Source organism: Ptychodera flava, unplaced genomic scaffold (genome assembly GCF_041260155.1).
Source record: "Ptychodera flava strain L36383 unplaced genomic scaffold, AS_Pfla_20210202 Scaffold_74__1_contigs__length_588402_pilon, whole genome shotgun sequence".
In the NCBI taxonomy this organism is placed as follows: Eukaryota; Metazoa; Hemichordata; class Enteropneusta; family Ptychoderidae; genus Ptychodera; species Ptychodera flava.
The window spans coordinates 1-72,089 of NW_027248396.1; the positions used below are offsets into that span (position 1 = coordinate 1).

At 37.7% G+C, this 72,089-nt stretch overlaps 2 protein-coding genes and 1 long non-coding RNA gene across 3 annotated transcripts in view; 2 read left to right on the forward strand and 1 right to left on the reverse strand.

The window, feature by feature from the left end:
* Positions 1-2,886: 2,886 nt before the first annotated feature.
* LOC139128861 (limbic system-associated membrane protein-like) lies at positions 2,887-5,912 on the reverse strand. Its single transcript, XM_070694568.1, has 5 exons — positions 5,655-5,912; positions 4,801-5,103; positions 4,115-4,206; positions 3,450-3,506; positions 2,887-2,943 (listed from the first exon to the last, which is right to left on the reverse strand). Exons 1-5 carry the CDS (start codon positions 5,743-5,745, stop codon positions 2,914-2,916), a joined length of 573 nt encoding a protein of 190 aa, XP_070550669.1. The 5' UTR covers positions 5,746-5,912; the 3' UTR covers positions 2,887-2,913.
* Positions 5,913-55,387: 49,475 nt separating this feature from the next.
* Positions 55,388-59,803, forward strand: LOC139128859 (uncharacterized). The gene is made up of 3 exons (XR_011551431.1): positions 55,388-55,522; positions 55,739-56,040; positions 59,702-59,803. It is a non-coding gene; the product is annotated as an uncharacterized lncRNA (long non-coding RNA).
* A 9,253-nt stretch (positions 59,804-69,056) lies between these two features.
* Positions 69,057-72,089, forward strand: part of LOC139128855 (uncharacterized) — a 3,195-nt gene continuing 162 nt past the window's right edge. The window contains exons 1-3 of the mRNA XM_070694562.1: positions 69,057-69,127; positions 70,394-70,442; positions 71,015-72,089. The exon at positions 71,015-72,089 is cut by the window's right edge and continues 162 nt beyond it. Of these exons, the coding sequence (XP_070550663.1) occupies positions 71,463-72,089 (627 nt within the window). The 5' untranslated portion in view covers positions 69,057-69,127; positions 70,394-70,442; positions 71,015-71,462. The remainder of the gene's footprint in view (positions 69,128-70,393; positions 70,443-71,014) is intronic.

The window sequence follows — 72,089 nt, forward strand, 5'->3', positions numbered from 1 at the left end:
AAGTGCAGCTCGACAAAAGATCGTGGGATTGATTTTTCTCACCGATATACACGTATGTCAGTGCCGCGCCGTAAGCACCTGTGTACGTGTACGTTCGATCGATCGAGCGTCCAGACCACGTACACCGATCTGGTTGTGTTCACCGCGTACCTGACAGCGTTTCCGCAATCCTCTCCCCGTTGTATGTTGTTACATTTTTCATGTTAAAATGCGAGGTACTGGAGGTATCTGCACACTATATTTATTTGAAAGCTTTGCCCACTTCAGCATACGGTATCATCCACCACTGCAGAAGTTCGGCAGCTGATGGCCATGTCAGCGCGTCGATCGACGCGTCGTAAATAAGACCATGCCATTAATGATGGAGACTGCAGTTTTTCTTTGTTTCCGAAAAATGCGTATTTGACCTGAAGGATATAGATTATCAATGAATGCTAACAGATCTAACTTGAAGTTATTTCCTTGCGGAGGGACTACGGCCCCTACGGCCCGGTTCATCACATTACAAATCGTTGCCCGAGGAAACATCGCTGGCTAGCGAAGTTGATCATCACACAGTGGCGACGTTGGTGTTTTCGCGAGAAACTGTAGACACAGTCTGCCTCCTCAACGTGGTGCAATAGTCGCGTGTCACTCTTTTTTCTGGTTCCATCTTTCGATCTGACAAAACAATATTAACAAAGTTTATTTTGCCGACATTTTTTGGCTAAAATCTTCCATTTTTACCAGGCTGAATCAGTAAGCAGAGACCCAGGGCGCGGCAGAGACCTGACCACTTTCCCGTTGGAAGGCTAGCTATGCACGTTGACACGATGTTGCTATTTCGCAAACCGTTACCATGCACCAAATGCGCATGCGTATATATTCAAATAGTAAAATGACGTTTCAAATTCTGTGCTTTACTCTCGCAATCAGTACGTACCAAAACAGCAATTTATTCGGTAATTAAATCAATTTACTCAAATTAGAGCCATCCCCGTGTTCCTGTTAATGGTCGAATCTGCAAATGAAACTGTCATGGATTTTCTATAGGGGGCCTAAAGTTAAATCTTCGAAATTTGAAGGTCAATTCTGATCCATATTGCAACTTTAATAGCCAGTCATGGTAGCCTGGGCTTAGCCCGTACCTGACTCTATTTTCGGGAGCAGCGCAGCCAGCGGTAGAAATGGGCTAGTGGACCAGACTAAGGCAACATTATCTTGTCTGTAATACGGTTGCAAGCCTTGGTAAGTGGATGCTTACATTTCTTTACATTAATCATGGGTGACTAGTTAGATAGAGAGATAGATAGATAGATAGATAGATAGATAGATAGATAGATAGATAGATAGATAGATAGATAGATAGGAAGGATTTATGGTGATTCATTAATCAATTTGCTATTCATGGAAACACATGCCGAGAGACTGGAATAAGGCTGGCAAATATAGAAGACCAGAAAAAAAAAACAGATCGCCTCAGATAGACAACAAAATGATCCTAAATTATATTGGGAATGTCTTACCTTTTACAGACTTCACAGCTACCACTGTCTTGCCGCTTTTGCCAGCAATTTCAGTCGCCGTGGCCCGGTTTATCTGCCCGTACGAGCCCAGTGCCAATGAGTTCATGCATTTTGATATGCTGGCGTGGAAAATCGTTGGAGCGTGCGCCGAGTTTCATGTAGATGTCAGCTGTATCCGTAGCAGGCTGGCGAAGAGATGTGTACTGCGATTCTAAAGACGTGTATTGCTTTCCTGAGGATGTGACGATACAAGACAGACTATCAGTATCATCGGCATTATTTCTGAAATACTGTCCTTCGCTAAGTATATAGATGGCAAAATAGTATATTCTATCAGTTTCGATTTTCCATATGCTTGGGAGGGGGGGGGCTTTCAGTTATTACGAGGATCACAGGCGAGGAGAAATCAAGTACATGTTAAGATTAATGTGACCCCCTCTTTTTATTTTAAGCCCTGCCCCTACGCAACCTCGAAATATTACATTTCCTGTACACGCATGTACTTTCAGTGATCCCTCTCTAGTCAAGTTCAATTGATTACATATTTGAAATTAAAACGCATAGCAGCTAACGTAATGCGTGTGCGTATAGCCTTTATTAGTTCCACCTTAGGGTGTATGCGAATGAATCTAACTAGTGTCAACTGTGTAATTGATAATGGGCACATTCATGTATTTCACCAACTTCATGTATTGTATATTCGTTGGGTAAGCTATTGCAATTCTCTTTAAGTGATTATTGTGGAAAGTTTTTTTCTTTGAAATTTTGTATAAACCACAGTAAAAATTTGTATCAATTACATGGTTAGCAACAGTCAGATGTGACCCTCCCCCAAGGACAGGTTTGTAAAATAGAAGCTCGAAGCTTGAAGCTCATAATGATTGTGCGTTCCCTTGGGTCAAGTTTCAGCGATAATCATGAATAGCCAGGGAGTCGATGGCACAAACTGTAGAGAAGGTTAACGCTTTGGTTTCTGTATATATAGTGCTGGGATATAATTAGCAGGCATCAATTGGATCATTTCGATGAAGTGATAGGTTTCGAGCGGCACAGGAGAATTGCCGCACATGGTGATCTAAAATGGGTTTTGTTGCCATGATGAAAAAGGTACACCCATGCAACCCCGAAGAAAACTATATATCTACATTAAAAATTACACTTAATAGTCACCGCCCCTTTTAAAGCTATTTAAATACATTCAACCTGTGTTGTCTTATAAAAAAATGAATTGAAGACTGTACTATGTTGCCGTAAGTTTTGTTCGAAAATTGTTCCATTTTACATCTGCTTATCAGTGATGGTAGAATGAAAAACACTGTTCAATACGTAGATGTTCAAGTTTGCAGATTTTTAGATTATCGATCAATATATTTTGATCTGACCTTCTCTGACTCAGTAAACTCCAATCCTAATAATGGCCTTTGTCTTCGTCGTTGTCCTGGTGGCGAATAATATAATGTCACAGCTTTAAACATAGACATCAATTTTTGGGCTACCTTTCTGAAAATGGAATTCTAGTACATGTTTCAATAAAGTGAAGTAATGTTTGTTACTTAATAATATTATGATTTCCAATATATATAGAAGCGTAGTTTTATGGACATATATTACGACGACGGTGTTCTTTTTAAATGTATGCAATCCTCGGACTCTTCGTTAAAAGCGCAACAAGAGCTTAGCCAATGATTAATTAATAAACTTTAAGTGTTCCTTCTCTCAGTAGAGTGATACGTTTAAAAACAGTTTGAACAAATTTGAACAATTGTTTTTGAAACTTTTACTGAAATCACATACTCAGCGATAAATTAAGCTTGTTCATTCTCTCTCTCTCTCTCTCTCTCTCTCTCTCTCTCTCTCTCTCTCTCTCTCTCTCTCTCTCCTCTCTCTCTCTCTCTCTCTCTCTCTCTCTCTCTCAGACTCTCTCACACACAAACAAAGACCTACCTTTCCAATATGTTTTAATTCTGATCCTAAAGACGTCCCTTGTTCTTCGGTTTGTTCCTACATAACAAATAAAACACAGAGTTGAATAATTCATCTGATTCATACTGCAAATATAATAATTGCGACCTCAAGCTAATGTTTGCGTACGTAGACATATATCCGTGGCTGGGTTGACCTTTGACCCGCATAGCGACGCACGCTACCCCACCGACAGATAGCTGCGTTTCCACAGCTAATACACGGGTAGGATAGATACTACAATAGATGACTGGACCAACGGATCAATAAACACAAGTGTTAGCTCGGAGATAGAGAAATTGAAGGAGGGACAGATATAGAGACACCAGAGAGAGAGAGAGAGAGAGAGAGAGAGAGAGAGAGAGAGAGAGAGAGAGAGAGAGAGAGAGACAGAGAGAGAGACAGAGAAAGAGAGAGAGAGAGAGAGAAAGAGAGAGAGAGAGAGAAGAGAGAGAGAGAGAGAGAGAGAGAGAGAGACAGAGAGAGACAGAGAGACAGAGAAAGAGCGAGAGAGAGAGAGAGAGAGAGAGAGAGAGAGAGAGAGAGAGAGAGAGAGAGAGAGGATTTCCAAAATCAAATTTGTAATTTTTTGCTATCGTAAGAAGTACACATAATAGACATGAAAATGCAGTTGAGTCTCCCCTTACCGGTGAATTCTTCCTCCGTCTGTACCAGTAATATCCGAGAGCAAGAGCAACGCCGATAACGATAAGCAGGCCAAAAACGATCCCAGCAATTCCTGACGAATTTCAATGATTATAGAAAGGCGAAAAGTAATAATATATTCAAAATCTCGTACTGTGATGTTTACAATAAATCGTACATTAAAAACCTTAGTGCTATCGAGGAAGGAATGTAAAGTGAAATATTCACTATTGGAAGAAATAGTAGTTTTAAAATAACGGAACAACATATTCTTAAGGTACAGTAATGTCAGATGGACAACAAATATACGTACATAGTCTGTGAGACATTTTCCATGGAAAGATGATATTTTTTACTCTATAAACTCTTGGTTGGTACATTAGCTCTTTATCATAATTCTGGATTTTTGGGGGATGTGGTTCGACTACTTTGAAGTGGGTCGAACAAATTGCTTTGGCAGTAGCCAGGAGGAGTGTTGGTTCTCCCGATCGGTGAACAGGTTGTTATGCTTCAATCTTTTTCGCGATGCGAATTATCAAATGTTATACAAATACTGTGTCTCGTATTTTCGGAAATGAAAGAACGCAGTATACCTGATTGATTATCTGACAAATATACTTACGATGAAGGGGCAAAAAATATCACGATAGATCTGAAAACAACGGTAGACATTTAATGATATGCATACCTCCAGCAGAAACCCCTCTTCTCCCTACCAATTTAATTCTGCACTGATCTTCAGACACGTAGTTTGTAGCAGTACTGACGTAGTCTCCATAGTCTTCTTTGGTGACGAAAGCCACGATCAACTTACTCGTTGTCTCAGTCCCTTCTATCGTCTCCTCTGAGCTGGTAGTGATTTGTTGACCGTCTTTCTGCCAAACGAAGGTTGGCGACGGACTTGCGGACATCACGCAGACAAGCGTTGCGTTCACACCGATGTCTGCCTCGACCTCGTCGCTGAAATGCGATCGCTGAACGGTGGGTTCGACTGAAAATAATAAACGATTTCGTTTCACGGTAAAATGTAACCTTATCACTGTGGACAAACGCTGAGTATGATAATATATATGGTGGAAGTTATCATGACTACGTTTTCTGTCGAGAAGAGGCGAAATTAGCTGTTTTCGCCAGTTTGCTCTGTCTGTAAACTATAGCTTGGAAAAACCTAGCCTTCAATTTGTTATTACAACCGTAGACGTTATTGGTGATAATCGGATAAAATTTCGAGCTAGAATCCATTGAGCAACGATAGCTTGTAAGTAACTATTTACATAATCGAAACCTGCTCCAACAAAAACTTTGAAGAAGAAATGTGAAATTACGATAGAGTACCATTTACAAGGATTATCCATAGACCCTCGTGTTTTTCTCGAGAGTCTATGGATTATCCAATTCAAAGTACACCAAAAACTAATATTAATCATTTAGAAATGTATCTGTTTAAGCTGCTGATGCCAATTTTGGCATCTGATTTTACCTGATCGGGCATATGTTCACAGTACACGGCCGCAATGACCGTGTTTTCGATTTATTACTTACAGTGTACATCTAGGTAGGTGGTGCTTCTACCAACACCTTGGGTGTTGTCATAGAAGGTGTTTGTCGCCTCGCAGGTGTAGTTTCCGGCCATATCTCTGGTAACGTCGGTTAGTGGAAGGGTTGAGCCGGGCTGCCTGTCACCGTTTAGCAAAATCCAGTGGATGTTGGCATTCGCTGGATTGCCGCTTGCCACACTACACGAGAGAGTCAAGCTCCGACCTACTACGATTTCTGCACGCTTCTCTGTGCTTACCGTTGGCGGATCTACATGAAATCACACACATCATGTTATCTATCGTGTCACGTTCCTAGTTACTCGGAGTGTCGGATCGACGGTGCGTGAAGAAATCGTCTTGCACTATGTATAAATGCGAATGCACTAAAGCGGTATGCATTAAAAGTTTACAGTCTCCTGTAAGCTAAATATGCCCATATATGATCAAAGGGACGTTCCTTGGTATTCAAAATGCCCATGTTAGGGCGCTGTTTTTAAAAAAGCCGCCATCTGCTTAAAATCTGTGATTGGTTAAATTTTCTCTTCCAATAGTAACTGTGGCAAAATTTGAACAGGTGACAGTATACCTTTAAAATAACCGTGGTTGAATAATAAACCATCTTTCGCTCCACGCGCAAAATGATATCCAATGGCGTGGACGAGTAAACACGGCCCGGAATTACAAACTAAGTAGGTCACAGTGCAATTGCGTGGCAAAGGCGTTGTCATTATCACTGTTAAAAATATTTCACATTTGTCTGTGTCGGTTTGGACGATGTACATCGTTGTTGGCAGACTAACAAAAGACGCGAAATAGTTGACTTGTCAAGCTAACTAATGAACAACAAGACTCTAGTTATCGCCAATTGTTTGGTGAATGTCTTGTCGGGAGAAGAAGTTCAGGTATCAGCAGTGAAACTCGGAATACAGGTTAAGGTTCCAAGACAAGAAATTGACCATTTTAAATCAACAATTCTCTAGTGTTTAATTAGCTCAGAACCCCCGTAAATTGTATATTTTCGGAAAGCCTAGATATAGGGGAACAGTTTGGTTACCATAGTGTCACCATTGTTTACATAACTATCACGTGACAGGTAATTTGCATAACCTTTCAAAACCGTGTTTTCCCTATGTTTTGTTTCAATTCTTTGAGATATGTGGCTGAAATTTGTGTGAGTGCAAGCTTTTTGAAGGATCTTCAAAAGTGTGTCTCATAATTTTTTTAAACCTTCTACAACAGTTTTTATGCCAGAAAAACTTCCAGCGCAGAATATTTAAGCATAGTTGATTTCTTTAAAATTGTGCTCCAAAAAAACTAAGCAAGATATAAAAAATCTGAGACAAACTTTTGAAGAACGTTGTGACACCTTGCATTCCAGCAAGTTTGAGTCAGATATTTTGAAGTATTGAGAAAAAACATAGGGAAAACCGTTTTTTTGAAAGGTTATGCAAATTACCGTGTCACGTGATAGTTATGTAAACAATGGAGACACTGTGGTTACCAAAATGTTCCCGTATATCTAGGCTTTTAGAAAATGTATACTTTACAGGGGTTTGAGCTTATTAAGCGTTAGAGAATTGTTAGATTAAAAAAGTCAAATTTCTTGTCTTGGAACCATAATGACGCAGAAGAATACATAATAGCTACAAAGTAGGATATAGTCATTGATTTAGTTACAATAATCTTTCAATGTTTGCAGTGTGAATTAACGCATTTTGTGGCCATGTTAGAAAAAGAATGTCACACAATAAGGAACTTGCATGGCATCAGGTTCATCACACTCGGGAAGGATATTTGTTCTCACACTCTTTGTCAGCTCCTGTAGGACAAAATACCCCCTCTTGTGTGGGATATGAGATTTTATTAGTCTCTTTCTCACCAAAATCGAGGATGTGGGTTAATTACATATCAAGTCCATCTTCACCTGCTTTGAACGACGACTTTCAGGAATTACTAAATTTAAATTCTATCTACATCGCGAGTATAAACGTTGTCAACGGGATAAACTTTAAAGGGACATAAGCTGTAACTTGTGGCAAGTTTTTCAGTATTCTGCTTCTGTATATCAACTACCGTGTCTGACCATAATCCGTTTGTCATGCTGAAATTTCAAGTATTCTTTTTGTCTTTTTGTAAACACAGCTTGTAAGTGTGTAGTGATCATTGTTTATTGTTTACAAATAAATTCTAGTCTGGACTTGAATACAATTTTCAACAATAACAATGATTATACTCATACAGGTTGTGTTGATATGCTAAATATTTTGCATTAAATAACAGTTTAGGGATTTAATAAAGAAAGTGTAGGGAAACCTTAAAACAAAAGATACAACTTATTGAGCTTAAATTGCTAACGCATCTACCTCTCTGCCTTTAGGGTAGTCTAAAGTACTATTTAACCGACATGACGATGATAATATCCCACTTTAAATTATTACATTGTATCCAACACGAAATTTTGAAAGCCTTCCGATATCATAGGCTCCAAGAAATACTTACACTGCACATTTAGTGAAAAATATGACTGTCGCTGCCTGGATTACCATTGAAGAGCACGTTGCTGCCAACGCAATAATACTGACCGCTCTGTCCGCGACTCACGCCTGGTAAATACAACACACTCCTATCGCTGACCACAAAAGTAAAGTGCTTCCATTCAAATGTCGCCGTAGGGTTGGCATCGACGTGGCAATCGTCTGTGTACGATCTCCCTTCCACCGTCGTCACTTCCTGGTAGCGGTGTTCTCCTATGTCAACGACAGGATGATCTAACCAACGTTGTATGAGAAAATAGGACATGGAAAATATGCCACAGTTCTCCACTCGCAGCGACCAGTCCGAAACTTTGGTTGCACAAATATAAAGGAAGGCAGTATGTCGATCAAAACAAAACCTAATTAAATAAATAATATTACTCAATAATATTTGTTGAAAAAACGCACTTATTTCCTTGTTCACTTACATGGCGTTTTATATGATCTCTTGTTTTTTTTAGAATACTTCATTGTGAGTTTTAATTATTGAAATATATATTTCTTTGTACTTCTGCATGTCTTATCATTTGAGTTTTATGCTAATTCCAAAACAGGTCGTAATATCGGAGGATATCGATTTTTGACAATCATTTAATGTATGCTGATGATAATTGTGTGATTAGTCCTTCTGTCAAGTGAACTGAGAAGTTGATCAATATTTGTAGCAACTATGCTATGATATTATTTGATAACAGAAAGACCTACTGTATGTGTGTAACGTCTGATGCTTCTATGATTCGTCGCATTCCTTCTGTGTATCTAAATGAAGTTAAATTAGTATTTGTCACAAAGAAGACACATTTGGGTTTTGTTCTCAACGATCACTTTCATGATGATGACGATATCGAGCGACGAATTAGATTATTATCATTATCATCTAATATGCTTATGAGAAAATTTTCTCGATGAACTTTTGAAGTTAAGCGTGTTGTTTTCAAAACATATTGTTATAAATTGCATGGTTGTTCAATTTTGAAGTAATATTCTGTTAATGTCATGAGGAAACTAAAAGTTGCTCGTCTTTGATTGGAATATAAAAAAAACGTAGTAGTGTGAGCTCTATGTTTGTATCTAACAAAATCAATAACTTTGATGCCTTGCTAACAGGCAAATAAATGGTTTAAAACTGATAATTCTGAGAAGCAGTAGTGAGATTGTACGGTGTGCCTAAGATTCTTTACATATAAACTCTGATACTTGTCTTAACAACTTTTAACCCCGCCACCACAGGCGGGGTTAAAAATAAAAGTCAAAACAAGCCCGTAAAAGGCAGGAATCCCGTCTGAAAACACCACAGCTAAGGACCCACAGCTAGCCTTCGACATGCCAGTCAAGCTAACTGGACGTCGTAATGGCGATAGACGTTCGTTTTCCTCGCTCAAGACGGACGACTTCATAAGTAATGCTTCAAATAAAAATACATTTCACTGATACTGCACTGCTACGGATTTCACAGCCATATCGTTTCTATTTTGATCTTTGAAAAGTCTTCTGTGTTTGCAAGCTGCAAAGGCGTTCGGGAAAGGCGTACTGGGACGGACCAATACAAGAGCAAAATCCGTTCAATATTTACGTAGATGCATAACGTTCTCTTTGATAGTTGTTTCACTTTCTTTCCATGTTAATTCAGACCGTAATTTCTCTTAACTCTTACCTTCTTTTCATTCGTAATTTGATATTGAACCTTGGTAGAGTATTTTATGTCAGCTGGGTTCATTAACCGTCCCTGTTTTAGCTTTGCTTTTAGTCATTGCGATTCTCTATAATTTCGTTCGATGCTGATTGATATGGGGAATAGCCTTATTTAAATGTATCTTGGGCCAGTAGACACTAAAATTACATACCCGGCGGTGAAAAATGTTATTTATTGAGCTCCGACTAGTCACGGTAACCGTTGACAAGTGGATTCGCTTACCCCTGATTTGTGTATGCAATATAATTGTTATTGAATTTTACCCCGTTTCTCAGATTCACTTGCATCGTGCGGTCACATGCTCTGGTCGACGACGTTTTCGTTTAGAGAATCGAAGGAAACAAGTCCAGCAGCCGAAGCGACAGTATGGCTATGTCGTTTTGGGATATAGTTCTCATGATGAAACTTCAAAAAGACGTAAAATTAAGAATCGCCAGTTCCGATGGCAAATATATTTACATCGTCCGATGTTTTCTTCGAAGAAACCGAGTAAACCATGAAAATCTAGCAAAACGTATCTTCTCAGGGCCATCACCTCCTCCAAAAAGAGCACTGTAAACTTAATAGTTCAATCGTTATCACATTGATTTCACACTAATGACGTCAACTCCGATGAATAATCAATAATCTGAAAACCGGCAGGATTTCTTAAATATCCCAATGTCCGTGTTTGCTTACAAGACGCTAAACAAAAGCTTTACAATCGTTGTGCAGTGCGTGATAAATTCGAAAATTGTACATACCGGCGAAATTAAAAGAATGTGCCTGCGATACGAAACAATAGGATAGCTTCGGTTTAGAGGTGTGTTTCGCTCATCCTTCATGTTTTTTTTGTGTAATCAATGCATTTTTTACATGAAGGGTTTAGTAAGGAGAGGAATTTTGCGTCAGTTTGGTCCTTATCACTGATACTTGTCTATTTTTGTCATCAAAGTTAATAATCACTCACAAGAGTGACAACTTTTTATTCACCCCTTTTCATCAAAGCTGATCGCGTCACGGCAAATCCTTGCATAATGCACATGGAATGAGCTGGTCACCCTCAATTTTCACGCGTTGAAAGGGTATTTAGCCGGACACTTCCTGGGGTCGTTACTTGCATGAAAAGTTATTGGTTTTTTGCTTGTTCACATTGTTCCTATTGCCACTGTATCATTATCGATATCTTACTTTGAATAGTTACATTTAGATGATACAGACTGTCAGTCTGAAGACTAAGCCGACTGCAATTGCGGTCATATATATAAATAAAGCTAGTGGAAACCGACGTTCGATATGCAGTGTCCGATTTCTTTAACATATTGCGCTGACTGACAAACATTAAATCACAGTCCCTCATCCCGCTCTGATTGAATGTTGTAATTTCTGAAGCACGTGATTAATACCATATAACCGTTTCTTTGACTGAAGAGTAATCGACACTCAGGCCTACATAAACTTACAGTATTAGCACAATACACAGTAGAAGTCAGTTCTCGCTTTGATATTGCAATCGTGGAGGTAATGGTACAACTATGTCCTGTAAATCGCAAAAAATACACGCGCAGATACCGATAGCTTAGCATGTTACACGATTAGTAAGTGACGTTATGCCTGCAAGTACTTCACCTTTTACAAATACAAAGTTTCAATACAATTTTTATGTCGTAAACGGGTTATGAGTATTTGATTTAACGCTACCTACGAGGCCCTAACCGATGAATAAGTTTAGCTTCACCACCTCGGTTCAGGGACATTTAAGCTATGTCGTGAACGCCACCCTATGAAGCGGATAAGCTGACGGTAAAGTAACGTATCGCAAGTTAATAAGCCGACGGTTCTCTTCTGGTCAAGTCGGATCAGCTATTGAACCGGTGACGAAACGGTGATAAACCGTTGCCAAACCAGGAGTGTAAACGGTCGATTTCATGCAGCGAACTTTGCACGATGCAAATTACACGGTTTCAAAGGAACGAAGAGATAATATTATAATAACTGTTAACCTTTAGCCTCGCAGTCGGTCCTAAGCTGGTGGATATCAAGTCATCAAGTCACCCTGACATGTGCCACAGCGCCCTGCAACCCTGCAGCTTTGATCTAGTAAGAATACAATGCTCACGTGACTTTACATTACGATAAATCGAGATAATCGGGTTAATGCAGGGCAAACCAAAGTCCTATACCGAACTTTTTTTCCGACCGTCCACAAAAGGGCCATTTTTTTAATTTTTTTTTTTTATCATTGGAAAATACTACATATCATATCATATGCATTGGTTACAAGAGCATAGTAATGACTAAAATTCCATTGATTACTTTGGAAAATGCCGCCCTCAAAGAAAATAGCTGAGACACAGGATGTACCCAGGGGCACTTGCGTCGTGATATGGATGTCCGTCACCGAGCTCGTGGCACACTTTGCATCTCTTACGTGATATCCTTGTTGGAGTTTTCGACTTTTCATATCCAAACATCATCAGTAAGTCTCATTTACATTACATGTGTTGTATTATTCAGTATTCGGTTTCTTTTTACGACGACAGTAAAGCGATTCTGGCTGTCATTGGTTAGGTCTCTGTAAAGACTACGTTCTGTTGAAAGTTCATAGTCCAGCGTAGTTCAGTCAGCGGTCGTCCACTATTTAAACTCTATTGAAATTTGCATAGTCTGGTATTACGTATTCTTAATAATTGTGGTTAAAAAGAGGCGACGTTTCGTCATTAATAATCAACTAGCTACAACTAGTAGTTGAAGAGGCAATTTGACTGTTCAGTAATGTGTAGTCCCTGCACCAGAGGGATAAACCATTTGGACTTTCGATCATAAAATTAGTTCGAAAAGAAGAATGAAGCAGTCGATATGTATTATTCAGGACACATTTTTTTTATTATGTTGAGGCATTTGTCGTCAGGCTGCGCATGCTCGTGAGGAGCCCCCTGTTGTAAACATACACAAGGCCGCCACACAAAGTTACTGGTTGACTACAATGATTGCAATATTGCCACTTGTTAAAGCGGCGGCCTGTCTTAATGGTTTTTATTTCAGTAGTATTAGGCCATCAGCCCAAAATAATTTACATACATTAATAATTGTACAAAACTAAACAGGAAAAGCTAATATACATTATATTACCATGCCCTGCCTGTCGCATTTTGATTGGTCGAGCTGAATCACGTGACTGACCACAAATACACAGTAATGGTCTTTTTACATGCCCGTGAATATGAATAATAAGATTAACAACTCAAATTATCGTAACTTTACAGCTAAAACGTAAATCAAAATTAATCACAAAATAAAATAGAGCACTTGTAGGTCAAGTTGAGATACTTTTTCTGAAAGCATCCCCGGTTTACAGCGCGCGTGACAGTGCATTGCGTATTGCTCAGTTTCTTTTGGGCCCAGTTGTCGTTCGCTCCTGAAATTTTCGGAAATTTTGACGGTTTTCTTGGGTTCGCGCGTTATATAATGGAAATAACAGACTCCGCTCTGACCATTAACGTTTATTTGTGGGCGCGGGCTCGAGGAAAGCCAAATTAACGGGCTCGGCAAACCTCGCCCGTTAGTTTTGGCTTTCCTCTCGCCCTTGCCCACAAATAAACGTGAATGGTCAGCGCGTCGCCCGTTATTTCTAGAATAATACTCTTTTAAAAACTTTGCATATCACTCAACTCATTTCTCAATCTCAGGGCATGAAATACATACACAGCTTAACACTGTAGAGTATTTGCATCATCTGTGGTCAAAAGTCGAATAAAATATCTTTCCGAAGGTGGATTTAAATACATTGCTGGGATATACTTTGAATCAGTCTTTCAAAAAGTGTACAAATCAAAAGAAAATAGTACTCATTTTCAATTGTATTACTATCATATAGTAAACAAACTCGTTGTTCTCTATTAACGGTCAACCTCAATGCGTAGATAATTGTGAAGAACAACGTAGCCTAGCAAGTGATCGAATATGTGCAGTAACTTTTACAGAAAATAAATAGTTTTCAGGCTCAAGAGAAAATTTGATTTCTCTATAAAATGATAGCATCACTATACCACATAACATACATATTTTCTTTAAGCTTGTTTAAAAAGGTGTTCATAAACCTATCTTTATCTTCAATTTCCTGTCTTTCCCATACATCTTGTAAAATTACATGCATACAACATTTTTTCATGTGTCTTACCAAAGTTTGTTTTGATCTAATGCCAGATTTGTCAATATAGTATAACATATTGTAACGTTTTCTGGGATATCTATTTTGTGGCATTTTATCCAGGTTTGTCTAGTATTTAATACATTTTTTTGCTGTGTGCAAATATACTGGGTAACGCCGACACTCTCCCAGAACATCAACATTTGGAGAATTACTAGATACTCCTAGAAACATTCTACAAGCATGATGATGGATTCTCTCCATACTCATACACATATTGTACCCCACACTTCTGAACCGTAAGATAAAATAGGGAGAATCATGGTATCAAAGATTCTGAAAAAAAGTATCATAATGAAACATTGCAATTTTTCTCGTGACTCTACAGATAACCAAAGCGGATTTACGTGCTTGTTGTGCTAATGTTTTTATAGCCACAGATCGTTTTAGTCTACATGAATATATTACCCCTAAATATTTATGATACGATATAACTTGGACACGTTCTCCGCTAAAATGCCATTTCTCGTATTTAGAAAGAATACCACCACTTTTAAATACAATGATTTTTGTCTTTGTCATGTTCACTGTTAATTTACAAGTTTTACAGTATGACTCCAAAGAATTAAACAGGCGTTGTAGGCCGAAAACAGTATCTGAAAGAAGCACAACATCGTCTGCAAATAACAAACAAAAATTTTCTACAATATCGGGGAAGAGTTGAATGTCCTGATTCCCCTGTCATGAATTACATAGATTAATTCATTGATAAAATGAAAAAAAAAGACTAAGCATACAACTTGGCTAACACTAAGTGGACAAGCAAAATAATCAGTGTGCTGATTATTAACAAGAACACATGACTTGACATCTTGATACATGGCATGGAGCATTTTAAACATTTTCCGCTGATCCAACCTCTTAAAAGGCTGTACCATAGTCGTTGACGTTCCACAGTGTCGAATGCCTTCGAAAAACAGACAAAAACTTAGTAAAATTGATCACGTTTGCGAGAAATATACTTTTCAATGACAGAATTCAGGATGAAAATTATGTCGATGGTCGAATAGCCTCTACGGAAACAGGCCTGTGCTTCATCAATTTTCTAAAGTGCGTCAGACCAGAAGGTCAAATGATTATTTAGAATCGAAGTGAAAATTTTACTGAAAATACTGAGTAAAGATATGCCCCTATAATTTTCAAGACACTCAACAGAACCACTCTTGTAAAGTGGGATGATAATAGTCGCGCCAGCGGCTTACTGACTACGCATGCGCTTATTCATAATATACTATGCGAGTAACCGGAAGTGTACCCTTCTTTCTCATCGGGCGCCGCCATGTTTTTTTTTTTTGAGTACTCGTAAATAAACAAATACGAAACAAATTATTATGATATAACATGCCTTTTATAAAATATACCTCTTTTATTAGCCAGTAAATGTTATTATACACCTTGTCGCTGATACAAAGTATCGTTGATACAGATAAACGGAGAAAACTGTCGTGCATATGGACGGGGGCATACGCAAAGAATGCTGGGATTGAATTATAGAAGAGCGCCCCCTGTGTCAATAATTAGATTCAAAAATTGCAAGTTTTAGACGGAACGCTATAGTTTTCAGCTTGCAAGTGGAAGGTGGGCAGTGCGGTTACCATTGCAATGATAATTATTGCATTATACGTCCCTTGTTTAACGCAATAGGCTGTTATCATTGTAAAAATTGCCAATTTTTGTCCAAATTTTTTACACGCTACAAAAAATCTATACCTGCCCTGCTGCAGGGTTTGACGTCGTGTAAGTACGTGAACTGCTTTCATCAGAGGGAAACTGGGCATAGTTGTCATATAAACGTTTATGAAGTAACAATTACAGTTTATCATGAATCAATACAAATAACATTGCCAATCTTAACCCCTGGCGCGACACCAAGGGCTGAGCCCTATATAATATTAGTTCTAACCCAATCACTTGGGAATGTTCCAGACTCAAAAAGTCTATTGAAAACAACATTTAAATATGGAATAAAAATAAATCGTGCATTTTAAAAATCCTTTAGGATACCATATGGTCCAGCTGACTATCCAAATTTTATTTTACATATTGCTCTGTCAATCTCATCATTTGTGATAGGAGAATTCGAAATATCATAGCCAACATCTGTTTCATTTTCAAAACCATCTACAGAGCTCAAAAGATTTTCCAACTCATCAGACATGGAAAAATCATCTTCAGCAGATTCATTTGGTACCAAACGTTTACTAAAGTAATTATAAAATTCATTAGGCATGACATTAATTCGTACACAATTTATAGATGCTAATCGTCTGTGACGCCCAAAACATTTTTTAATCAGAAAGAGAGAAAATTGTCGATTTCTTTTTCACATCATAATTGCAAACCCCTGTTTTCTCTCTACAAACAGTTTTAAATTTTCTTAATAAAAGATATGTTTTGTTTTTTAACTCATTACGTTGCTTGCGAAACCAAACAGGCTGCTTTCTAAAGTTGGCTGTATTTGAAATCGTTTTCACCATATCACATTTCTTAGCTGCAAACATAAATTAATCTGTAGTCTTCCTAACAAAAGTAACCGAAAGTGTAAACAACCGATTTCATGCAGTGAATTTTGCACAATGCAAATTACACGGATCCAAAGGAATAAAAGATAAAAATATAAAAACTTAATAGCTGCCAGTTTGCGTATCAGCGGTAGGCCTACACTAGGCTGTTCGATCGCACTCATGACCGTTGTATCACAGGATCTCTCTACACGTCCCTGCGCATAGCCGTGCGATTTTCGTACCAAAGTTTTGTCTATTTTTTCCTGTTATTTGACTATTTCGTTCCACGTAATACTAGGATAAGTTAGCAATTGTGATCAACAGTGGGTCCTGTGTCAAGTCTGTCGAGGGGCCAGTACATTTTGGAGCCGGAATCTCTTATATCCGTGTACGTCAACGCAGTGACTGTTCTCCCTTATCGATGCGACAGCATCTCCCTTGTCCTGCGCTTGCCTTCCGAACTTGTATATATATATATATATATATATAATATATATATATATATATATTATATATATATATATATATATATATATATATATATATATATATATATATATATATATATATATATATATATATAATATATATACGAAAATGGTCGAAATATCATAGCCATACTCCTGATGATTGCTTAGCGCATGAAACAGCCTGTAGAGTGACAACTACAAGTTCCTAGATTCTCAGTATATATATATATATATATATATATATATATATATATATAATATATATATATATATATATATATATATATATATATATATATATATATATATATATTATATATATATATATATATATATATATATATATATAAACGAAAATGGTTCGCTTGTCAATACAGAGAAAGTATAGTGCTCAATGCTTTACTGCAGGGCGGTAATACTGAGAATTTAGGAACTTGTAGTTGTCACTCTACAGACCATTTCATACAAAACGAAGTACGAGCCCCCGTCACCAAGCAAGGAAAACAAAAGAAGCAGACGAATCATTTGGTACAATCCCCTGTTCAACCATAGACATTAGAGGCCCCCTCTACTGTCTATGGATACACGTACTACAAGTACACATTCAAAACATCCAAGCACAGAAATAGCACAGAACTATCAAAATTCATATGGAAACTCAAAGACAACAACATAAACTACGATATCAAATGATCAATCATCGACAGAGCTCCCCCTATTCAAATAAACCAAACGCTTCCACCTTTGCATAACAGAAAAGCTCTATATTATTTATTCAGACAGCAAATCAACCCTTAACAAACGAGCAGAATTCCTCTCAAAATGTAGACACCGCAGCCAATTCCTCCTCTTAATGACTGACTTGCCATTGGCCGCAACCGTTTATTTGAATATGCATACTCACCTGCAACACAATATAAACAGTCCCATTCCCGCCAAATACTCACTCGTGATGATTGCCTAGTGCATGAAACAGCCTGTAGAGTGACAACTACAAGTCCTAGATTCTCATTATATACATATATATATATACACACACACACACATATATATATATATATATATATTCTTATATATATATATAATAATATATATATATATATATATATATATATCTATATATATATAATATAATATATTATATATATAAGTATACAGATGTCCTCGAGGATTGCAAGATGCATGAAACTTAAGTAATAGATTTCATTACTTTGTACTTGAAGTAATCTGTTTATTTAATTAATTATATATATATATATATATATATATATATATATATAATATATATATATATTATATATATATATATATATATATATATATATATATATATATATATATATATATATACATGTCGATCATTCATTTATGTTTTATTGCCGTACTCTACATAGCATTGTGTACAACCAACGTGACCGCGCGTTATCAACCCTATTTGCTCACCGTAACTTAGTTGATAGTATATCGTCTCAATGTTTGTAGCCTTACACGAGTTTATAAATAGAAATACACCACTGAAGTTCATGTCCGATCTTAATATTTTACTGTCATATGATCTTGAGTCTTACAGAGGCATTTACAAATTAAGAGACCACTTCCATCTCACTCCGATTGAAGTTGAGAAGGCTTATGTTAAAAAAAAAAATATGTTGATCAATAAAAAGTCGCGCACGCGCAGCGTGACGACCAACGCCATTTAACTGTACGGATTGGACACTAGTCATGATATTTCGACATATTGATAGACATTAGCAGTAGGTTACAGGCAAAGAATTTTTCTGAGAATAGATTTTGGTTGTGTTCTGTTTGTTGTGTTTTCAAAATATATTCATGTATTAAAGTGTCGCATGTTTAGGTTACAGAATATCCAAAAACAATACAGTAGCTAGGTCTGATAACTTAACTTGTTCGCGTAGAGATAAAGCAAACAAATACATAAAAAGGTGTTGCTCTTGTTTTAGATTTAATGATATAAGCGCTAAATAATATATTCCATTAGCCTAATTTATGTGATCACACAGTACGATTCTATACAATATACTTTATTCAATATAAGTCTACCATCAAAGGCATAATGTTCTTTGAGGAAAACAGTGTGACCGCATGTATACTGAGTGTATAAGTGTGTCAAGTCTTAGACAATGATCTGTAGTTACAAGCGGCATGCGTGAATTTACATAAAATGATTTCTGCTTTAAGATATTGCACTAATATAACACAGTATGGTATATTTACGTATGGTTTTTCTTTAGAGGTCCAACTTTCCTAGTCTTTGATGAGCTAGAACCTTTTCAGAAGCATCGTGGCTGTCGCCTATTAACTGCATGGAATGTGAGTGTCAATGAGATAACATTGATATTTTGGAGCTCCACTATGATAAAATTGACACTTCGGAAACAATGTAAATACTGTAAGTGAATCTGGGAAATTTGTCACCATGGCACACTATCGACAGAAATCAACCATCAGACCACTCAACAGCTTGTTTCGAGACCTAGCAAAAAGCCTGGATTGTAACGATGTGAATGAAATGAAGTACCTACTCAGAGAAAAAACAGGTGTCAAAGGAAGTTATGGATAAGCTTAAAAGCGCATTGGATGTCTTCCATCACTTAAAGGACCATGGTGATATAGAGGAAAATAATTTAGATTTGCTTATACAGCTGTTTGGAGAGATGGGAAAAGAACCATTGAAAGAAAGAGTATGCCAATTCCAGCGTGAACATAGTGCAACAGACAGTAAGTTTGTGAAGCATTGATCCCATGCAAATGTAACATGTGCAAGTCAGATAATGTTTATCATTTACTAATCAAAGACATGTAGTCCTTATGCGAAGGATAATGGACAAGATCTGATTAACAACAGGCCTTCTGTCATCATGCTGTCAATCAAAGCTTGTCTGAGGGTGACGTCACTGCTGTATAAAAACAAACATACCAATTTAGGTAATGCTGAAGTGTACTGTAGCTTAGCATTTGCTCGGTTTTCGTCGGTCTCACCAATTATGATATAATTACTTTTTCATGGGACCTAATTACCACAACAACGATTTCAAGTAATCATTATAACTATCTAAAAGTTAACTCTAAATTCTCTTGATCTGTTCTACATTTCGATTCTTGTGGTAAAGTGCCAAAAAAAAAAAAGACATGAAAGTAACAGGGATGAAAACTCTGGACAAGAAGCAAAGCCGCAAAGCTTACAAGGTAAGTCAGTCCACTCATGATACATTTTAAGATCCCTGGGTTTTTTATTTCTGCAAAACAAATGGTTCGAGGAACGATTACTGTCATCTTTGGTAATATTTCATTATCTCTTCAAAAAATGTGCTTGTATTGTACTGTTCTCCCTTCTGTTGAAATTCAAAGTGTTAGTCTTACCAGGATAAGATATTGCACTCAATATTAATGTTCAAAGTTTGTAAATTAAGAGCCTGGACAAAAATAAAATGTCTAATAATAGCATTGAATGTTATCGTCATGTAAACAGTCTGGACGGGGAACTTAGAGCTTTTCCAAATGATTTAGGGGTTAAAAATGTATTTTAAAGACAAAATAAGATCTTGGTAAAAACATCAATTTTAAAATACAACTAATGTGGCTTTAATTGCCAGAATATGTCCACAATAATTCAAAAGTATAACAAAATTTGGCTGGAAGGGAAGTAATAACACTTATTAAACTTACAATAATATTTCAATGGAATTTATGTTACACGCTTTATCAACTGTCCCACTTAATAATGTTTTGTCCAAACATAATTAGCTGAAAAAGTCGTTCTTATATGTCAACAGTAAAGTCTAATATTATGAATATTATGTGCATTTGATGGATGACAGTTTGAATGTGCGTTATTCAAAATTCATTCATTTTTGGTTCATTTTCAGCAAAACTCAAATGTTGTTTTCAAATGTAGCCAGATAAATAGCGACTTCATCCATTTATATCTCACATACTATTCAGTTGTCGTAACTTGCAAAGAGTTAGCTACATGGCATAATGACGGAGTGGTACAGTGCAGTAGCAGATACTTCTCGTTGAGTTGGCATTTACTTTAGAGTGCCGTTTTTCAATGCACATACTATTCTGTGTATGAACTAGTTCCGTAAAATCAACTTTGCTTTTAACATTTAACTTCGTGAATTTGGTCGGGGAATTCGTGAAAAATGCGGTTGCATTGCGGTTAGGGTATACCACGATGAATGTTGGGACTCGACAAATGACACAGACTCTTTAAGTAAAATGAAATAATATATATAATGAACAGTAATTCCATAAAATTCAAATGTATCGGTACAGAATAATAATCTTTACGGCCCTGATACGGCTGGCTTTTGCGGCCCGAGGTCGTACGGCGGAAGGGCCCGCGCGTGCGAGGGCCCTTACGCCGTACGACCAAGGGCCGCAAAAGCCGTATCAGGGCCGTAAAGGTTTTATCATATACCTATGGAATGATAAATATGTAGTTTACTTAAAATTCAACATTGTTTAGGAGATAAAAATGCGTGCGATATCAAAAAATTATCGCAATTTGTGTCAGTTTTTCATAAATACGATGACCGCTTCCCGTCGCGGATTGACATATATAATGACGTCACTTGTTTACCTGCAGAATTCCAGAACGCGTAAAGCAATATGCGTATTGTTACTCGACCAACAGAGATCAAGGCTAAAATCGAGGTGTAAGAATGATAAAAGCGCGATTTCAGTTTCTTGTAATGTATACTGAACAGGCACGCACTTCGTATACACAGGATTTCACTAGAATTTAGAAATATAAGCCGATGTCACCGGCGCGGCTCCACTGTCGCCACGCGCAACTACGATCTGAGCGAGCAGACGTTTTCCAAATCTCTCGCTGGTTTTGTGTACGAATGGGACGTTTGCGGATAGCAACACGCGTTGTAACTAAATCGAGATAGTTAAGAACTGCACGCTACTTCCATTTTGGGCATCGGGCCGGGCGTGATACGTTAAAAATGCAAGGATCTGAGGGCGCTTTCTCCCATAGTTTACACAGGCACGTGAATGTAGGTAAATATAATCAATCTCGTTAACAAAAACTTACTATACCTGAATCAAAGTGCTCACTTCTGCACTGAATATACTAGAGTATTATAAAAATAAAAGATATTCAATTGATTAATTATCCGATCTGTGGTTCACATGGTTTATTAGAATATAACCATGCCTTCCAGACTGAAAATAACAATTTCAATGTGGATTTGTCAATTATCAATTATTTATCAATGATGATTTTGAATTCTAAAAAATCAACACTGTTCAACAAACGCTCTGAGTTGGTTTCAAAATATCGCCACAAAAACAATATTATTTATCAATTTTTAACACCACCTACAATTAGAATGGTTCGTCCGAATCACATATGTAAGCGTGTCAAGCTAGTTATCCTTTCACTTCTATCTGAGGATTGCAGGATGCATAAAACTGAGTAATAAATTTCATGACTTTGTACTTGAAGTAATATATATATATATATATATATATATATATATATAATATATATATATATATATATAATCTTTTGTATGTTTATGTTTGTGCGCGTGCGTTTGTGTGTCGAGGATACTTCATATATCAATGAGGTTATTGCCATTAGAGAGAGGGCGTAACAGTCAGGCAGAGACAAGACGACAGCGGGCTAGCCTGACGGATAGGCAGATAGACGGGTAGAGACATAACAGATACAGGCAAACAGACAGACAGATAGACAGACCGACATAAAGGGACGAAAGTTTTGTAGTATTACTAGCACATTTTTTTTCGTAATACTGCCTGGGATTTTCATATTAGTCCTAAGCATTAAAATTGCTTTTTGAAGCGAAAGTATCGTCATCAGGTTTTCGTCCACCCAGAGGTTAAACAAAGAAATAGCTATTTGGGAAAATTGCGTCGTCAATGGAAACGAAAACTTAATAATTTTATCAAATGTAGGCTAATTACTTTCACGGTAATTGTTCTTAATTGTGCAAAATTGTACTAAAATAGTCCAAAAAAGTCGCTATTTTAATATTAATTTCATGTAAGGGCATTCAGAACTCGGAATCACAGTTACAATTACATTAAGTGAACAACTTAATTGTTATAGTGATGCCGGTTGTTTGTATTTATAGTGCATGGCTTGTTGACTTGCGTCCTCCTTGTCGGACAACTTTCAACTTATATATTTGGTATCGTAAACGTTACAGTAAAATGAAAGACCATTAACTGGTGATCATCTGCATTTCATTTACTGTTCAATATAAGCAGTTCGACCTAGAATAAAGTGTCGCCAAATCGAATCACCAAGGGATAAATGCGAAGACTTACAACAGCAAATAGAAATAAAGCCTGCAGAGTTATGGAGAATCACCAGCGAAAGAGATGCCGCCGTGAAACTTTGTTCTAATTGTCATAAGGAGTTACAGAAAGTTTTGCTGAAAGGTATAGTGTGTAAATAATATTTGGGTTACAGTTTAATACTGATGAAATATTTACAACTACTGAGGACTAAAACAAAAAATAGCACATGTACTGTTGTCTGAAATACAATATCTAAGAGTTGTGCGTCTCCCAATAGAAGCATCGTCATGTTTTGTTTGTTTTGTCTCATATTTCGAAATGCAAACAAGTGCCCCGAACGACTACTCAAATGTGTACCACTTACAGCAGCTAGCTGGCTGGATACGCTTACCCATTCAGACACCTGGTACCACCAATATTTCGTGGTTCAAGATGACCCCATTGCCTTTGTCATTTTCGATTTATTCCTTGGACCTGGTAAATTTCATAGTTACCTTGGACCTGATTTGATGTCTATTACAATATTAAATGTGTAAATTGAACTCAGATTTACGTTTAAGAAATGATTATGTAAATCCTGTATTGCAGACTCGGCATGGAAAAGAAAAATAGCGTTATTTACCATAGTGTTTGCGGTCGTTTTATCTTCCACTATTGGAATTCTGCTTGGATATGGCCTCAGATCTGTCGACCACACAATTCCTGATATATATTTACAGGACATAAAGCAATGTGCAAGGACTACAGGTTAGTTTATATTACTCAATGATTTGTATTATTGCATTGCACGATAAATACAGTCTCCTGTTTTACTCCAATGAATGCTAATTACTGGTGTTAACTTTGCCAAGGCATCCACCAAGTCGGAAATATGCAATTGAATTATTTACAGTTCGTAGCACATGTACTTTAACTTACGTTAACAAGATAACAAGATAATATATATATATATATATATATATATATATATATATATATATATATATATATATATATATATATATATATATATATATATATATATCACTGGGCAAAATGCTTGATATACAACAATATATACACATATACTGATTCTGTACATGTGTCAAATACATTCAGTATACAGTACGTATGCTAATAAAATGCAAAACTACAGTGTACACTTAGTGTGCAAACATCTGCATTACGTATACTCATGATCTGCATAGAAATACGCTACGCATATCAACGTATTGGAAATGTCCCATATACAAAGACATACGCTGCATATGCATACATCAATATACGTAAATATGCTAAGCGCATATCAAGCATTTTGTCTATTGTATATATATATCTATATATATATATATATAATATATATATATATATATATATATATATATATATATATATATATATATATATATATATATATATATATATATATATATATATATATATTATCGCTATCGTATTATGTTGTTATGCCTCTGCCTTCTGAATATCGTATCTTTGTGACAGAAAACGTCTTGTTAATGTTTTTGAAGATACAGAAATATTCTCCCGGAAAAACGAATGGTTAGCTTACTCTATAATTATTTCAAACTTATATAGAACGAATGGGACAATACAACATTAGACACAACTGTCAAGTTAAAATGGCAGACTTGTAACAGAAAGAAAGCTAATAAAATCAACTAAACGATGACTTCCTATTGTAATGCCACCTGTACCAATTGAGAGTTCATTTCTACTTATTTTATCAGTACACGACGGCTGGACTAAGCTAAATATTAGCGGAATTCTAACATCACTCTGAATCAGAGAATAATTGAAAGTCACACTAAAGCCTTTGTGATACCAATGGATTATGAGCATTACTTTTTCTTTCCCGCGCTTTGTTTCAACATCAAAATATTACACACTGTCTGCCTGCACTGTTTGTTCTCCGTATAGGCCTATATACACTTATCATATTATTTTTATGATCACTTCTCATTACATAAAATCGTTTGATGGCCAATGTAATTTGATTAAGTATTTGTTCTGTCAGAAGCGTCAGTAATTTATATACATTCTATAAAAGGAATTGAGGGACAAAAAAGTACAGACAGAGACAGTTATAGAGAGCACATTCTGAGAACTGTTGACTCTTTTACTTTACCTTGCTAATGTTTGCTGCAGTATTGAGTGGTTGCGATAATGTAGTTCAAATATGCGTTACATTGGAGAATGTCATCCTACATGAATTTAAAAACAGGCCACATAATTTCAGAAGGTAATGACTACTGAAGGCGTTGCAATATATTTAAACAAAGAATACGTGCACAGATCAACCTAAGCACAATTTTAACGTAGCACTAATACTGCAGACTGTTGGCAAGACAAGTTAATTGACGCTGTCTTACATTGTTTGTTATGTGTGTTGTTGAACATACAAAACATACAATAATTTACAATGACGTTTGTAATATTACCTTTCAAATACATTACAATATACAAGTTATGTTTTGGCGAGGTGGCCGTCGGGGGCGTCGAATTCGGCCGAAATTCAAATAAAATAATCGTTTTTGAGGCAGATTAAATATCAGGTATGATTTTTAAGAATGATAGGGAACGATCGATGGTTACATACAAGATGAACTTGATCAATTTTACATTAAAATTGAACGAGGAAGATGAAATGGCATGATTTTCATAGCGATTACGTTTCCATACTTACTTGGTTCTTCTTATGCATATACACACATCTATTGGTCACGTTGGCACCAAGAGGATATTTAGAAAACAAATGATTGTGGGTTAAGTATTGTTTGGGCCTCGATGTTAAACTAAAGTTGAGGACTCTTCCGTTGATTTGAGTATTTTAAAATAGCTCGGGTAACTGGTTCTGAACTTGCTGGCTACACCATTGCAAGGATTTTGAAGTACTGACTGCAGCGTTGTTGTCAGTAGCAGATCTATTGCTCACATTGCGCCAATTGGAAAATGATTCCAATTTAACCATCAAGTCAAGACTACAACAACACAAGGGATGTCGGAGATAAACGCCGAACTTTAGTACGATTGATGTAAAGCTAACGCAACAACAAACACGGCGATTCAGACAGGGAGAGAGAAGACCATGCGCAGAACAACGAGTAGAAAGAAATACCCATCGTGAAAGGGCGACATAACAATGCAACAACACGTAGTGGCGTGACAACTTATTTTTCTTGAAATAAGAAGTCTGCGAGTCAGCAAAAAAACAAATAAAGAAACTACTAACAACATCGGTTAACTGTCTTAAAACGCAAGAGGGGAACGTAAAGACTTTTGCCTCCAACGTTTTAAAAGTTTAAAATAAAGTCACTTAAGTGTTTGGGAAGTTGAGCTCGCGAGTTATCGTCTACTGTCCTTTGCATCACTGGAAGAATCAACAATGGAACTGTCGACTGGATGTGGCTGTGGAACACTGTCGTCAGAGGCTGGTTCTGGTGAGGAAAGAGGAGGGTCCCCGATAGGCCGACTCTGAGTACAGGAAGTCCCATGCAGATCTGGAGGTCTACCCTGCGAAGAGAGAACTTGTTGGATTCAGGGAGGCTCAGGAGGATTCTACGGTGGACGCGGTGGACACGAGAAATCTTCTATCGTGTCACGTCTAAGATGAGGTGGAGGACCTGTAGCCTGTGGTATTTATAGCACTTACGTTCTTTAACACGGTATGATGTCCGACAAAGCTGGACATCACAGAACTTTCAGATATTACACCATTGGCCGTCAACACTGGTAATTAAGTAACAGTCACGGGCTGATGACTTTTGCGGTCTGCATGTAGGCAAACAAGATCACAAACTCGTAGAGGGGAGGATTAACAGTTTTACCTCTTGAAGATTTGGACTGTTCACTAGCACAGTGGTTTGCCAGGAGCTGAGCATGCTGTGCGATAATAAGATTGTGATCGTTTATCAGTAGCTGGGCGCTGGTGAACTGGTCTCTTTGCAACCACATTTCATGGGCGAATGGCCCCTTGACTTGATGCGCGAAATAACATCAGCAACAGCTATTGCCAGTGATAGTGGCGTGATAGTCGCGCACAATGGATCTTGACTGAGTAGTTCATTTTCAACTTCTTGAATGGCTCAGTCAACAACGAAGTTTTTATTATGATTCATGATGCATCCTATCTCACCTGAAAGTCTGTGTTGCTTAAGTAGATCATTGTTGCGGAGAGCAGTGAATCCTGAGGCAGGGTCAGTACGGATGAGGGACAGGAGGACTGTCTAGTGATCGCATCTCAATACACAGTTGTACAAGGGCATCACAGAGTGTACTATGACGTTGATCCTCCACAAGGCACGCCATGGTTAAAGAGGTTACATATTCACGAAGAAGGAGGAGAAGTTGGCATTCTCTTTTGATAGTGTTGGCAGCAAAGAAGGTGCCAACAACCCGGGTAGATCCATGGTAGACTTCTCAGCAAGTGATCGTGGAACTTTGCTCAGAAAAGCTTACTGGTGACATGAATGGACTTATCTAAGTCAAGGTCATGGAAGTAGCAATGTATGATCTTTTCATTGATGACAAGATGGGTGGATTAATCTGGTGTGTATAGCTGTCAGGAAACCATCCAGTACCTAGCGCGGGATTACAATGCATTCACTGAAGGTGCAAATGGGTCAGACCATTTAACAACATCTTTCATAATGGTCACAGCATTAAACAGCACTTGATAACCTTGATGTCAGTCATCTTTTCAGATGGGCGAGTTCCCTGGGTCAATTGAGTTTGCGTTCTGCGTAGATCAGAGCACTCAGACTGTAATGTAATGCCATGCACCCCTATTCGTGAAAGGAAGCCAAGCATTACGTGAGACAACATCCTGGATTGACAGGGGTCAGTCGGTGCTGTCTCAATGCGTTAAACAAAGGAACAGACCTGATAGGAGGGAGGGGGGCATGGCTGTGCATTGCGACTGGCAAAGTCAGAAGGAATATTCTCCGTGCCTGAGTGATGGCGAACCGACACTTGGTAACACCTCACAGCTGATAAGAATTGTTACTCGTGGACTGGCAGAAAACTCTCCATGGCACAACTTCTCGTAGGCTTGAATGCAGGGCTTGCTGTCTGTAAGTACGCAAGGCTTGTGGTGAAACTGGATAATATATGGGTCGAAGTGCTTTACAGAGACAGCAATACAAAGGGCTTCGACTTCACATTGAAGCCATGTTGCCTGCTGCCCTCACAATTTGAAGCTGAAGAAACCTGCAAGGTGAAGCTTGTTGTTACTGGTAAAATACAGAGTACAACCAGTACCATGGCTTTTGATTGCTACGTCAGTAACAATTCATAGTTGGTCAGAAGGTCTGGAAGTGTTATTGCCTGATTGGATGACAACGCTGATTGTGCTGTGTGGAAGACGTTATAGAGGGTATCTTTCACAATGTTTTAGGTCGAATTAAGGCCCGCAGTTGTGTTTTCAAGTGGAGCAAGGAGTGAGGCACATCGTGGTATAACCCTTGCTAACACTTTATAGGCACCAATAAATGAGCGAAGACCGAGGACTGACTTCGGAGGTTGGCAAAATGATAGAAATGCGTTGCTATGCCGGCTCGCTCAGAGAGTGCCTTTGTGCCAGACACAACAGAGTATTGTCACTGTAGTGGGAAATGTGGTGGTCTTGGTAGCTGAAAGCCTTAGGTTGTTCAGATGTAAGGCTTGTAATACATGCTTCCAGTTGACTAAAAGCTCTTCAACAGAATTAGTGCCACGGTAGAGGTCATCTGCTATCTTGGCTACGATGCCATCAGTGAGAATGTCACCTGAAACGTGGCACATTAGCGCTTCCAGAGCTGTTTAGGAGCCTGGCAACCCCATGGCAACTGTGTATACACGTGAACACAGCAAAATGGGATGGCTAAACCAAAATACATAAGAGATTCGCGGGAAAGAGGGATCGAGTCGAATGCCTTGGTGAGCTTGGTGGCAATGATGTACTCCCATTGGGCTATTACTGTCCACACTTGGTAGCAATGATGGTTTTGGCTTACTATAGTGCCCTACATCGGCAAAGGGAGTGATCTCTGGGCTTAAGTGTCTGAGGAGGACTGGACAAATTCAGTATGCAAATTTTCCCTGACAGACTTTGGTATACGTCTGTCAATGGCCATACGTCCTGTGCAGTTCGAGTCTGAGGGCTTCTATGAGGCTCAAGGGCAAAGGTGTCATAAGATCGGTGAAAATCGCCAGTAATGTCCATTTCAATGAAGTGCCGTGGCCAGATAGTAGTAGTTGAGCAGGGGCTCGTAAGACACAGGCACAACGAATGGCGTTGTGTGTTTTCTGAGGGTTTGGGCCATATGTCCAAGTCGATCTGTCGCCAAGAGTAACTTGTTGCTTTGCAGGACTAATGCTGATGTCGTTAGCTTTCATAAACGGTGTGCCTGCTAAAATGTTCACATCAATGTTTTCGACAGCAAGACCTTCAAACGTAAATTTGACACCATCACAGGTTAGAAGAAACTTTGTCTCTGCGGTGACATTTTGGGGTGATGAGCCGTCAGCTTGGTGGAAGACTGGGAACTTCATTTAGGTGGTACACCCATTTGTCTGGCAGCAGCTAGGCGTGTCATATTACCTGTAGCATCACTATCAAGGGAAGAAGACAGCTCGTCATCATCGACAATTTCTCCCAATTATGAGTAATGCAATAGTCCTAATTACGAAACAGGTTGTCTTTAACAAATGCTGTCAAGCGTTGAAATGGTCCTCTGTCCTCTCATCAGATTCGTGATGAATGTCACAAAAGTCCAGAAGGTGTGCTCCAGTTGACTGAAATCCATAGTGGAGATGTATGGTTTGCCAGATATTGTCCACTGATGTTGACTTTCTAACTATCGTGTTACGGGAAATGATTGGGCATGAGTTCAAGAGCGTTGTTGTGCTGTACGATGTTTGGCAGTGGGGGGTGTCTTCGCCATTGTCAGTAAATCCTCTAAGAGGGGAAGACTTGATTTTTGCTTTCCATGTGGTGCCCTCACTCAAGAACAGTTCAAAATTAGGGTATAGTACCGTATAGTGACAAAGTGTAGCTGAGATTTTGGCGCTAGCTCTCAAAGGAAGTAATGGTTTCTGACTTACTCAGGCACCATTGCTTTCGTACGTAGTGAAGGTTTGCCATGTTGAGTGAGGCTCGGAAGTATCCGAATGTCCGTTGTACCCAGTAATATTATGTTCCTGATTGGTTGTCCACCTCGGCGTGAAGTCTGAATGGCTGCTGGTACGGGGAAGGTTGGTAGAAGGTCGGCAAATATCCTTCTTTCATATAATTGCGTGTAGGTCCGTCCATCGCTGCCACCACGCCAATAGGTAAACGATCCCAGTTTACCCATCAGGTCAAGACCAAACAAACATAGAATTTCGGAGATAAACGCCGAACTTTAGTACGACTGATGTAAAGTTACCACAACAACAAACGTGGCAATGCAGGCAGGGATAGAAAAGAGCATGCACAGAACAACAAGTCCAACAAATTACCCATCGCGAGAGGGCAACATAACAATGCAACAAAACATAGTGGCGTTGCTGGCAATGGCCGACATGGCTACCATACTAACACTTGTCGATAGTGTGCTCGGTCTCGGGTTTAATTTCTTATGAATTCTACCCAATATTTTACTCACATGCCCTTGTTGATCCTTGTTGGTGACTGCATATCTATTGAAGCTAGTGGGGTTTTTATGTCGACTCAAATGAGCTGCTGTATTTAGGCTGACAGAGCATCCAATAAGCATTGTACAGCCACTTTCCGAGCACCGTGGTTGCTCATGTTGTCGACGATACAAGCGACTCTTGCAATTGACGTGATTATTGTGTTAAGCTATTGCAAAACCATATGCCTTTACTGAGGGTGGTCGAGACATACTTGATGCCGAAATAGAATGGAGCATCGTTGTTTTTCTGCCTTTTGATCTCCATTAGGCATAGGTATTTTAAACATGAACCGGGCAAGTCGATGGTTTAGACGGAGTTGTGTTGGCCTTCTGGGAAACTTTGCGAGGGTTGCCGGGTTTTCCACATCTTGTTTTGTCAGATGCTTATTGTAGACGAGACACTTAATATTTCGTCTGCCGCTGTTGTCACGTCTCAAAAACTTCACTTGCCTGTGCTCATTGCTTCCTGTGAGGCCAAACAACTTAATCTCATTAAGCCAGATTGTGTTCAAGATCGCTTTAGGGGTGCTGCAACCAAGCTGGCCAACTGTCATCAATCACACCTCATGATCTTTCGGGATGGCAGACAATTTTTGGGGTAAATTACCCTTCCCCTCGGCTTTTAGCTGTTTACTATTGCCAGCCAATGCGTTACGACTTTTTTGAATTGCTCGTCACGATGTAGTTGGCAACGAAGGTAACAGTCTACGGATTTCTGGTAACCGGACACCAAATAAAGCTCATACTCTTCATCACTATGTTTAAGTACGCTGGTGTAAAACCTGGCAAGCATTGGGTCAAGCTCGACAGGCGAAATATTTTCGTGACTATGACTTTCAGCCGTCATTGTCGATGCCAGTCCACGGAAACAGCATCTTCGCGATGCGTTTTCATGACGGTGTTTTGTTTTTGTTTGTTTGTTGTTGTTTTTTTTAGTGACACGAGCGTTGACATCTTCGATCGAGACCGCAGCAAATCTTTCAGATGTTGACGGCTTTACCGTAGATTTAACCACTGGGAACAGATGAAAGGACCCTGGGGTTGGGAGGAGGTTTTATTGTGAACGGTTTACCGTATTTGATTTTATTAATTTTGACTGTGATATTTCAAATAAAGGGTTCAACTGCACACCGTCTGACTGCTTTATATATTAACGACAAGTCCTTATCTCCTCTACAACTTGTGTATACACCACTGTAATTGCTCCGAAAACATTGCCAACTTACTGATAGCTGTCCGTATCAGCTGATTAAGTGATTGAGTCAACATCACAGCCGTCCCACACGCATTCAAATAAGGAAAGGGTTGAAGATCTCAGAAACAGTGTCGCAAAAAAACCCCAAATCTGAGCAGATATAGAAGTCAATCGAAATTTAACGACTATCAAAAGCATCGCTATACCGATGAACTACTACATGCCGAAGTATGCCGTCTAAAACGGTCATCTTGTAGCAGAAAACCAACGTTCATTTTTGAGTTGGTCATAGTCCGATGTCGTCCGTAAGAGCGGAAGTCGGAAGTAGAACCTTTGACCTCAAACCTGTTTATTTCAAGTCCAGAAGTAAACATATTTCCTATGATGCGTTTGATGTTATATAATAATCGCAATCATACCAATCCATAGTCAAATAATACAAGGTCGGAAATCATAAATGTAAAAGTAAAATGTAAAAGTTCGTACATCATGCTCAAAATGAGCACGTTTTACATGAGCACGCTACACCACACGACAGATTTTAGTCAATCCTAAAAATCAAAACAAAGATTCAATTTGTATCCTTTTTGTCACAAAAAAATTGATAACGATGAGTTTGAGAACATAAACAAATCTTCTGAAAATTGTGCATAGAAAGAGCTGAGGGGCCGTTGAAGTATCACGTTTCTTGCCTCTCGCATCTGGCACATGCATCTACACAAACTCCTTGGTCGATCGGGGTGGTAGCTTCTTCAGCCACAGAAAAGGAGAAATTGTTTCTCCTTGTAGCGAGGCTTGGACAGCATCAACCGAACCAACACCGCTGCTGGCAGCTCAATATAGATTGATGTCATCATGTATGCCAGTATTATAAACTATCCGTATATTTGTTGCCACCATCGATGCATCGTCACCGTACATCAAGCGTCTATCATAAACGTAGCACACCGTCTTCGACTGTGACCGATTCGTTTGCCCGGCCTCCCCCTAATACATTAGCGACTATCCGTACTTCTCACCTACCGGTATTCAAAAAGAATAGGCTCCACCATGTGAACATCGTGTTACGTGCAGAGGATACGAACAAAAGGGTGAACTCAGCAGTTAACGTTTAAACAAAATTTATTACGAAAATAAAACTAATTGCTAAGTCAGGGATAGAGTACAAGCTTTAAAAGTGTACAGACTACTTATCTCAGCTGGGACGGCAAAGCTCCAGTCTCAGAGTTGTAACAGTCAGTCGAATGAATGAACAGTCCTTTGGCTTGCAGGCTTGAAGCTGCACAAAGTCCACAGTATAAATCCAGCGTTGACAGTGAAGGTCTTGAAAAGTCTTGAGAATGACTACTGCTGGAGTTTAGTAACACACAAGAGACACGATCCCAAAAGTCTGCTGGAAGCTGTGCACGTCCCTTTTATAACATGCATATAAGAACAATCTAGAACTTTTATTGACATGCTAATTACTGTTCTAAAATTATCTCCCTTACACAACTAATCAACTTTCCAGAACATTCCAAACATGACTAATTGAATTCAAGGTTGTTAGGTCATCAAGGGCAGTGACCTTGAGAATGTTCTAGACTAATTGAACTCAGGTCATGATGAGTGTGGGGGAAATGACCTACATAACACACCCCCTCTTCAAAAAAAGAAAATTTTTCAAAGAAAAATCTTTCTTTGCAAATGTAATCTTGAAAAAGATTTAAGTACTCAAATTTTTTTTTTTTTTTTTACTCTAAAGTTAAACTTCTTGAAAGTGAACAACAATAAACTCTAAATACGAGAGAGACAGTCTGCAATTAAATTGTCTCTGCCTTTGATATGTCTAATATCAAGATTAAACTCCTGTAACATTAAACTCCATCTTAGCAATCTCTGATATTTGCCTTTAAATTTCTGCAGAAAAACAAGAGGGTTGTGATCAATATAAACCACTATTGGCTGATTTGAAGAAGTAACATAAACTTCAAAATGCTGTAAAGCTAATATCAAAGATAAACACTCTTTTTCAATTGTAGAGTAGTTTCTCTGGGATTTGTTAAATTTGCGTGAAAAATAGCAAACAGGATGATCTATTCCATGACTATCCTCTTGCAATAAAACAGCACCAGCAGCCGTATCACTAGCATCTACAGCTAATTTGAATGGCAAAGTGAAATCTGGTGCAGACAACACTGGGGCACTTTGCAGTATGGCTTTAAGTGTATCAAATGCCTGTTGGCATTGCTCTGACCAGACAAACTTTACTTTCTTTTTAAGTAAGTTAGTCAAAGGCTCAGTAATTGTGGAGAAATTTGGACAGAATTTTCTGTAGTAACCAGCCATACCGAGAAAGCGCATCAGTTGTCGTTTGCAGTTTGGTATGGGAAAACTTGAAATGGCACTGATTTTGGCATCAACAGGTTTTACCTCACCCTGTCCTACAGTATGTCCGAGGTAAGTTACCCTAGCCCAACCAAACTCAGATTTGGCAAGGTTGACAGTCAACATTGCTTTGCTCAGTCTCTCAAAGAACTTCCGCATGAGCTTGATGTGTTCCTCCCAGGTGTCACTATACAGGACGACGTCGTCAACGTAAGCTGCACATCAGTCTAGCCCGGATATGACGTCGTTGATCATCCGTTGGAACGTTGCCGGAGAGTTCTTCATTCCGAATGGCATCACCTTGTACTGGAACAATCCGTCTGGTGTAACAAAGGCGGATATTTCACGAGCACGATCCGTCAGAGGGACTTGCCAAAATCCCTTCAGTAGGTCAAATTTCGTCACATACTTGGCTTTTCCCACTCGGTCGATGCAGTCATCAATCCTCGGGATTGGGAAAGTGTCTGTCTTTGTTAAAGTGTTGACCTTCCTAAAGTCCGTGCACATACGATAACTGTGATCTGATTTGGGAACAAGTATGCACGGCGAACTCCAGTTACTTTTACTGGGTTCAATAAAGTCATTGTCCAGCAGGTATTTGACTTCTTCCTGGAGATATTTCGCTTTTGTTGGATTCAGTCTGTATGGATGTTGTTTTACAGGCTTACTGTCCCCAACATCAACGTCGTGATAGATGACGTTTGTCCTCGTTGGAACATCTTGAAACAGGTGTTTATATTCGTGGAGCAGTTCTTTTACCGTGTTGTTGTTCTGGCTGGAGGTGTGCCAACTTTGTAGATTCCAGCTTCTCCAGGATTTCTGAGTTCTGAAGCTTGACCGAGCCCAGCTTTGAGTTTAGAGTATTTTCACTCAAGTCAGTTTCAGTATCACTATCTTCATATGGCTTGAACTGACTGCACTGACAGGCTGAGTTATAGTAGGATTATCCCTATCCAAATATGGCTTAAGCATATTTATGTGACATAGCTGTTTTTGTTTTCGCCTGTCAGGTGTTATTATGATGTAATTTAAATCACTCAATTTCTTATCAATTAGGTATGGCCCAAAGTAACGAGCATGGAGTGGTTTGCCAGGAATCGGAAGTAGAAACAAGAACTTTTTGACCTGGTTCAAACTTCCGTTTTGAGGTGCTTTTATCATATTTGGTTTTCATTGACTGCTGAGATGACTCAAGATTTTCTCTGGCTAATTCACATGCTTTAGAGAGTTTCGTACGAAAATCTGACACATATTGCAAAATATTCAGACAATCATCATCGTCTGATAGGAATTTCTCTTTAACTAGCTTAAGTGGGCCACGGACTGTATGTCCAAATACAAGCTCAAATGGGCTAAAACCAAGAGACTCCTGAATTGACTCTCTAACAGCAAAGAGCAGAAAATGAATTCCTTCATCCCACTGCTTCTCTGTGTCAAAACAGTAGGTCCTAATCATGTTTTTCAAAGTTTGATGAAATCGCTCAAGAGCACCCTGACTTTCTGGATGATAGGCGGATGACCTATACTGTTTAATGCCTAGCTGATCCATTACTTGTTGAAAAATACCAGACATAAAGTTGGAGCCTTGATCGGACTGGACACATTTAGGGAGGCCAAATAAAGTGAAAAATTTGACTAAAGCTCTCACTATAGTCTTTGTCTTTATATTTCTCAGTGGTATGGCTTCTGGGAACCGAGTTGATGTACACATAATTGTCAACATGTACTCATTTCCTGATCTTGTTTTTGGTAGGGGCCCAACACAGTCTATTAGTATCCTACTAAATGGTTCTTGTAATGCAGGAATTGGCTGTAAAGGGGCCTTTGGAATGGTCTGATTTGGCTTTCCTACCATTTGACATGTGTGACAAGTTTTACAGAAATGTGCTACATCCTGCCTGAGATTAGGCCAATAAAAGTGACTGAGAATTTTATGATAAGTTTTCCTTACTCCAAATGACCAGCCCAGGGCGTTTCATGGGCCAGGCGCAATATTTCAGCACGATAGGGCTTTGGAACCACAATTTGATGTTTTATAGCCCAATCGTCATCAACCAAAACATCTGGAGGTCTCCATTTACGCATGAGAATACCAGATTTTGTATAATAGGAAACAGAGCTATCTGAAGTTTTACCTTCATCATCTACCCTGTCAAACAAAGACAAAATATCTGGGTCTTTGTGTTGTTCTGCAATGAGATTTGATCTAGAAAATATCTGACTTTGGTCAGCAGAAGTTTTACTGGAAGTTTCAAATCCACGAGGGATAACGGAATGATCCGTGTCAAACACCTGACTGAGAAAGGTGTCATTAAGTCAACATCTGTGACATTATTTTTGAGAGTATTTTGATTCTCGGAAGTTTTCTTTGACATGGCTCGAGTAATGGCACATGAAGGAAATAAATCGGGTATCTCTTGTTCAATTGGCTCTGGATCCTGATCTAAACTAGGATTATCAGTCACAAGTGGATTAGTAATGACCTTGTCCCCAGCAAGGTCGTTTCCAAGAAGAAGGTGAATCCCTTCAAAAGGCAAAAAAGGCCTAATACCTAAAGTCACAGGTCCAGAAACAAAGTCCGAAGACAAATAGACATTATGGAGAGGAACAGGAATAAAGTCATTGCAATCTACCCCCTTAATAAGAACTTTAGAACCTGAAAATGACTTTTCAGAAAACGGCAGGGTATCTGCCAACAAAAGAGACTGGGAAGCCCCGGTATCTCTTAAAATTTTGACAGGGGTAGCGGAAGAAAAATCACTAGAAAGTGATATAAAACCATCATGAATAAATGGTTCGAAAATACCCATAATGCTATCTTGAGAAGAATTGACCTTGACCTCATTAATTGGGGATAAGAGGGGTTTAACCTCAGAAAATGTGTTGCACACATTATTAGACTCTAATTGAGTTGATGAAGAAATAAAGCCGGTTGGCTTAGATCCACTTTGACCACTTTGACCTTCACGTTTTCTTTTCAATTTGAAACACTCTGACATTAAATGGCCGTCTTTCTTACAATAATTACAAGAAAGTGTACCAAACTGTTTGTCAGAAGGAGATTGAGACTTGGGATCTGATGATGTGGGAGTGTTACTTGAATTTTGTGAACTGTTGTCATTTGATTTCCTACTCTCCTTTGAAAATTTCTTGGGTGAAAAGGAGGAGTTAAATTTACCTGCATTGTTTCTGTAGGAAAAGGACTGGGATGGTTTGCTGAGAAATGAAGATTTGTGGGTCAATGAATAATCATCGGCCAAACGTGCAGCAACCTCCAATGTATCTGCCTTTTGTTCATTGATAAACGTCTTGACGTCACTTCTGATGCACCTTTTAAATTCCTCAATCAAAACGAGCTGTCGTAATTTGTCATAATTCTGACTGACCTTTTCAGAAGAACACCAACGATCAAACAGTTGTTCTTTTGTTCGAGCAAATTCAACATAAGTTTGATCTTTCACCTTCTCACAATCCCTAAATTTCTGACGGTAAGCTTCAGGCACCAACTCGTAACCCTTGAGAATTAATTCCTTCACAGAATCATAATCTGAAGCCTGCTCTACTGACAACTGAATGTAAATTTCTCTGGCTTTACCCACCAAAGCACTCTGCAAAAGCATAGACCAGGACTCCTTAGGCCAATCAGACTCTGAGCAATTTTCTCAAAATGAAGGAAATATTTATCAACATCCTTTTCTTGGAAAGGGGGAACTAACCTGAAATGCTTAGTGATGTCAAAATTGTCTGAAGGGAAGAATTTTCCTGACTTTCCAAGCTCTAAACGTCTCATTTCTAACTGCAGTTGGTGTTCTGCTAATTCTCTTTCCTTTTCTTTTTCCTCTCTTTCTTTCTCTCTTTGTCTTTCTTCCATTTCTAATTCTTTCTCTCTCATTTGTAATTCTAGTTTCTTGATCTCCAAATTTGTCTGCATTACTAATTCTAATTTTCTGAGTTCAGAGGTAGACTCGGGCTCATAATCTTTTAAGGCAGACTCCTCAAAATGGCCTGATTTAACTAAATGTTTTGCAATCTTGAACTGTATTTCTCGCTTGCGCATAGATCGTTTAACTTCTACCTTAAGGAAATTGGCCAGTGTTATAAGGTCGTCTTTTCTGAGGGAATCAAATGTGTCCTGATCAAGGTCATCCATTTCCTCTGGTTTAAATTCCGCCATGATTAAATTTCGCTGAGTTCACAGTATACAGTAGTTTTAAAAAGGCTGGCAAAATGTTGTCAAACGGCTCAAAATGTTCGATCCCGGACAAGCCCCCAATTTTGTTACGTGCAGAGGATACGAACAAAAGGGTGAACTCAGCAGTTAACGTTTAAACAAAATTTATTACGAAAATAAAACTAATTGCTAAGTCAGGGATAGAGTACAAGCTTTAAAAGTGTACAGACTACTTATCTCAGCTGGGACGGCAAAGCTCCAGTCTCAGAGTTGTAACAGTCAGTCGGATGAATGAACAGTCCTTTGGCTTGCAGGCTTGAAGCTGCACAAAGTCCACAGTATAAATCCAGCGTTGGCAGTGAAGGTCTTGAAAAGTCTTGAGAATGACTACTGCTGGAGTTTAGTAACCACACAAGAGACACGATCCCAAAAGTCTGCCTGGAAGCTGTGCACGTCCCTTTTATACACATGCATATAAGAACAATCTAGAACTTTTATTGACATGCTAATTACTGTTCTAAAATTATCTCCCTTACACAACTAATCAACTTTCCAGAACATTCCAAACATGACTAATTGAATTCAAGGTTGTGAGGTCATCAAGGGCAGTGACCTTGAGAATGTTCTAGACTAATTGAACTCAGGTCATGATGAGTGTGGGGGAAATGACCTACATAACAATCGTATCAACAAAACATCTTGAATGGCACAGGAACACGACTTAAACTTTCTCGCATTACCCCGGGTATTACCAAGCTTACGAATTTGCTTACATTTCTTGCCTGTTCTCGTTTTAAAATGTTAGTGTCTTTTCCCCTTCAGCGTCCATGTCAAGCGTAAGTTGTAGTATTTTCCTCAAGGACGGACAGCCCTTGCTTCAGTTTCCGAGAATTAGATGGATAAAATCATCAACTTTTTATTCAGTTTTTTGTTTGTAGTTAAGGTACTGCAAGCATGCCTTTTCAATAAAAACGATTTCATGGTATTTGATACATCGTCTATGTATTCCGTCTATTTTTGTACAAAAAGCATTAAACTTCTAGACGAGTTGCTTTTGCAGTAAAATACTTAAAATAGTCGGTATTGTAAATTCGGTTTATTATTTTTCTTCATATCTCTGTATCATGTAGTACGTTTTTTGTTTGCGATGAGCTGAGGCCCAAGCATTTGAATAAAAAAGGCCTGTTAATTCACAATGAGAAGGTCTGTATTCTGTCTGTAAAAACTTTAACGGCTGCATTCAGGTTGTTGCGCGGCACAACAGAGGGTCCACGCTGACTTTTATATATTTTCGCTGTATTGTTATGCTCTTTCCACCATGATCATTCTTCAACCACGCAACTCAACGATGGCAGCACATAATATGAATGAGCTAAAACCATTAGCTTTTTTAAAATCATAGGGTTGGAAAATGCAGTCAGGAACTTAATCTATGTTATCAAAAATTTTGTAACGTTGCTGTTCTCCTTCAGGCTGTCCAGATTCATTTAATTTTTTTTCTGAACTGTCTCTCCACATGGCTGTTGTTATTGACTTTTGATTTTTCTACATTTTCTCTCCTGATCGGTCGGACGGTAGCCTTGTTGATTTCATCACAGACAAGGAGCTTCAACTTCTCTCCACGAGAATATATTTTTCCCAATATTTTCTATCCACAACCGATCGCGCAAGGTCATGGCTGTAAAGTGTTGAATTTTCACGACATGTTTCTCAACGACCGTGGCTTTCAGGAATTCGAGTTTTCTGTCCACGGCCGGTTGAGGTCCGTGGCCGTTGAGAGTTGAATTTTTCCCGAAATTTTCTCAACAATCGGCTTTCAAGCTTTTAGGCTGACTTTTTCCTGGCAATTTTTCTCAACGACCGGTCATGAGGTCGTGGCTGTAAAGTGTTGAATATAGTCCGACATTTTCAATGATCAGTCATGAGGTAATGACTTTCAGGCTTTGACTTTTCAAGGTATTTTTTCTCCGCAACCGATCGTGAGGTTGTGGCTTTCAGGTTTTCGACTTTTTTCAGTAATTTCTCTCAATGGCCGGTCACTAGGCAGCTGCTTTACTGTTTATTTATGAATAATAAGTCGTTACCTTCCTGTTTATTTACGAATTCATGAATATTTTAAGCATCCACTAGTTTTACGGACGACATCGTAACACTATGTCTGAGATCTTCAACCCTTTCCCTTTTTTAATGCGTGTGGGACGGCTGTGGTGTTGACTCAATTCACTTAATCCGCTGACACGGACAGCGTATTAGTAAGTTGGCAATATTTTCGGAGGAATTACAGTGTGTATACACAAGTTGGAGAGGAGATAAGAACTTGTTGGCAATATATAGAGCAGTCAGACGGTGTGAAATTGAAGTCTTTATTTGAAATATCACAGCCAAAATGAATAAAATCAAATAGGGGTAAACCGTTGCACAAAAAACCCCTCCCCACCCCAGGGTCCTTTCATCTGTTCCCTGTGATTTAACAGGTACCGCTACCATCGTAGTCCATGCTGAGATATTTGCTTCACTTCGATAATAAAATTGCGGCTTCAAGTGTTCAGGAGCAGACAACGATATTTACCAATAGAAAATAATACAGGATAAATTACTTTTGCAAAATATATTGTGAAATCATTTCTTAACCATGGTTTTATATGTAAACATTATTTGATGCCAGATGACCTGATTTGCATTGCATTTAGGAAAACACGGTAATCATTTTGCTGACAGTGAACAATTATAAAAACATTTAAGAGCAGTGGTAATTAGCTCAATCAGAAAAGTTTCACAGTTTTTTAAAACATGCAAAAAATAAAGGGACTGTTTTAATTCTGTCTGTGAAAAACCAATCTTTATTTGGCTGTCAACAGATTCGTAATCTGTCGTACATATGCAATAATAAATATTACTTCACAATAACGAAAGACATTTAAGAATATGTCAGTTGAAATAAAATCACTTTCGTGTGACCATTGTCCTGTAAAATTGTTTGATTTTTACATTTGCTGAATGCTGCGAGTCACAAATGTCTTCTTTCAGTTCGTCCTCAGTCAAGAATGGTCAGTATGAAGATTTATCCTACAGTTACCTTATTCCCACCTGTTTGTTGAGCAAGGACCACGAGGAAAAATCATATTTTATTAATATCGTTCCAGGAGTACAAGAAACGGTAAGATTCCATTGTACAAAAAACACCGAGACCGAGCTTCATATAGCTTCCTTTCGAATAAGCGAACAGCAAACATTTACAATAAGTAGATTAATTACTTCGCGCATTCGTCTTCCTCCCGCTCTTTGTTGCCATGTAATTGCCTTTCTGTGAATAAGTATGAAAAGTATGAAGCGATTTTGTTACCATAAAATCAAGTAACCTGGATTTCCACGTTTAGACTAGGGAAATGAAAAATAACAATTCCTACGAAATCTTTATTCCCCATTTAAGTGAGCGCAAACAGATTGATTTATCGCGATCGAAATCGTATTCTAACAATAGTTACAAAATGTGAAGTGAAGAATTTTGACATGGAAGACATAAATAACTAAAACTAAAGACTTTAAAGAAAACTAAAGCTTCATGCATTTCCAATAACAAAAGTGCTCGACAGACCCTGTGTCAATGATCTGTCAACATTTGGTCGTCCATCAATAAGCCAAGTAACACCACGGTTCCAGTCGCAATTCTTGCGGAAGTCGTTATTGACTGCACAGGTGATAAACCTGAAAACTAATCGCAAGACGTTAGCTTACGTAAGATAAGCTCATGAATAAGTACAATATATCGGTCAGCTTTAGACGCAGATGACACAAAATTTCAGGCCATTCAACAAATGATGATAAATTTCCTTCATTCCATTTTGTTTGATCGGAATCGTACGGCATAGATGCGTTAGCAAAGACAAAGTGCAAACGTGTTATCAAAAGTCGGAAACAAAACAGTTTCGGTCCAGTGACAAGAGTTTGAAGGTATCTAAGTGGGAATATGTATCACTGCAAACGTCAATTTCCGAAGGAAGTAAACGTTGACGTCCAAGATCGGGATTTACAAGTTGATAACAGGGAAGACTGGTTCAACGGTGCAGAATTTGCGACTGGATATAAATTACAGTGGATGGGCCGCTGTTTTAGGGGTTGTTCGCATTTTTCGCGCAAGCATTTTTGGTGGGGATCATGAGATTTTACACATGCCGTAAGGGGAGAGCCGTCATTTTCCGCGCAACTAGCAACTATAAGAAGACAAGATGTTACGGATACAGTGCTTTTTGCAAAACTGTCAAATCTTAATACATTGAACTCTATCGGGCAAACTATTAAAGATTTCTCCAACAAGACAAGCTACAAGTGTACATCTACACTTATATATATATTGATAATTTATATAGATGTACTTTGCTTGAAGTGGAAGATAAAACACACATCTGTTTACAAGAAATTTGAATTTTAGATTCCGTCAAAAACGTTCATTTACTATACATAGTTGGATATGAGATTTCTGTGGACATTTTCCCAAATAACACTATCAATACATATGCATTTATAGACGTTCGATAACTGATATAAATGTACTTATACATTATAAATGTACTTGGTAAGAATATGGTACATACGGGTGCAAGAAATTTGAATTTGGAATTTATCCCAAAATGGTTATACAATAAACATGTAACCCTATGAATAAACTTAAAATAATAATAATAATAATAATAATAATAATAATAATAATAATAATAATAATAATAATAATAATAATAATAATAATAATAAAGTATCGCTTTAAACTGCTTAGTGTCACTTTTCCGACAAGCATTTAATTACTCCTTGGCCTAATGATGTCCCCTCTCCGTACAGTATTATGTATAATTCTGCGCTGCACGTACAACAATTAGAAGTCACCCCTTTTGACAAAATTAAAATAAACAACACCTCTTTTTCAGAATTCCCAGAGCTTCAATGAACTGTTATTAGATTTCTATATAATACTTATAGCCCCTAAACTTGTTAATATAAGTATTATATAGAAATAATAACGCGAATAATAATAGGTTCAATTTCCGTGAAAATTTCATCATAAGGGTATTTTGGGTCGTAGAGACAAAATATGATATCCATTTCACTGCCCCATGTTTCCATGGTAACCATTTTAGGGGTTGAAAATTTCAGTTTTTCTAATATCCAATGAAAAGTTACTTTGATTGATATGAAAATTATCTAGCGGGGGAGTTCGGGTCAGAGAACACAAAAACCAGACTTATTTTAATGTTTTGAGTTGCCATGGTAACTATTCTTGGATTGAAAATGTTACTTTTTCCCTAATTCCTATTACAGAACTATTGATTGATGTAAAAATTGATAATAAGGGTTTTTCTGGTTAGCACACCAAAGAAATCACACTCATTTTAATGTGAGATGTTTCAATGGCAACCATTCAGGAGTAAAAATTACCGGTTTATCAAAGATTCCATCTAAAATCTAGGAATCAACATAATGTGTTATATCAAAGGGATATTTTGGGTTAGAAAGACCAAATATCCAGTGTACAAATCCAGTCATCAACAGAAATATTATACCAAAGGGTTATTTCGGGTTAGAAAGACAAAATATGACATCCATTTTTACTGCCCTGTGTTTCCTTAGTAACCTATTTGCGTTTTAAAATTTCAATTTCATTTTTTTTTTGCCCTTCTTAGTGTATTATAACAGCATAAACTCCATGTTCAGTTTTGTTTTATGTAACTAAAGTAGCCATTTCGGTAACCACAGTTGTTTTATTTAAAACCATAGACCCTCGAGAGGGTCTATGTTAAAACAGAATTCACTATTTTTTATTTATTTTATGGATTTCTAAGTAACAACTTTTAACTTTGTTCTATAATAATAATAATAATAATAATAATAATAATAATAATAATAATAATAATAATATAATTGTAATTTATTTGCCTTCATTCGAGAAAGAATAATAAAGATAATGTATATTGGGGCCATTTTGGTCAAAATTATGTTTTCCGTTAATTTTAGTATTTTAGAATTAATTTAACATAGACCAGAAATACTTTTTCAAGCAATTTTAATTGTGTTTCATGCAGTCATCCCAAATAAGAGTTATATAGTATATTACTAACTTATTATGCATTTATCGAATTAAGTTTATGCCTTCAAATTAATTTTATGTGCTGAAATTAATTCTACTAGTATGCGAACCCAATCCTTCTTATCACCCAATGTACCATGATTATATTTATCACAAGCAGTAACAGTAGCGCACATTTTTTTTATTTAAAACATAATTCACTGGTACTTATTTATTTTATGGATTTATAATTAACGACGTATAATAATGTTCATTTTAAAATACTTTATTTTGATTTCTTTGCCTAATTCCAGGAAGAATAATGAAGACAAATTATTTCTGATTGTTTAACTAAAGTAAAATTATGGCCATGTAGTGGTGCATTATTTTTTGTGTGACCTGGCGTGACCCCATAAACTCTATGATTCTGATGATTAGCTAGATTTCCCTTTCCATGGTAGCAATGGCTAAATTTGAACATGGTCCCTGTATACCTTTAAACATTTTTTTAAAACCAGCAAGCCAAGACAAGGGGAAATATTACAATTAAAATGTTTCATGTTTAATATTGCCCAGAGCTCGAAATTAACTTTTTCCCTGGTAGTCCACTTGGGCAACCATATTCTGAAGTTGGTAGCCTGGTGACACTGGCTGGTAGCCCATGCATATTTTAGATCAGGGGTATCTGTTTCGTTAACCAGACAAGAAAGAGCTATTTTACAAGGTTCTGCCAATGAAGTTAATTTTCTAGTCTTTTGATGTGTATACGTGCACACCTTTAATGCCCAAGGAAACAGGTGTAATGGACGACAGTGGGACTCAAACGTTTTGTGACCTATAAACAACCCGTTTCACTCTCTCAGTTGTATGGAAAGTTTAAAAGTCGCCATGACAACATGAAAACAATATGGCCTTTTCAGCACTGAGACATACTGTACCAGGGCTAAAATTAGACCGTGGCCCTTCTGTTGGGAGGAGGCATAATTTTCGTGTCATTGTGATTGATACATTATTATCAAAATGCAACGAGAATGCGTTTTTATTGGCAATCGTTTCCTGTGCCTGTCATTCAAGTACGTCAGTTCAGACATGGAAACTTTGTTGCAAAGTTCCACCACACGGCCGGTCGTCTCCAGAACAAAGTCATACTATGGCAAATTTCTATGCCCAGCTGGGTTTGACTGCATTTATCTAGCTCGTCCCAAAGTGACGGACGCATCTTTCAACCTTTCAGCTTGGTGAAAAACGCATTTATTGATTCGCCAAAGGCCTGTGGACTCGCTTATTTTTGCACAATGCTACATGGACATAGGAAAAAGTTGTTGAATACTCACTGTTTCAGTAAATCCGCCATGATGAGAGTTCTCAAATCAAAAAATGTTGCCGAGCTCGAATACAAATGTCTGGTCATGAAATTACGCCATTGTTATACAAGAGTTAGCATTCAAAGTCTGTCACCCTGATTTTTTAGCTCACGTGTGTAAACACGTGGGCTATTGTCATAGCGATGTCTGTCTGTCTGTCCGTGTGTGTGTGTGTGTGTGTGTGTGTTAGTGTGTGTGTGTGTGTGTGTGTCTGTCTGTCTGTTTACACGATAACTCAAAAACGCCTGAACGGATTCAGTCAGATTTGGTACACAGGTACCATATGCTACTTGCAAGAACTGATTAGATTTTGGTTAGTGTGGCTTGCATATTAATGAAGTTATGCAATATCGTTTTTTTTTCCGTACAATGGTTTCCCTATGGAGACGGTAATGACAGGTAGACATATATCAAGAAATACTGCACAAAATTTCATGAAACTTTCCACAGATGACAATCTCAGAACATTATGATGGTACTGTGAGTGTCATGTCATTACCTTCTCATTTGCATATTTAATGAACTTTTGTTATTAGTGAGATAACTCTGAAATTCCTGTACCAAACTTGATGATACTTGCAACAAATATTGATCTGATATATATCCAATTATACTTTGAAGCATTGGGCAGTGTCAAGTTAATAAATAGGTCATTTGCATATTTTATGAAGTTTTGTAATTAGTCATATAACTCCAATATAACTTGACCAAATGTGATGAAATCTGCTGCAGATACTGATCCGACTGATATCTAACTGTAGTGTAAAGCATTAAGTAGTGTGAAATTAATTAAGGGTTCATTTGCATATTTAATGAAATTTGTAATTAGGTATATAACTCTAAAATTACGGCACCCAAGTCTTTGAAATTGGGTACAGATATGATTTTGATAAATATCTAATTGTACTGAGAAGCATTTGGCAGTGTCAAGTTAACAAATAGGTCATTTGCATATTTTATGAAGTTTTGTAATTAGTGATATAACTCCAAAATAACTGCACCAAATGTGATGAAATCTGCTGCAGATACTGATCCGACAAATATCTAATTGTGGTGTAGAGCATTTACTTGTGTGAAGTTAATTAAGGGTTTATTTGCATATTTAATGAACTTTGTAATTAGTGATATTACTCCAAAATTACAGCGTTAAATTTGATGAAACTTGCTACAGATGTTGATCTGATAAATATCCAATTGTACTGAGAAGCATTGAACAGTGTCAAGGTAATAATTAGCTCATTTGCATATTTCATGAAGTTTTATAATTAGTCATATAACTCCGAAATAACTGCATCAAATGTGATGAAAACTGCTGCATATACTGATCCGACAGATATCTAACTGTGTTGTAAAGCATTTAGTAGTGAAAAGTTAATTAAGGGTTCATTTGCATATTTAATAAACTTTGTAATTAGGTATATAACTCTGAAATTACGGCACCAAATTTTGTGAACGTGATACAGATATTGATTGATAAATATTCAATTGTGCTATGAATCATTGAATAGTGTCAAGTTAATTTGGGATTATTTGCATATTTGATGAACTCTGTAATTAGTGACATTACTCTAAAATTACAGCATTAAATTAAATGAAACGTGCTACAAATGTTGATCTGATGGATATCTAATTGTCCCATGAAGCATTGAGCAGTGTCAAGTTAATTAACAGCTCATTTGCATATTAAATAAAGTTTTGTAATTAGTGATTAAAATCTGAGAGTACTGTGCAATGTTGAAAAAAACCTGCTCCATATAGTGATAACATATATCTTATTGTTCTGTGAAGCGCACTACTATTAATGAACCTGTTGTAAAACACGTGAGCATATTCAGTTCATATCTGGTTCAAAATTTGGCACAAGGCCGACATTTCCATCTGAATGATTGAACGATGTGAAACGCAAAATTCCATCGCATATTATCTGGCAATATGTATAGTAGAAATACTGTATACCGTCACTCCAGGTACGTATCAGCTTATACTCCACAAAATGGCCACAGACGGCGTGAACTTCCTGAAAGGAGTTCCTAAACGTCCTACTTGTTACCTTAGGGACTCACTTGTGATGTCCTGAAAAGTATTCTCTGCAGTAATTCCAGTTTCTGTCAAAATGCAAAGCTCAACGACATTTTTATAACACAAGGCGTAGTGTACAGACGAACATTCACGCGCAGGTAAACTCAATTGCGCATGTTCATATTGGCAGACTACACAGGCAAACGAGTGCGCATGTGTGAAGGTATATTTGCAGCAAATACACTGGCATAGACTCTCCACAGTCGCTGTGCCTTCTTTGTGCGCGCCCGCGACTGCCACGATAGGCCTGCATTCGAATACCTCTTTTCAGAATTCCCACGGCTTCAATTAACTGTTATTATAATTCTATATAATACTTATAGCCCTAAACTTGTAATAATAATAATAATAATAATAATAATAATAATAATAATAATAATATAATAATAAATAATAATAATAATAATAATAATAATAATAATAATAACTGGTTATTAAACGAAGCAATGGCATCACAACGGCAAAATATGTCTAGCAACTTTTGTTGAGTTTGAGGCAGGGGTTCTTTATTTATAGTGGAAATTGCTTTAACTCCTTAAATATTCAAATTACAGCAAATTTCTTTTGTTCTCGATGGTAGATGTCTCCCTTGCTTGCAGACTTATTTCTGTTCTCATATGAGGCAGAATTTATCCAGAACTTAATTAAACAGAAAAAGGTCTCTGTAGCTCGAACTTTCAATCTAACATATAGATACATAGACGATGTTATTTCTATGAATAACTCTGAATTCAGTAAATATCTCGCTATGATTTATCCTCCAGAATTGGAGATTAAAGAAACTACAGAAACGGCCATTCCTGCTTCATATCTGGACATTTTACTTGAATTTGACTCTAATGGTCACCTTTCTACTGGGCTATATGACAAGAGAGATGATTTCAACTTTAGTATCATCAATTTTCCACACCTCATAAGTAATATTCAACTCTCACCAGCTTATGGGGTATACATTTCCCAGCTTATTCGATATGCTAGAGCATGCAGTTCATATGGTGATTTTGTAGAGAGACATGGCCATCTCTCTTACAAACTATTAAATCAAGGTTACACCAGAGCAAGACTTGTCTCTACATTCAAACGCTTTTTTGGCAGGTATCGCAAGCTGGTAGATAAATACGACAAATGATCACTGATGGCATCGGTGACATTGGGCCTTAGTTAGTGACCACTACCTATCTGACTTATAGATTGATATATGGCGGGTGCCACATGTGGGGCAGGATGCGCTTACTATTTTCGAATCACCTGATTCAGAGAGGACCATATATCTTTCTTTCATGAATGTGACTTTGTTTGTGTACCGTCTATTTACTGTCTGTTCTGTGCTGTTTTGTGTCTATGTTTACAACTACTGTCTTTCGAATTCCGACCTACTGTCATTGGATTAGGATTGGTATGATTGTGATTATTTAGATGGGCATATTTAGATTTCTACCCTAAAGTTATCCCTATATACCAAAAATCAGGACATCCAGCTCTATTGGCTTGCTCAGAATTAGATATGCGCATAATTAATGAGGTACAATATGTGGTGTCATAAGTTGTCCGATCATACCAAATATGAAGGATGTAGCACTTGTGGTTACTGAGTTGTGGAAAAATATATATATTTGAGGTCAAAGGTCATTGAGGTCACGTGACATTTTGTCAAAATAATTGTATTGCTAAGTTATTTCTATATACCAAAAATCAGACCTTGAGCTCTATTGGCTCGCTCAAAATTATATATGCGCATAATTAATGAGGTACAATATGTGGTGTCATAAGGTGTCTTATCATACCAAATATGAAGGATGTAGCACTTGTGGTTACTGAGTTGTGGACAAAATATTATATATGAGGTCAAAGGTCATTGAGGTCACGTGACATTTTGTCAAAATAATTGTATTGCTAAGTTATTTCTATATACCAAAAATCAGACCTCCAGCTCAATTGGCTCGCTCAAAATTATACATTCGCATACTTAATGAGGTACAATATATGGTGTCATAAGGTGTCCTATCATACCAAATATGAAGGGTGTAGCACTTGTGGTTACTGAGTTGTGGACAAATATGTATATTTGAGGTCAAAGGTCATTGAGGTCACGTGACGTTTTGTCAAACAAATTATATTGTTAACTTATCCCTATATACCAAAAATCAGACCTCTAGCTCCATTGGCTCGCTCAAAATTTTATATTCGCATACTTAATGAGGTACAATATATGGTGTCATAAGGTGTCCTATCATACCAAATATGAAGGGTGTATTACTTGTGGTTACTGAGTTGTGGACAAATATGTATATTTGAGGTCAAAGGTCATTGAGGTCACGTGACGTTTTGTCAAACAAATTATATTGTTAACTTATCCCTATATACCAAAAATCAGACCTCTAGCTCCATTGGCTCGCTCTAAATTAGATATGCGCATAATTAATGAGGTTCAATATATGGTGTCATAAGGTGTCCTATCATACCAAATATGAAGGATGTAGCACTTGTGGTTACTGAGTTGTGGACAAATATATATATTTGAGGTCAAAGGTCATTGAGGTCACGTGACATTTTGTCAAAATAATTGTATTGCTAAGTTATTTCTATATACCAAAAATCAGACCTCCAGCTCTATTGGCTCGCTCAAAATTATATATGCGCATACTTAATGAGGTACAATATATGGTGTCATAAGGTGTCCTATCATACCAAATATGAAGGGTGTAGCACTTGTGGCTACTAAGTTGTGGACAAATATGTATATTTGAGGTCAAAGGTCATTGAGGTCACGTGACGTTTTGTCAAACAAATTATATTGTTAACTTATCCCCATATACCAAAAATCAGACCTCTAGCTCCATTGGCTCGCTCAAAATTAGATATGCGCATAATTAATGGGGTACAATATGTGGCGTCATAAGGTGTTCCATCATACCAAATATGAAAGGTTTAGCACTTGTGGTTACTGAGTTATGGATAATAATGTATATTTGAGGTCGAAGGTCACCAAGGTCACATGATATTTTGTCAAAATGTCTGAGATATCTGCGTGAACCGATGGACTCACTGATGGACTCATGGACGGATATGACCCAATCTATAAGCCCCCTGGACCTTATCCTTGGGGACAAAAAACTGTGTCACTGCATCCTTTCAGGTAATATGAATACGATGAGAAACTAACTTTTATTTTTCTTGGCCTTATACATGGGAGTCTATGGAGAACTGCCTTATACATGGGAGTCTATGGAGGTGTAAACTAAAAAGTCCTCTAACACGGCCAAATTTGATCACATTGTGAAACAAATCGACGTGCATTTGTATGGGGTTGGGTACTATTATTGTGCAAAGTTTGAAAGAAATTGACCAGGGCATGTCAGAGATATCTGCGTAAACGGACGGATGGATGGACTGACATGACCAAACCTATAACTCCCCCCAGGACTTCGTCCGTGGGCACTAAAAGCAACGCAACAGTTATTACAGCTAAACCGGCGGTAGGTTCATATCCAGAGCCCGTACGGTCTGCCGCCATCGCTTGAAAACAATCTCATAAACCTGGCCATATGGGCAACTGTGTATGGGCAGCTGGATGGTTGACTTGCCGGAGAAGGCGAGCTGTCACGTTCAAGCTCAGGACTATTTGTCGACCAAATTTCAGTAAATTTACCTTACCTAGATGAAATTTTGTCTATAGGCTGAAATTTTGCTGAAGTTTGACAAAATTGCATCGATTTTTCAGGTTCATATCCGACATTTTTGAGTTTTGAGTGCCAGACAGAAAGAAGTTTTGAGGCAACATGGCTGCGACCCCATGTTGACCCCTAGCCCTGTGTACGATGCTATGTGCTACAGCTAACACACAGCATCGTATGCAGGGCTAGCGAGAGAGTTGCCGACATCGACGGTTATTTACGAGAAGTGAATAAAAGACTGTCATTTTGGAAGCGATCGAGTAGCTGAGGTAGGCTGGGATACGGTTTAGGCCCAAGAACGCTGAATTTCGGCAGTAATTTGGCTTTTTACGTCAAGTCCCAAAATGGATTTGAAGTCACAGACCGTATGTACGGGTCTTTGCAGGGCTTTGGTGAGCGGGGCGATTAGCTGTAGCGGAATACACAACATCGTACGCAGGGCTAGTTGTCCCCAAGTGAAAATGTGTTTGCAATCAAATCTTCCTATATTTTTTTCAGAATTTTCGACAAAATCATTGCTTCTTAAATCTTATGTAAAATATAAAATACTAAAATAAAAATGCGATGTGCCATGTCTCCAGATTTCTAAAATATCGTTCATTGACCGTTCGACAGAATACTCATTTCGCAAACTTGTGACGCAGTTGAAATTCAATGCTGACCGCCAAATAATCTTAATGAGACGAGATCATTCTAGACATCCTCCAAATCATCCAACCATTCGCGTTAGAGTTCAGCTCGCTAAGAGTATCATAACATTCTTCGGCCTTCATTTAGATCGACCCTAATCTCTCCCATTTAGGAAATAAATACACAAGCTACCTTGACAAAACTTCGTGCACCATCAAGGACCAAACACACTACAAATCTGTCTTGACGTCATCATCTCCTTACATGGTAATCGGCATACCGTATTTTTTAGCAAAGGAGACACAGAATACATCGGAGTATTCAGTTTCAAAACGTATTACATTGTGTGATGTTGTCAAAAAAAGGTAATGTTACTGCAGTGGTATAAATTACAAAACACAAAAGTTCAAATCAGTTTATTTTGGACTGGCTTTACCCAACATTTCATATTGTTTCTTATGCCAGATTTGACCATGTGCTTACTGGCGACCCCTTTACATGCAAATTTGTGTCAAATGGTGTGTTCTCCTGGAAAAACAAACGTACGATATCTATATGAAGGAAGCGAAATTTGCCCTCAAAACTCGAAACCACCCCTTTATGGGGTGTACCTAGCTATTTTGAACGAGCTTCTCGAATCTGCAGCTCTATTTCGAAATGATGGTCTGGTTTTCTCAGCTCAAGGATAAGTGTTCTCCATCGCTGTGGGCATTACTATTCTCAACTGGGGGTACAGTTTCCAGTCGTAATGTTTTTCATTGTGTCCGGGATATAAAACCTTTCCTTTACACACGTTTACTTTGATTAACACTAGTCCACATCTTGTCAGCGATTAAACATGTTTCAAGTTTAAATGTTAAATTCTGGTCTCCAGCCCTCTTGTTCGACCAAACTGAAATTACCCCTCCCACTTTGGCTCGTCCAGTGGGTGTAGCAAGGTCGTGCCATCGCCTAGGAGACGGAGGGTGCATTAATTGTTGCATTTCGATGCACATTTTGATTATATTCAGAAGATTTTGTGGCAAAAACTCAGATAGAGAAGCATTAATATTCACATCTCACTTATTGAAGACTGGCTGAGAGCAGCACTTCCACTCAATTAACATCATTACGCCATTTATTATGCCAAGAAAGATGAAGCCAAGACATTTGCCCTCCCTGGTCTCAGCCAGAAATGGTTATACCTTACAGAGTTTTTTCCCACGGAATGAAAACAAATGTACTTGGGCTGAGGCCCAAGTACAATAAACTGGCTAACTTTGTGCTTTATAATTGTTTGACAGTGATATAAATGCTCTTGATCAGAAGTTTGTGTTTGAAAGGGCAGATGTTAACAACTAATATGTTCAATATGTTATATACCAAGTAAATTATTATTGATACGAAGTGTGCAACAAGCATGCAATGATGTAATCTTGGTGTACAGAGCAGAACTTTGTGGGCTTGCAAGGGCCGTTACTAAGCTTGTAATCTCCTTGAAGTCAACTTGACGATGCCTCCTAGAATAAGAACAGCTGCAACGAATATTTTGGTCTATTTCCTTCATTAATATATTTAAAAATATTCTAAATATTTATGATTACTGTGGCTTTGAGACACTTTGACACCTATCCAGATAACGCAACTTGATGATTGACTAGTTCATGTGACCGGATGCGTATGTCTGATTGGTAAAGATGACATTCGGTTTGTCGAAATTCCAACTTGATCACAGTTGTGAAGGAAAGTACTGTGTATGTCATTTTTATATCTCCCTGGTGATGGGCCATTGTAGGTATTTAATGAAAGTAAGTGCGGTAAATACAGATCATAACAATCAGTATGTTTGCAGTCTTCAGCAATTATTTGATCGATCCATCGGTGTTTTCGATGAGACACATAACTTCTAACCTTAAGACAGAAGTTGTACGGCTCCACGAATAAAAAACACACGCATACGATGACGCAACTGAGTGATACATTCCATGAAATTATATTTAATTATATATGTAGGCTCACGTGTTACCGGCACGATTTTGCTTGGGTGTCACGGGCAAACCCGGGAACTTCTCTGGTGTTATCTATGGTAAGCTTTTCACGGACAAAATGCCACTGCCAACTTTGGAAAAATTTGAATACATCGAATCAGATGTTATCGAGATATTCTATAGGAAAAACGATATCTTCGAAGCTGATCTAACGCTAGGATTTAAGATGGAGAGCAGCCAGACAACAAGACAACATTCGATTATGACGAGGAAGAAAAGAACTAAATGGAAAGAGTTACCTTCAACTAAGTTAAAACTAAGGTAAGTTTTAATTGAAGTATGCTTAAATAGTTTATGTTTATGCGGACTTGATATAAAAGCAGATTAAAATCACTACAGCCAAAATAAGTTGGACATATTGACTGTCTTGACAAAAAATAAAACCTTTATATTTCATGAGCTTTTCAGTGCAACTAAGAAAGCCAACGAGATATCGAAGGCTGTGATTCTATGAAACATCAACTAATCTCGGCGGTATAAGTTAATAAAAAAACGCAGACTGTGTCAATTATTTCAGTTTAATTTAAATAAGGCCGGGCCTTTACTAAACAGAGTCGTTCTACGGTCGAGACATTTGACTCTGAATGTATACAAAGACATAGTATATAGCTCTATTATTTGCCTCAGATTAGCTGGTTTTTTCTCCGTTATTTTCACAATTTGCTTCAATGCACATTGTACAAGATACACCCTCGAACAGCCACAGAGCAGGATATATATTTCCATATGGTTTGAAAGGACGCAAGGCATGTCAACAATAACAATTTTGCACTCTCCCCGCAGGTAGATAATGTTATCATCGCCAGCATTCCGAATTCCGGTTACTTCATTGTGAAGTCAAAGCAATATCAAGATCAATTACAATTGATGAAAGGGGTTGTGAATATACATGTGCCCTGGACAGACTTTTAAGAATAAGTGTGCCACCAAAGGCAGTGCTCAAAGCAATAACGTATAACATAACTGTAAGTCTTTTATTTGTTTAAGGATATTGCGAAAAATAACATTTTGTTTTTATCGTCCAAATTCATTTTATTTTAGCCATTTAACTTCTAACAAGCATTCAAAATAAATATTGATTGTCTTAAGTTATTCAAGAAACATGACTGTCGACATTTCGGGAATGATGTATAACAATACAAATTTACTGATATAAGAGATATATGTGTCCTATTTTCCAGATTGTGTACCCTCACCCGGCTATACTAGTACGAGAGGCTCTCCGCCATCTTGGCCAAGATGGCAAACAAGCGCTCACTCCAACCATACACTTACGAGAGAAACATGGAAGAAAATTGCACTTCCGAAAGAATGTAACAATAACATTGCCTGTGATAAATCAACTCGACAAAAATGACCAACAATTTAAAACCCTTCTATTTGAAGATCTTCTCAACAGCAACTCGTGGCGTGAGATCACCGATGATGTCCAACTATATCCTCACAGAGAATCTGTTTCCTTTAAAACCGATCACTTCTCTGGGTAAGTATTCTTTTCAGTCTGGGCATGTAAAAATATTAAAGCTTCAAGCAGCATTGGCGGGGCCCAAGCGGTAGCATTGTTTCAAGTTCTTGCACAGATGATATTATGTGCAAAATTTGAGCTTGGAAAAGTCTCTTGTATCTTTTACCAAATACAAGGATTTTGAACATCTCATAGTTACTTTAGATGTCATTGGTAAGCATATCTTTTAGGCGAAATCAAATATGGCGGCCAAACTACTTGACCGATAGAAATGATTTTTGCAAACTGTGAAGAGATCACTCTAAGAATAAAATGAGTAAAATTTCAGCTCAATAGGTATTTTAATTCTGAAGAACAAGATTTTTAAGACATAATTGGTATTTTTCGAAAATCCAAATGGCGCCAAAGTCACGTGACCGCTCGGAATGTCTTCTAAAAACTTGAAAGAGATCATTCTTTGGATGATATGAGTAAAGTTTTACTTCAATCTGTGTTTTAGTTCTGGAGAAGATTTTTAAGGATTAAATCGGAATTTTTCAAAAACCAATATGGCGGCCATATCACGTTACCGATCCAAATGTCGTTTTCCAAAAATTGAAAGAGATCACTCTAAGGATGACATGAGTAAAATTTCAGCTCAATCGGTGTGTTGGTTCTGGAGAGGAGGATTTTTGAAGATTAAATTGGTATTTTTCGAAAATTCAATATGGCGGCCACGTCAAAATTTCCTTGCAAACTTTAAAGAGATCACACTGGGGATGACATGAGTAAATTTTCAGCTCAATCAATGTGTTGGTTCTGAAGAAGACATTTAAAGATTAAATTGGTATTGTTAGAAAATTCGATATGGCGGCCAAAGTCACGTGACCGCTCGCGATTTTATTTGCAAATTCTGAAGACCTTAGGTCATATTTGCTATATGAAAAAAATCAAATTGACCAGACCCCTGGATCACCTGAAGAAGCCGTTTTTTTATGTTTTTGGAAAATCCAATATGGCCGCCAGGTCAAGTGACCAATCGAAATTAGTATACCAAAGTGCACGAGATCTCACAGGCACCTATTAGCCCTGCAAGTTTGTGGTAAGCGGTGTTTGAGTTCCAGGTCGACAAAAAAGAGCAGAAGAACCAGAAGAAGAAAGTTGAACTCTTGTAAAACAATAGGGGCCCAGCCCATAGGCTTTTTGCTATATAATTTCACTATGTCTTACATTTACGTAATCATATTATCACTTCTTGATTTCGAGGTGTTTGTTGCTTATATCGATCATAAAGCTATAGTGCTAAATATTTGGGGTTGCATATTTTGAGAACAACACTTATTGTCCTCAACATTTTGCGAAAGACAGAGTTCATATAGAAGACATATAGCGAATAGGAAACAGTTTCATCTTGGAAATGGACTAACTTTAATCATTGAAAACCACACTTCGAAAGGAACGAACAACTTTCTATTTTGCATCATAACTCATACGTCCTGCTCACTGTACATGCAGTCAAAAGATAATATCTTCCTTATAGTTTATTGATCTATATCGAAAATAATGAACTTACACAAAAAAAGAAATAATAATGGGAATTCAATCAAACTGAGTTGATATAAACAACATACTGTACACACATGAGTTAAAAAGTACATCAGCAACTTCTAACTAGTAACTTTGTAGCTTCAAACGAAATATCATCTAACAAAAATAACGGAACTTTCCAATGCAATAATGTACTGACACTTTACCCAAAAAGTATCAAAATGTACCAATATTAATGTCTTTCTTGCACTCTTTATTTTTTTTTATTTTTTTTGCGTCATCAACATCAGAAGTGACATTAAAACCATAATAAGACAGAACCCCATAACAACGGAGATCACTCTGTGGCGATCCGAAGGGTTTTCCCGGGGGATACGGGGTATTCAGCCGCTAGTAATTTTCCGAGCGAAGCAGAATAGCAAGATTGCATATCGATTCTATATAATGCGTATAATGCACATTGATATGCTGTGGACGACCTTTTCGTCTGGTGTGAGCTCACTGATTGACTAAGATAAACGTTCTACTATTGATATGCAACTATTTTGATGCAGAGCTCATTCTGTCAGTGTCACTTGATTTCCATCTCGACTGAGACAACAAACAAAAACAGACACAAACAAACCTAATTCAGGACTTAACTCAGAAATGTTTTTGAAAACATGTTAACAAAATTGATATTTGGAGTATCAAGTTCAACTGAAGATCAACTGAAATAAAAAAAGTTGAAGACTGAAACTTCGGTGTTTGAAGGACTGTGATACACGAACATGTGGCGAAGAAAGTGTAAGAAAGAAGTGGTGAAGCGTTGATTCCTGCGGCCGCGAGGTTGAATGTGAAACTTAATACTCCTTGTGATTTGATTATTGGACAATATCCAATTGCAAGGATTGCGAAGTACTCATCATCGTGGTTTTCAAGAGCCATTTTATCGCTTGTGTTGCTGGCTATAGCGACAGAAATTTGTCTTTGCCTTGGCCGACAATGTTACTACACTATCGCTTGTCGATGTGATCAGTCGCGGGGTGAATTATTTATACATACTCAATATGTTACACTTTTGCAGTTGTTGACTTCCGTGGGCGACTGATCTATGGTATATGGATAGCAAATCATGCCTCTTTATATAGTACCCCGCAAGTATTTTGAATCCATATGATCATCAATGATATATATATATATATATATATATATATATATATATATATATATATATATATATATATAATATATATATATATATACTATTTATTTATATAAATATATATATATATATATAAGCTATTTATTTATGTATGTATTTATTAACATTTTGTGTCTTTGCTTTGCAAGAATTTGAAGGAAAAAACAATCATGTCTTATATACTGACGTTATTCTTAATTATGCTGGTATCTTATTTTACTTTACAATAAGAGGTGATGACCTCCGGCGACAAAGAACAAATTTCCTTTATTTGAGCCTCGAACAGGTAACCAGTAAACTAACATATAGCCAAACCCTGACACTCTGATTCGATTACCATCAGGTGCAGCCAACGAACAATGCACTTTTAAAAAGGTCCTTACAATGATAAGATATATTGTGCATGACAAATAATGTGAACTGACTAATTTTAAGTCAAGAGGGTAATTAATTAGCTGTCATAATTTGCCCTCCCACAGAAAATTTTTCGACTTACCCTCCCACACTCAAACTTCATTTTTACCCACTCCCCACTTATTTTGCCTGTTTCCCCTCCCCACTGTGAATTTTGAAGCTCCCTCGCCTGTGGCGAAAAAAAACTTGCAAATTTCCCCTGCCCTGGAAACAATACCCCTCAAAACGTTTTTCGCCAAGCCCTGTCCCCAGGACAATCGACCGATATCCGCCTGCCCTACAAAAAAAAACTAAAATTTGCTCCCCTACCACCAAAAAACATGTCCCCTGCCCTAGCAAAATTAAAATTTCCCCTGCCCTCAAAAATTGCTCCTGGAATAGCTTTTTCGATGAATAGCTCCGTTGGCTGCACCTGTACCATGTCCTTAAATCGATGAATACAAACGACTCTCTCTCTCTCTCTCTCTCTCTCTCTCTCTCTCTCTCTCTCTCTCTCTCTCTCTCTCTCTCTCTCTCTCTCTCTCTCTCTCTCTCTCTCTCTCTCTCTCAACGTAGATTCACATCTTTAATACTCATAATTGCAAGCACGAGCCTTGAAAATGATCTCGCAAAAGAACCAACATTTGAAGCTATGAGGTTTGTGGCGGGTAGAACATGAACATGGATCAAAAGATACTCTACAAGATGGTCAGAAAGTTTTTACAGGTAAATGTAATGTTAACAGTATTTACAATTTTTGAGCCTTCGGATGTTCAATTTTTTGTTAACATCAACACAATTGGTTCTAAATTTGGAAAATTGGATAAGAGTAATTCTTTGGAAATTATAACGAAATCTATTTTTTTAAAGCTAAAATTGTACAATTTGATAGAAAAGAGTAAAATTGGATATGATGTTCTCACCGAACAAAACAACAAAAACATCGATTATTGCATGATTCTTTTGTCGGATTCAGTTTTATGAAAAGAACTTTATTTCGTGTAAGTGTTACAAAGAAACGTCACAAAATGTATAAAAAATCTGTGATTAAAGGCATTCGAGTCAGGGCACTTATTCATTGCCCCCGACCTTAAATCGTAAGTTCATGACTTTATAAATACAAGATTTGCCCCTGACCTTTCGTAAGTTCTGGACTTTATAAATACTAGATTGAGTCAGTCAGGGCATATTTTAGATGACCCTTGTTGATTCGATTGTAAATCGATCGAAAAACTTGATTTGGAGGACGCAAAGTGACAATCTGAGATTAGTTCTAAGATTTTAGTAATGAAGTCACTACTGACGATTTAACATATTTTCATTTAACAAATATTGTTCATATGTTTTACACAATATTGCATTAGATACTATCATGCACTGATTCTTACTCATAGCACTTCAACAGCATCGTAAACTTTGAATAAAATTTAAGGATCGAAAGCAAAAATGGCGTGATCATAAATAAATTCTAAAATTAAATTGAAATTGTGCTAATCCAATCTTCTCAAATTAGTTCCAATCATGTTCATCAAACAATGCTCTCTCTCTCTCTCTCTCTCTCTCTCTCTCTCTCTCTCTCTCTCTCTCTCTCTCTCTCTCTCTCTCTCTCTCTCTCTCCGTAGTTTCACATCTTTAATCCTAAAAATTGCAAGCGAGAGCCTTGGACAAGTACAGATTGTCGACGCTATTGACGATGTAGGACTTACAACAACATTGTCTGGAAGATACTTTTCCAGAGGGTAAGAAAGCTTTTACAGGTTAATGTAATGTTAAGAGTATCTACATGCTTTTCAATTTCGGATATTCAGCTTTTCGTTAACATCTAACAAATCTCTGTCTATCTGTCTCTTTCTGTCTGTTTGTCTGTCTGTCTGTTCTGTCTGTCTGTCTGTCTGTCTGTCTGTCTGTCTGTCTCTCTCTCTCTCTCTCTCTCTCTCTCTCTCTCTCTCTCTCTCTCTCTCTCTCTCTCTCTCTCTCTCTCTCTCTCTCTCTCATTCTTTGAACTGAAAGCAAGGGCTTTAAATGTGATCGCGATAAAGAATTGGTAGTGGAAGCTATTAGCTATTTGGTGGAGAGAACATGGAGCGGAAGATACTTAGCCAGATTAATCCTATTACAAAGCGTTCAGAATAGAGAGAGGTTACTTGTAGACTGCGTTGAAAGTGAGAATGTTGAGGCCAGAATAACTTCTTGGGCGAAGTATGGATACATGCAATCTGATTATGATACAATACCATTTACAAGTGATATAGACATAATACACAGACAGAGAATCAATATCAATGTCAGTGATGACTTTGAGTTTTACAGCACATTTGAATGCGACCATATCACATGCAATTATAAACAGCGGAACTATTGCACGTTAAGCGTAAAACGTCATCCAGATGTACCAGAAAAACATTTAAATAGAGGATCAGTAATATTTAGTTACAATGAGGTCGAGGAGAAGACACTACACTTCGTTGTAGAACAGGTGAGTATTTGTAAGAAACATGTGAAAATCACTACTTTCTTCGTACTTTGACATAAGCATTCTTTCGGCTTTTTAATTCATTTGCGTGTCCTAGGGTTAGCTATTTCCCTTTCCGCTGCTTTAAAAATGCATGATAAACATAGCAAGAAAATGTGTCAAAATTTTACTGGTTATTGTCAATTGCCACTAATAACACATTGAAACATGGAAATTGTTCTTTTTTTTCTACTGCAATACGCATATTTGTGTACTTACAGAAGAAGGGACGCTTTACTGATTCAAAGATGAAAGGCAAAGAGCAAAAGATAACAGAGGCTATTGTTCAAGGTATACCATATTCTCTGTTTGATCAAACATTGAATGTTCGCCAAGATTATTGATCAGTTTGTTCGTTGTCTTTAGCAGTTTTAAGAACGAAGGTGAAATGCAATGGTAAACCCCATACCCTATTAGACCAGCAAACCAAAATATGAACTCAGTTACACCATGCGCTGGCAAATGTTTACACATCTGGTGACTCTGCGGTTGTACTTCACTGACAGTTGATAGTTGGGAGGCTCTTTATGCTATACAATAGCGATTTTCAACAATCAAAATTCCACTTATCCCCAGTATACCAAGCAGTCGATTTTGATAAACAGATCACCAAGGTCGCCTTGTTATTTACATTTAATTTTTGAGCCAAAAGAATTTTAATGCACGTGCGTTTTTTTGAGTAAGACAAACATATGCATGACTTTCTTTGTAAAACTTAAATTTTGAACTTTTCATCGACCAAGCTGATAAAAAGTGTACGACACAGGTGACCTCTTCGGAGTTGAAATATATGTCAGTGAGCCACTACCTAAAAAACGTCTTTACGCTGTATACAATAGTATTAAAACCAATGCAATTATTTCAATTTCGACCTAACTTGGAGTGTATACGAAAACAAAGCGCAATTTCCCACCTGAAAGTGATTATTATAATTATGTATGACAAAAGACGTAAAGTCATGTTAAAGGTATGATCATGCTGTTAAGAATGTTAAAAATTAGATCATTAAACTTTGACCATTATAAGTATATTTGACTTTGGATTTAGCGAATACTGCATGTCACAAACTTTCTATTCTGTTTTTCCTCAGTTCGGGTGGCCAGTCTGGAAATTTGCCCTCCATTCACCTTATTTCAACCTGTTTGAGGACTGACCACGAGGATAAATCATACATCATTGACATCATACCAGGAGTAAAGGATATGGTAAGATTTCATTGTACACGTAGCATCTAACCCCTACAGTTCCCGTTTGAATAAGAGTACAGCAAAATTTTACAATACTTTATTTAATCATCCTTCACCTTCGTCTTTTCCTATTCACTCTGTTGTCATCCAATTACCTTCCTGTAACGTACGAGTTTCAGGTACTTTATCCAAACGAGTTGACTCATCTGAAATATTAAGTGCCGTATGATATCTGGAAAGGGAAAGAGAAGGCACAAGAGATCAAGTAATTTCAAAACAAAGATAAATTTCCTCATTACACAAAACATCCAAAACTTTTGATGCGGAATCGAACTGACAGTGTGAGGCTAGATAAGACGTAGCAATCAGCTATCAGCTGTAAAAGGGTCCCTGTAGAGGGACCTTGGTGCAGCTGACATTTGTGGAGGGACCGTGCTGTACTGAACTGTTCAGCGCTATGGATTTATTATCGAAAGTCGACAACAAACAGAAGTTTTGCCATTCAATCGAATCTTTTTTGCTTTCCAAAATTCTAAGCTTGTGATCTTTTTGAAAGTCACGATAGTCCTAAGAATACCTACGTTTTCGATTGTCGTTGCATTCTTCATAAATATGTTTGAAAATATTTTAGACCTCTCTGATCACTATTGCTGTCCCGCACAAGTGCGATAAAAGATATCTGCCCGCCGATGGCTGATTTAACATGCTCTGGCGTCGGGACCGCGCGAGACACTATTTGACAAGTTTCGTATGTCTGATTGGTAAAGGTACGTTTGGGTGCATCTAATTCAACTTGACTGAAAATACAAAACATATATCCTAGTTGATAGGGCGTTTTAGCCATTAAATGAAAGTCACCCATGGAAATAAAACACAGTTCGCGACGATATTTTTGCAATTTGCAGCAATAATTTTAATTCATCAAAATCAAACAAAAAGGGAGAAGAGATTTCATGTGGCAATCCTATGCATCTTTTTGATTTACGTCATTATATTAGACTGTCATCATGGAGAAACATAACTTTTCACCTTCAGCTCGAAGTTGTGTGGCTCCGCGAAAAACACTCGTATACAGTGACGTAAAACAGGGGAAAGTCTTATGAAATTGTATATACTCATTTTTGTAGGCTCACGTATTACAGGCGCAATTTTGCCTCGGTGTCACGGGCAAGTCTGTTAAGTTTCCTGGTATTATCTATGCGACGCGCATTACGAACGGAATTCAAATGCCAACGATTGGGAAATTCGAGTACATCGAATCAGATGTTATCCAGATATTTCACGGGAACGACGATGCCTTTATAGCGGATGTTACACTAGGATTTAAGATGGCCAGCAACCAGACAACAAGACCACATACGATTATGACAAGGGATAATGGAACTACATGGAAAGAGTTACCGTCAACTCAGGTATGTTTCTGTTGAATTATGCTTGAAATGAATGACGTACTATTTTTTGTGCATCCGAAACACAGAAGCAGAATAGGATAACGAATGGTCAAAATAAGCTTGGGCATGTTCAGTATATTGACAAGACTGTAGATTTTATCAGCTGTTCAATACATTTTAGAACGCCAACAAAATTAATGGTTGTACATTCGTTAATCATTCGTCAGTCTCTGCGATAAGTTCAAAGACGAGGAATATGTGTCAGTCATTTTAACTTGAGAATGCCCTGCATAAACATAAATCATCCCACGATCCAGATATTTATCAATGGACCAGCAATTTTTATTTAAACGTAGCCATAGTAGTTCGGTTACACTATCGATTGCCCAAAATTAGCTGTTTCATTGACAGTTTTGTATCATAAAGTTGCTTTCAAGCAGAGTTGATGCAATCTATACCCTCTCGCAGCAACAAGGATGTATAGTGTCTAAATGATTTGGATAAATAAAGGCATGGAGAAAATAACTATTTGTCACTCTCCCCTCAGGTAGAAAATGTTGTCATCGCAAGTATCCCAAAGTCTGGTCACTTTATTGTCAAGTCAAAGCCATATCAAGATCAATTTCAAGTTGACGTTAGGGGTTGTGAATATACGTGTCCCCTGAACAGACTTTTAAGAATAAGAGTCCCTCAAAAGGCAACGCTAGAATCATTAGTTTATGACATAACGGTAAGTCCAATATTTGTCTTGGGATACCGAAAGTACATCCATTTCCTTTGTTGTTATCTTCCAAATTCGTTTATTAAGGCTTTATATTCTGTAGCAGCATTAATGCTGATTATTGAGTGTCTTAAGTTATTCAAAAAAGTCGCACGACTGTTGATCTTTTTTAATGACGTATACCAATACGAAAATTGCTATTAATAAGGGATATCTGTCTCGTATTTTTCAGATTGTGTACCCTAACCCAGTTCTAGTCCGAGCCGCTTTCCACCATCTTGGACAAAACGTTGAACAAGCGCTAAGTCCGATTATATATTTACGAGAAAAACATGGACGAAAAGTGCAGTTTCAAGAGGAGGTAACAATAACGTTGCCTGTGATAAATCAACTCGACAGGGATGAAAGACAATGTACAACGCTCCTATTTGAAGATTATCTAATCGACAACAAATGGCGTGACATCACCAATGGTATCCAATTATATGCTCACGGAGAATCAGTTTCCTTCAAAACAGATCACTTCTCAGGGTCAGTATTCTTCACAATTTGTATTTATAAAATATAGGAAACCTGTTCTGTCCAGTTCTTTTGATCAGTATGTTATATTCGATCAATCTATCTTACTGTTACATTATAGTTGAAACCACCGCTGCTTGTTTGAGGAAGGTATTTTCGAGTGAGTCGTTGTGTCAAGTACTTCGACGTTGCGTTTACCCTTTATTATAACAAAAGTTGTGCCCATTAACGCTTCGCGCTAGGTAAAGTTTAAGTAGAAGGCAGTTAAGTAGCAAATAGTAAACGTGTCAGTGTAAAAATAGTACAAATATCCTTCATTGCCAATCAGAACTTTGGAAAGCTTTTATTTATTCACACCTAGCTAATCTACCCATAATTAACAATATTTCTTCAAAAGGTATCGCCATCGATGTTCTGCCTGTGTTCCTCATTTTGCTCTGCTCCATCAGTGTTGTGACATCCATCGTCAGCGAAGTGGCATAAAAAGGATAATGCCTCCAAACCAGCTTGCAATTCTATAGGCATTATTAACGGCAGCTCATGTGCCGCCAACTTTTAAAGTTCATCAATTTCGCAAAATCATCACAAAACATGTTTTGCAGGCTGATATACCGATTTTACATATTTTTGACCTTGAGCTAAAATTTTGAGGGGAAAGTGGACTGTTCGAAACTGCCCTCCCACTGGCATACACGTAAAAATGTGCCGTCCCACTGAATTTTGATGCCCTCTGCCCCCAGTATCTATGGCTTGCCCGCTACCCACTCCCAACACAATACAAGCTCCCCATTGCCCTGTCCCCACTACTGAAATTCGCCTGTTCCCACTGGGCAACCGAAGATCAACCAAAACCGTGCGAGCATCAAGCAGACTGAGTATACCTTAATACATTGCTCCCCTCAAAGTTAGTTCTATCAACTATTGCTTTCCCTCCCTCTTGGCATTTTTTCAGTACCCACTGTCAAAAGTTTTCTCCTCGCCCCCTGAGAATAATAAAATTCTCCCCCGTGCACAGAAAATACAGTTTTTTTTCTCCCTGTCCGCTAATTAGTTTTGAAATTTGCCCTTCCGCTGAAAAAAAAACCCTACGCACGAACATCTTTTTTGCACGAACAGCTCAGTTGGTGGCACCGGCAGTTACAAGTGCTGCCAATGATAAGAAATGTAGACCGGAACTGCAGTCATTACTGCAGGCTGTAACGCATTGATGATATTTTTGCATGAAGTGCTTTGAGTGAGATAACCGTCATCCATAACAACATTGATGATTTTAGATCTGATCTTACGATGCATTTGCCGGTGAGTAAAAGAAATGCGATCGACTGTGAGTCACTCCTGACTGAAGGCAGTAAATGAACTATGACGCGGTCATCAATCGCCAACTTGTTTTATTATTCAAAGACTTAAATCAAGTCTGTTAGAAACGGGTAATCGGCCTATGACAAGTAGAACAGGCGATGCAAATCTTGTTCAATATTATGAAGCAATAATAAAAGCATCAGAGTTCATGTTCGATATGAACTCTTAACATAAACAAATACATCAGGATATGATGGCCAAGCCTCATATGACCGGGCATTTACTTCGAGTATCTAAGGAATACAATTTTGATCATGTGAGAGTTTATTCATAATGCATAAAATGCCTACATGTACGTTAAGTCACGAGCAAACTGTTACACATGCCGACTGTGCATGTCAACAATAGTTAGCTTAATATAATCTCTCTCTCTCTCTCTCTCTCTCTCTCTCTCTCTCTCTCTCTCTCTCTCTCTCTCTCTCTCTCTCTCTCTCTCTCTCTCTCTCTCTCTCTAGATACACATTCTCTAGTCCTTCGATTTGCAAGTATTAGCATTTATTATGATCTTGCACACGCATCGATAGTTGAAGCTATAACCAATTTGGTGGAGAGATCATGGACAGGAACATACTTAGCTCGCTTAATCCTATTACAAAGCGTGAAAAATAAAGATAGGCTACTTATAGATTGCGCTGAAAGTGAAAATGTTACAGATAGAATAGATAAATGGAAACGTTACGGATACAATATGTCTGATGATGATATAATCCCATTTACATGTGATATCGATATAATGCATAGACAGAGAATCAATTTTCATGTCAATAATGACTTTGAGTTTTACAGCACATTTGAATGCGACCATATCACATGCAATCCTTATCAGTTGAACCATTGCGAATTAACCGTAAAACTTCATCCAGGTGTATCTGAACGACATTTAAATAGAGGATCAGTAATATTCAGTTACAGTGAAGCCGATAATAAGACACTCAACTTCGTGGTAAAGTGGGTGAGTGCTTGTAATACAGCATGTAAAGATGTGATTTGATTCTGATTCATTCGCGTATCTTCAGGGCTAGTTATATTTTACTTCCAACCTTTAAATGCATATTATTAACACTGTAAGACAATGTGTCAAAAAATGTCTGTTAGTTAAATAATAACACATGAGAGCGAGGGCAAGATCACGATTTATTGCCTGCACAAGGGATGGTGGTCATGATCGAAATATTGATGATGCCCGAGCCGTAGGCGAGGGCATCATCAATATTTCGATCATGACCACCAGCCCGAGGGCAGGCAAAAAATCGTGATCTTGCCCTAGCTCTCATGTGTTATTGTTTTTATTACACCGAACAAACTTCTTCGAGTACTGTTCGCATTTATGCATGAGTCCGGACCTCAGCGTAAAATGTTGTCAGTGCCAAGTCTAGGGTTGCCGCTGAAAGTTTGCCGATCTCCTCGGTTGCGTATCCAAATTTGTTGCTTGCATAGTCGCTGAACACAGAAATTGCATTCCTTGTTGCCATTTTCGTTCGTTTGCTGTTTACTTGCATCAAAATATCGTCTAACTGTGCCGGTGATAACTCTGCATGACGTTTCGCAGCGATAGTAGCAAGTACAAGCGAACGACAATTTGTTAAGCGCAGAAAGGATGCGCAGTAAGTAAAATGACGTCATCCATGTAATATCAAATGCAGAGGGCATCATCAAGTTCGCAGAGGGCATCATCACGTTTGCAGAGGGCATCATCACGTTCTTTTACATGTCACGTGAGTCGTGTTTAACCAATGGCAGTGCACGCTGAATGAGTGAGGTGTAATAATAATTATTGCAACTAATTTCACTAAAAGGACATGTAAATTGTTCTTTGCATTTATGTGATGTGCATACATTTGTACTCAGTCTCTTCTCTCCAAATCATTCATTTGTGTGCGTCTCGGCTATATCTCTTTCTGCCTTGTTCAAACTGAACGAATCACTGCATCAATTCGAACAATACAGATAAATTTACACTAATGAGTGATCTGTATTATAGAATAATACACGTGAATTTCACAAGAATCAACATGAATACCGGCTTGCTGAATACTATAAATGGATTTTTTGTCTTTATTATCTGTATACGCACTGTTCAGCAAAAATATCGCAATAATCAATGCTGATATGGCAAATATTATTCATGCAGTGAATAACATTGCAAGAAAATGTCTTGAATATTTTTTATTGTCTATTGCAAATAACAACAACAAGACATGTGTAAATTGCATTGCTGGAGTATGCGTATTTTCTATTCACAGAACAAGAGGCGGTCTGCTGATTCGAAGAAAAAAGATACACAGCACCGGACAACTGAGGCTGTTGTTCAAGGTATAGCATATTCTCTGTCTTATCCATAATGGTTAGAATGTTAGTCAAGGTATTTGATAGACTTATTCTGTTTGTCATTAGCATTTTTCCGGAAAAAGTGAACTGAAATGATGAAGTGTATACCCTATGAGACGAGCAATGCAATGCTTACACTAAATTACAGAATATTCTGGCAAATCTTTAATTTTTTGTTGACTATGCGATAGTACTCACTGACGAGTTATATATCTTTTCCAACCTAATTTTGATTCCCGCATTGTTCACTACAATCATTTATTACCACAGTCCCTTTATTTTATTACGAACAGTTTTCCTTAAAGTAGAATTATTACATACATTTATTTTCAACATGTAAGCATTGAGGTAGCATGCGCTTCGAAATTTTAACACTGGAACTTTTGATCTAATAAAAGAAACTTAAAAATCATTCCATTTTGATAAAGAGAATACAAACTGACGGCCAGTGGGCCAGATGTGTTATTAGAGAAACAATTTGTCCATCTTGCTTTTGCGAAAACGGAAGAGTTCTTTGAAGCCCCTACCCCTATTTGTTTTCTCTTAGGTAGGATATAACATCACTTCGAAGTATGCTTACCCTTAAACAAACCTTAACCCTAATTCAAAACCTCTCCAAAAGTTGTATTGATGTGCTTCTTCCGAGTAAAGTCCGTGATTAAAGTTATTTTCAAGAATGAGGGCTTAAAGGAATTTTTGCCATCCAAAAATACCGCCATCTCCTTGTAAACCAATAGACCGAAAATTGAATATCAAATTTCACAAGAATTGGCGAATTGAAAACTTTAAGCAAACGTCTAAATATTCACACCAGTGGTAGACTAACAAGACATTGTAAAATATTATGATCATGTGCCCGAGTAACATTCCAGCTTCATAATGCACCATTCTAAATTATCAAAACTAACTGCCTTCCATCATGGTTTTGCTTGCTGGTAAATAATAGCTAACAGCCAAAGTTCCTACGTTTGCTCAACTTCAAATACCCCATTCGTGAATTTATTTTATATTTTTTTTGATGTCTGTTTTGTTACAATTAAATATATTCACGAAGATAAAGATAATTTCAGAGAAATTATTCTTAGCTCCAATATTTTAGGTAAAAACTATCGATAGCTGAAGACATGTACACTGTTGTAAGGGACAGTTTCGAATAGTCATTTACGGTAGAGGATAGGAAAATCAATAATAAGTGCTTGGTATGGCTCAAGTATCCAACATTAATGTAACTGACGTTACTTTCTTCACTAGGTCAAGGAACTGTCAACAGATACAGTTATGGTCAATGCGCTGTCATCAGGTATCGTCTTGGCCAAAGTTCTTCATCCTTCTTGCAAAGAATTCCTCAGGGAGATAAAGCCACTGTCTAGGGATGATGCAAACGATAGCATGTATTACCTGAGCAGTCACTGTTATTTTATTTTAGATTGTTACATCTGAAACGTGTGGTCATTGCCAATAGCTTATTACTTGAGCGGTCATTTAAATTTTAGAGCATCTTTCAAAGTGGCGAGAGCGCATCAAAAATCTATTGTCACAGAGAGAAGATAAAAAGTATAGCATACTTTTTATATGTACGAAACAATAACATGCAAATGCTATCAAATTGTTAAGTCGTACTATCCAGAAACTACTATCGTAACCGGGGGAGAACGCTATTCCGATCTCATTTCAAAAGTCTTTTTATTAGCTTTAAAGGATTGCAAGCTTAGACCATCAGAAGCACTAAAATCATTGTAAAGATGACACGACAGGGTCTGCCTTAAAATTCAACAACGGTCTGAGCGAACATTGAAATTTGAACAGACAACTAATTTACCTAAAGCAAATATTTACTTGAAATAAACCTTTTTCCATTTTATTTGTCTACAGCGGCACCGTCCTTATTTTAAACGATGAATGGGGAACGTCAAAAGGTGGCATTTCAACCGTTCATCGTCTCATCGCCAAGCAAGCCAAAGATGCTGGTTTTAATGTATACGTGACAACATTAAGCAAGCCATCAGACGACGAAAAGTCGGATGCAGAGAGCACAGGCATAAAAATAGTTTCTGCTGTCGTGAAAGGCAATCGTCCACTTGATTTAGAAATATTAACACATATTATGCCGTGAATTTTCCAGATAGAATCCTGCTATGAAGTCAACCCAAACATCATAATCGGTCACATACCAGTCACAGCAGAGGGCGCACTCTATATAGGGAAAGACAAACTTGGTGGGAGGACGGTATTTCAGTTTGCCCACACTATACCAGAAGACACGGACGTTTTCAAAGAGGGCGCAAGTCACAAGAAAACCGAACACAGAGAAAGATACATCATGGAAGTAGCGAAGCAATCAGATGTCTTCTTCTCCGTCGGCCCTCGAATATTCAACCGCTACGATGGAAAGTTTCGCGGCAAGAATGTAGTTCACATGCAGTACATTCCTTATGCCGATGAGGGGTTCTTTGACTTGGCAATCACGCCACCTGGCCCAAACCACCCCGTTCGAATCTTGACTTTTGGTCGTGTTGACGGAGTTGGTCACCTTAAAGGATATGACATCATTGCTGAGGCTCTGAGTGGAATCTGCAAATTGTACAGCGACGTGAATATGAAATGCCCTTTGTGGGATATCGTAGGAGTCCCTGATAATAAGTACGAAGAAAGCAAGGCTTTCATTGGTGAGTACAAAAAGTCAAATTTCCTCGACTACAAACTACATCCGTATTGCACACAGCAGGATATAATGGACAAACTGCAGCAAAGTCATCTAGTCATCATGCCTTCGATAAGTGAACCATTTGGTATGGTTGGTATGGAAGCAATCGCAGCAGGAGTTCCAGTCCTTATGACTGCACACTCTGGTCTCGCTGAGTTCATGAAAACACACTTCGGCTTGGATGGGAAGGAGTTGGTTGTCAACGTCGGCCTGGATGATACCGACCGAGAAAGAGATGTCGAG

What these genes read in the sequence shown, in the direction of transcription:
- LOC139128861 (XM_070694568.1), bottom strand. Translation starts at nt 5,745, where the DNA reads ATGGCCGGAAACTACACCTGCGAGGCGACAAACACCTTCTATGACAAC. An exon ending in AAGAGGGGTTTCTGCTGGAG is followed by an intron (nt 4,207 to 4,800) that starts GTATGCATATCA and finishes GAAATTCGTCAG; the next exon opens with GAATTGCTGGGATCGTTTTT. An exon ending in AATTAAAACATATTGGAAAG is followed by an intron (nt 2,944 to 3,449) that starts GTAGGTCTTTGT and finishes ATTCGCCACCAG; the next exon opens with GACAACGACGAAGACAAAGG.